Source organism: Ranitomeya variabilis, chromosome 4 (genome assembly GCF_051348905.1).
Source record: "Ranitomeya variabilis isolate aRanVar5 chromosome 4, aRanVar5.hap1, whole genome shotgun sequence".
In the NCBI taxonomy this organism is placed as follows: Eukaryota; Metazoa; Chordata; class Amphibia; order Anura; family Dendrobatidae; genus Ranitomeya; species Ranitomeya variabilis.
The window spans coordinates 431931501-431992448 of NC_135235.1; the positions used below are offsets into that span (position 1 = coordinate 431931501).

At 45.5% G+C, this 60948-nt stretch overlaps 1 long non-coding RNA gene across 1 annotated transcript; it reads right to left on the reverse strand.

The window, feature by feature from the left end:
* Positions 1-9795: 9795 nt before the first annotated feature.
* Positions 9796-60249, reverse strand: LOC143768981 (uncharacterized). The gene is made up of 3 exons (XR_013214147.1): positions 59882-60249; positions 51813-51939; positions 9796-10094 (listed from the first exon to the last, which is right to left on the reverse strand). It is a non-coding gene; the product is annotated as an uncharacterized LOC143768981 (long non-coding RNA).
* Positions 60250-60948: the final 699 nt, after the last annotated feature.

The window sequence follows — 60948 nt, forward strand, 5'->3', positions numbered from 1 at the left end:
CCCCCACAACTGACCCCATTTTGGAAACTAGACCCTCAAAGAATTTATCTAGACGTGTGGTGAGCACCTTGAACGCCCAGGAGCTTCACAGAATTTTACATTGATCTGTACAAATCTAAAAACAATTTTTTTCCCCAAAAATGTTGTTTTAGCTCCATTTTTTTCATTTTCATAAGGATAGTAGGAGAAAATGGATCCCAAAATTTGTTGTGCAATTTACCCTGAGTACGCAGATACCACAAATGTGGTCAAAAACTACTTTTGAGGCACAGTGCAAAGCTCAGAAAGAAGCGTCAAATTGGAGTTCAGATTTTGTGGAATGTTTGAGAGTGCCATGTCACATTTGCAGAGCCCATGAGGTGCCAGAACAGAAGAAACCCCCATATATCACCTCATATTACAATGACTTGCGAAAGTATTCGGCCCCCTGGAACTTTTCAACTTTTCCCCACATATCATGCTTCAAACATAAAGATACCAAATATAAATTTTTGGTGAAGAATCAACAAGTGGAACACAATTGTGAGTTGAACGAAATTTACTGCTTATTTAAAATTTTTGTGGAAATTCAAAAACTGAAATATGGGGCTTGCAATATTATTCGGCCCCTTTAACTTAATACTTTGTTGCACCACCTTTTGCTGCGATTACAGCTGCAAGTCACTTGGGGTATTTCTCTGTCAGTTATGTACATCGAGAGACTGAAATTCTTGCCCATTCTTCCTTGGCAAACAGCTCGAGCTCAGTGAGGTTTGTGAACAGCAGTTTTCAGCTCTTTCCACAGATTCTCAATTGGATTGAGGTCTGGACTTTGACTTGGCCATTCTAACATGTGGATACGTTTATTTGTGAACCATTCCATTGTAGATTTTGTTTTATGTTTGGGATCATTGTCTTGTTGGAGGACAAATCTCCATCACAGTCTCAGGTCTTTTGGAGACTCCAACAGGTTTTCTTCAAGAATGGTCCTGTATTTGGTTCCATCCATCTTCCCATTAATTTTAACCATCTTCCCTGTCCCTGCTGAAGAAAAGCAGGCCCAAAGCATGATGCTGCCACCACGTTTGACAGTGGGGATGGTGTGTTCAGGGTGATGAGCTGTGTTGCCATATCATTTGGCATTGTTGTCAAAAAGTTCGATTTTGGTTTCATCTGACCAGAGCACCTTCTTTCACATGTTTGGTATGTCTCCCAGGTGGCTTGTTGCAAACTTTAAACCAAGGCTGTGGAGTCGGAGTCGTGGAGTCGGAGTTAGTTTTGGTTGGAGTCGGAGTCGGTAGAAATGTACCGACTCCGACTCCAGCTTTAAAAAAATGTATTAATATTTCATAATTGAACTTTCATATGAATTTTATAAATGTTACTCAAATATATATGTTCTATCAAACTATGAACAACAGTGATAAGCAGTTCTGCTGGAGATAGAGACATTTCTTACTTCTTGTGTGTCACTGTTCTCCACTGCCCTTATCTAATCTAATACTTGGTTAACCTCATGGTGCCCCAACCCCCCTACTTACAATGTATGAAACTGAAAGTGAAAATGTGTTGCAAATTCTTAGTAGTAAAGCTCCTCCTCTAGACTAGATGTTTACTAGGTGTGCGTCTTCCAAGCATCTCACAGCTGCTACTCAGAAGAGGAAGACTGTAAGAAGTATTATCCTTTCAACAAACTTTGCATCAGTTAACTGTGAGCACATGAGGAATAACAGTGTTACTGACCACTATATCAGTTGTACGACCTGGCAATAATTTTGTAAAATTGTTTTTAGGAAAAACAATTGTCATTTGGATTGTGAATGCAAAATTAAAAACCTGAGAATGTCAAAGAAGCGTCACATTAAATCAGCTGTACTTGAACATTTCACCATCACTCAAGATAGAAAACATGATGTCTGTCAGTGTATGACAAATGATCCAGACGAAAACAAATGCTGTGAAGCCAAGATCAGTGCATATTCAGGCAAAGATAAAAATGCTCCTACCAGAGCTTGTAATCTAAAGAGACATTTACAGCACTTTCATCCAGAAGTACTGAAAGCAGTGGATGAGAAAGACTGCATCCAAACCAATGAACCAGTGCCCAGCTCTTCCAGCCAAACAAAGAAGCAGAAAACTTTGCAGCCATCAGTTGCAAGATATTTTGTCAGTGACAAAGTTACTGTGACAATGACAGTAGATACATTTAAAAAACAGATCATAGAGCTTGTTGTAAAGGATAGTGTGCCTATTTTCATTATTTTCACGACCAGCTTTTATGTGTCTGAATGGGGAAATGGCCCGCAAGCTTGGTGTTTCTCTGGAGAGAGAGAGTATTAGAAAATTAGTAATCGAAGAAGCTTTTAAACAAAAGGAAGAACTTAAAAAAACTCTCAAGGGACGCTTTCTGTTTCTTAAAATGGATGCCTGCACATGTCACAGAGTGAACTATTTTGCCATCAATGTCCGATTTGTTTGTGACAAAAATGAAATAGTTACCAAGACAATGGCAGTAAAAGACACCAAAGCTCATCACACCAGTGAGTTTCTCCAGGTCTTGGTGGAAAAGGTTCTGCAAGACTATAAAGTTAAAAAAGAGCAAGTTATTTCTGTCATAACTGACAATGCTTCAAATATGATAAGTACTATTAAAGGGAACCTCGGCTTCAGGAAAATTGCTGCCGCGATCTCCATCTGCGCACTCGCGGCATCCCGCGGCCATTTTCCTGAAGCCCCGGGAAGCAGAGCACTCCATCTGCGCAGGCGCGGCCTCAGGAAGATGGCCGCCGCCACCGATAACAAGGAGAATAGCACAGATCGTGCTTTTTCGGCTGTTGCACATTCGAGAACCACTACGCCAACGCCGGGAAGATAAGAAAGAGGTGGGGGAGAAACAGCCATTTCACCATACCCTTTTGACCAGACCAGCGTGATTGACAGGCGAAAACGGCGACTTTTGTAAGGTATTTCGGCAGCATAGGTGGGGAATCAGGGGACAAAAAATACACTATTGTAAAGCACAGCTCAGGCCCTATTTAACGGTATTTTTATCTCATACTGAAAAAATGGGGTGACAGGTTCCCTTTAAGCTAATGAATGAGAGTAATGATGGTGACCAGCAGCTAGAAGAACATTCTGGGTCCACAGACACAGAAATGTTTGAAATAGAGGAACACAGTATTGTAACTGAGGAGCAAACTGAAGTTGCTTCAGATGAACAGCAACATGATCGTTTAGATGATCTTGCTGAAACTGTGTCAATACGTTCTTTCATTCATCACATGCGCTGTGTTGTGCATACGCTACAGCTGGCTATAAGAGACAGTCTGCAAGAAGGACATGCTGCTGCACTGATTGGCAAAGTGAGAAAATTGGCTACTGTTGCCAGAACCCCTAAAGTTGACTCAATTTTGAAGAGACGTGCTGGAAAAGGGGCAATTATTGATAAAGCCAAACTATGGGGCAGTACTTACTTAATGATTCAGCGCTTGGTTGAACTGAAAACCTTTCTTGTAGACATGGCTAACCCTCAACTGACGCTAAATGAAAGTCAGTGGAATCAGGTGACTGAGCTGGAAAAATTGCTAGAGCACCCATTTACAGTGACTAAAAAATTACAAGCAGAGGACTTAACTCCAGGTATTTTCTTAAAGGAGTGGAAGAACCTGATGTTTCGCCTGTCCCAAAGAGGAGGGTTAATTGCAAGTGGCATTGCTACATCAATGAAACGGAGAGAAGAGCTACTATTACAAAATAACATTCTTTTGGCAGCTGTTTATCTAGACCCAATGCATCGGATTCTTCTAGATGATCAACAGCTAACTAAAGGAAAAGAAGCTCTGTTTGAAATAGCAGTATGGATGAAAGGGTTGCAGAACAGTCAGGAGGAACAAGAAGAATTTGGTCGTCCTGCCACATCTTCACCCTCATCAACTGATGAAGAATTTAATTTTGAAAAATATTTGGATCACAAGGACCGTGCAAAGCGTTCCCGCATAGAAGAGTCATCCCCATCAAAGAAAAAAGCCAGTACATTTTAGCAGAATTTTTCATGTGCACTAAAAGAAATTGAGAAATGTGACCGTTCATCAAAAATAGCAGTGCAACAAGCGATTCCTCTGTATCCTGACATTGTCAGAGATGTTGCCCGAGTGGTTACTGCTTTGCCACCAACCCAAGTTAGTGTAGAGAGGTTGTTCCCTGCTCTCAAAATAATTACATCAGATTTGAGGGCATCCATGAAGGAGGATATGACAGAGGCAATACTTTTTCTGAGGACAAATTTATATATTTCTTCTTATTAACTGCATAACAGTGTTTATTGCATATTTACTTACAAGAGTTTAGAAAAGTTTATAAAAGTTATTTGCTATATTCTAATTGTATTCTAATAAATATAGTTTTTGCTCTAAGTGGTCTGATTACTTATATGATGGTGAGAAACTGAATAAGCACGATGTTAATATTTTACAACAGTAAATTTATTGTTACGAATTGGCCATTTATGAAGGAGTCGGAGTCGGAGCCGGAGTCGGAACCTGATAAAATCCAGGAGTCGGAGTCGCAACTGTGGCTTACCGACTCCACAGCCCTGCTTTAAACAACACTTTTTATGGATATCTTTGAGAAATGGCTTTCTTCTTGCCACTCTTCCATAAATGCCAGATTTGTGCAGTGTACGACTCATTGTCCTATGGACAGACTGTCCCACCTCAGCTGTAGATCTCTGCAGTTCATCCAGAGTGATCATGGTCCTCTTGGCTGCATCTCTGATCAGTTTTCTCCTTGTTTGAGATGAAAGTTTAGATGGGCGTCCGGGTCTTGTTAGATTTGCAGTGGTATTATACTTCTTCCTTTTCAATATGATCGCTTGCACAGTGCTCCTTGGGATGTTTAAAGTTTTGGAAATCATTTTGTATCCAAATCCGGCTTTAAACTTCTCCACAACAGTATCACGGACCTGCCTGTTGTGTTCCTTGGTCTTCATGATGCTCTCTGTGCTTCAAACAGAACCCTGAGACTATCAAAGAGCAGGTTTATTTATACGGAGACTTGACTACACACAGGTGGATTACATTTATCATCATTGGGCATTTAGGACAACATTGGATCATTCAGAGATCCACAATGAACTTCTGGAGTGAGTTTGCTGCACTGAAAGTAAAGGGGCCAGATAATACTGCACGCCCCACTAGTCAGTTTTTGAATTTCCACAAAAATTTAAAATAAGCAATAAATTTCGTTCAACTTCACAATTGTGTTCTACTTGTTGTTGATTCTTCACCAAAAATTTACATTTGGTATCTTTATGTTTGAAGCATGATATACGGGAAAAGGTCCAAAAAAAGTTCCAGGGGGCTGAATACTTTCGCAAGGCACTGTACAAACTACACTCCCCAATAGGAAGGGTGCAGTGATCATATTGACACCACATGTGCCTCATAGATGTTTATACTATTGAGCGGTGAAGAAAGAATAATTAAATTTTTACTACTAAAATGTTGTTTTAGCCCCATGTTTTTAAATTTTCTTACTAATAGGAAAAAATGGACCTTAGTTTGTTATAAAAATTTCTCCTGAGTGTGCCAATATCCTATATGAAAACGGAAATTACTTTTCAGGCACAGTCCAAACTCAGAAGGGAGTGAGCACCATATTACAGTGACGATTTTACCAAATATGGTTTAGGCACACTGGAGTTCAGAAGGGAGGGAGACATTTGAATTTGGGAGCACAGAATTTGCTGGATTTCTTTTGGGGTGCGAGGAGCCTTAGTGCTTTTTCCACAGCCTTTGTGCTACCAGTAACATGGAAGCCCCCTATATTTCAATTGACAGGTGACGGACCTGAGTGGGGATATTATAACTAATTATGTACAGCAGATTGAAATCATCAATTATACTTTCTTATGGATTCATTATATTTTAATATACACTTTTGCAAAATTTTTGCAGCATATCACTTTATACAAATATACCTTGGTGTATTTCTATGTATCTTATGATATCTTTATCATAATTTTATATATTTTGCATATTGCTGCTAAATACTTGCCAATTTGGTAGCCATAAATACTCTGCACATGCACTTTTGTAACTGCTTGAGAAAGGTCCACACCGAAATGTTGCTAAATGGGCCATCACAAGGACTGGTATGTACCTGTGAGGCTTTGAACCCTATCCAAACTGTGCTGTTCTAATATTTTTTCTTTATATATATATAAAATATTTCTATATTTTTATTTTCAGACTTAAAAAAAAATCTATTTTTTCCTTACTTTTTTACTTTCTCCCACAATGAGACTTTCACTTTCAGCAGCCTGATCACAGTTATAATCATTGCAATCCACAAGCATTGAAATGGATTATAACTGTCAGTGCTGCACTGACACAAGCCCCTGAGACCGTGCTCTGCGCATAGCCTGAGGGGCTTGCCATAGCCTGGTGACCAGGATGTCATCATGACGACATTGAATCACCATGGCAACGATCAGACCCCCGCGATGTGTTGCTTGGTGTATTTTGGATAGAATACCTGTTTTCTCTGTTGCAGTGGTCAGAATGATAAGCTGTGTATAACCCCGCTCACACCACTGATTGGCAACTCCCTGTATATACTGTGAAAGCAGCCAATCAGTGATGGGGACGAGGTTACACAAAATGGCCTGACTAGTCTGCACGAGACCTAGTCAGGCGTTGATAATCTCTGCTGATAAAACACTGGGTGTATTGAAACTATGGTACACAGTCTAGAAAGTGACACATCACTGGCATCAGGCTCCATTGCCCTATATTACATTGCACTCAGATGAGTATCAAAAAACCCGCTGACAGATTCCCTGTAATATTATATACTTTGTATATGATTCCAGGGCTTTCTATCAGCACACTAATGGAAAGATGTAATGCACAATAGATGTCTATATGTTTCACAATATCTATGATTACTGCATGTCCATTATAGCCTGAAAAAATGAATGGTCAAGTCTGAAATGCTGCACATTTTCAGTTTCAGAGATCATAGTACTTATGGAGTGTAAGGGTAGGTGCACACGGTCAGTAAATGTTGCAGGTTGGACGCTGCGTACTTGCGCAGAGTCCAACCTGCAGAGGACAGATGTTACAGCATAGTGGATGGGATTTCAAGAAATGCCATGTCCACTATGCATTCAGAAACGCCCGTGGCTCACTTGTGGAGACGGACATGCGGGGCGCATTTCTACAGCATGTATATTTATCTTGCGGAGACTGTATTGGACGTGGTGAATCTGCACAGTTCAGTGAACACATGCAGAATCACCTGCGTTCAATAGCCGGCAGCACTTAGCATGCAGCACATGTCCGCTGCTTCCAAAGCGCTGCCAATTACTGAACGTCTGCACATACCCTAAAATGACGGAAGGGATGCCATATTTCACTTTACATCAGCTCTGACAACTATATGATATGACGGGACAGTTCAAGATGAAGAGTTTGGGTCTTGAAATGACTAGGGCTGTCTTATGAGAAATATGTTAGAGAACACTAAGGCCATATCATAACATCTATCTGTTTTATATGAACAGGCAATACTGCATTATAATATATATAGGTTCTATTCAAAAAATTAGAATATAATCAAAAAGTTAATTTATTCCAGTTCTTCAATTCAAAAAGTGAAATTCATATATTAGATAGAGTCATTACAAACAGAGTGATCTATTTCAAGTGTTTATTTCTGTTAATGTTGATGATTATGGCTTACAGACAATGAAAACTCAAAAGTCATTATCTCAGTAAATTAGAATACTTTATAACATCAGCTTGAAAAATGATTTTAAAATCCGAAATGTTGGCCTACTGATATGTATGTTTAGTAAATGCACTCAATACTTGGTTGCGGCTCCTTTTGCATGAATTACTGCATCAATGCGGCGTGGAATGGAGGCGATCAGCCTGTGGCACTGCTGAGGTGTTATGGAAGCCCAGGTTGCTTTGTTAGCAGCCTTCAGCTCGTCTGCATTGTTGGATCTGGTGTCTCTCATCTTCCTCTTGACAATACCCCATAGATTCTCTATGGGGTTAAGGTCAGGTGAGTTTGCTGGCCAATCAAGCACAGTGATACTGTTGTTTTTAAACCAGGTACTGGTACTTTTGCCAGTGTTGTCAGATATATATGTTATTGCAATGTAATTTTGGAAAACCAAGATAAAAAACCCCCAAAACAAATGAAATAAATAAAACAAAATTCTGCCATTTTTAGGCAGAGCCTGATGAGTGCTGCATTTTTTTTTTATTCAATGCATAAATAGTTGCTAGTGATGTGCGAATATACTCGTTACTCGAGATTTCCCCAGCACGCTCGGGTGACCTCCGAGTAATTTTTAGTGCTCGGGGATTTAGTTTTCCTTACCTCAGCTGAATGATTTACATCTGTTAGCCAGCTTGATTACATGTGGAGATTCCCTAGCAACCAGGCAACCCCCACATGTACTAATGTTGGCTAACAGATGTAAATCATTCAGCTGCGGCGATGAAAACTAAATCTCCGAGCACTAAAAAATACTCGAAGGACACCCGAGCGTGCTCGGGAAATCTCGGGTAACGAGTATCACTAATAGTTGCGTCTAATTGACCCTTTACATAGGACAATAACCGGCCAAATCAACATGTAAACATCAGAGAGATCAATATTATTGTTCAATGGCTAATTGGATCATTTATGCAGACACTAAAGTTTCCATTATGGGCATTACATCTCCCCATGTAAACGGGACAGTAATTGTCCAAATCAACATGTAAACATAATGCACATTAGAGAGATCAATATTCTTGTTCATTTCTGTAGATTCTAAAATTTTCATTGTGGGCATTACTGTACATCTCCCCATGTAAGCAGGGCTCACGCTATCAACAATATGCAAACTGTATGGGAACCAATCCTATTAAATAATCTGTTGAAGCGGCTTGTGTAAAATTCCTGCATAACTGCCAATCAAATTGTTAAACTGTCAAGTGAGAATCACTATTTAATACTGGCAGGAATCAGCCTATTTATACCCAGCTTTAGCCCCCATTTAGAAGTGGCTGAATTTGATTGACTTTGCAGGGGATGTGGCGCTTTGTAACCAAAATGAAAGCTCCAGCTGTTATAAAAAGAAGTTAAGAAAGTAAAGAATTCTGCACCTATAATTATTAGAAAACTGGTCTTTCAGGTTGGGCAATCACACTAAGGCCACGTTCACACGTTCAGTACTTGGTCAGTTTTTTACCTCAGTATTTGTAAGCCAAAACCAGAAGTGGGTGATAAATACAGAAGTGGTGATGTGTTTCTATTATACTTTTCCTCTGATTGTTCCTCTCCTGGCTTTGTTAAAGGGAATCTGTTACCTCAATTTTGCCCTATAAACTGAGGCTACCGCCATCAGGAGCTTATCTACAGCATTCTGTAATGCTGTAGATAAGCCCTCGGTGTATCCTGAAAGATAGGTGCCGGGAAAGGTCGGAGAGGCCCGGCGCCAGCAGTACTTTACGCTGCCCTCAACAGGGCAGACAAAGTACTCCTGCGCAGGAGCGGCGGCAGGAAGCAAAGAAGAGGATGTCATCGTATGAAGATGGGAGGCCCTGGACCCGGACAAGAGACGCCCATCGGACCGGACCGCATTGGGACCGCTCCTGGGTGAGTATAATCTAACTTGTCTTTCAGGTAACATCGGGGGACTTATCTACACCATTACAGAATGCTGTAGATAAGCTCCTGATGGCAGTGGCCTCAGTTTCAAGGGCAAAATTGAGGTGATCGATTCCTTTTAACATGGTCTATGGGGTTACGCATACAATGAATAAAATACATGAATGTTCTCAGCTTACTTAGTATTTTATTAGTTCAGACTTTAGCTCTTCAATGGTTGTTTACTCACCATTCTCCAGATTTTTTCCAGGATCATTTTTACTTTGTAAATCTTTGCCCCATTTATGGCCCCTTCTGGATTTCATCAGCAATGTGAACATCAGCTGTCTACATTTCCAAGCCTTTCATGTAGAGCCATATAAAACAAAACACTTGGGCACAGTCTTTTTTCTTCTCAAATGCATAAAGCAAATCTGCAATCAGTTGAGAAACTCCTGCTATCCTCACTGTAAAACACATAAATTGTCCTTATACATCTTAAACCAGAACTCTAAAATATATATTTTTTTGCCTATATACTGTGGGATAAAATATAATTAAAAAATAATGTAGAGACTCTTGGGTATGGCATGTATTTACTGGATTAAGTTGAAATGATGTTTTTGGATTGTCTGCTCTGTTATTTCCTTCTTTCCCTGATAGGGGAAGAAGTAATAGTCCCTTTAGAAGGAATCTTGTCAGCACATTTTTGCTACCTCAACAGAGAGCAGCATGATGTAGGCAAAGAGAAGCTGAATCCAGCGACATATCACTTAAATTACTGGGTGCAGCTGTTCTCACACAATTAGTGCTTTTAGATTTCGAATTAAGCAAAGCTGAGAAGCTAACCACACTCACACCAGTCTCTCCATGTACAAAGTCTATAGACAATGAGCTGCTTATCAAAGGAGAGAGCATGCTAATAGCTGCTATTGCTTCATTTTGCTGAAGTAAAATTTTTCTTTTCAAAGCCAACAATATTACATGCAGTATGTAAAATAGGAGACAGGTCACTGAATATGTGAACACAGCACCAAATAAAGCCTCGCCCACAGGCCACCCCAGTGCACGAGAATCTCATTAACTGAAAACTGCAAATACAGATTAAACAATCACAAGATGGATTTCATCAGCCAATACATAATTTTAATCAGTTTAACGGTGCCAACCTTACAGTTTCTGTACACACGCTGCACCACCGCGCCTCTGCTCCGCAGGACCACTGCGCCACCAATCCCACACAGCTGACATAGGCAGGACAACGCTTCCCTGGCTTGCTGCTCCTATTCCTCTCAGTACGCATATACTGCACTAGCACGCCGTTACGCCTGCAGGACTACTGCGCCACCAATCTCTCTCAGTGGTCACAGTCAGGACAGCGCTCCCGTGGCTTACCGCAAACTTCTCCTGGACCGTCCATTTAATCGCGACTATGTGATAAAGGCCGAGGTCCGGCCGAAACGTCAAAATTGTCGCTCCACCCACCACCGTTAATAAAATTTATTCACTTGAAAGCACATTTTTCCATTGACTGCAGTGATTCTATATTTACTTTTTACAGTTTCTGTAGTTTACTTAGCAAAATTCTGCTGACAGGTTCCCTTTAACCCCTTCCCGACATCCGCCGCACTAGTACAGTGCTGCGGCAACTTTCCAATAAATATTTTTTTTTCTAATAAATCCATTTATTTATATAAATAATAAAAAAACAATAAAAGTACACATATTTAGTATCACCGCTGCCGTAACGACCCGTTCTATGAAACCGTCCCACTAGTTAAACCCTTCAGTAAACACCGTAAAAGAAATAAATAAAAAACAAGGCAAAAAACAATGCTTTATCATCATACCGCCGGACAAAAAGTGCAATAAAACGTGATAAAAAAGACGGATGTAAATAAAAATGGTTGAAAACATAATCTTATCCCACAAAAAAACAAGCCGCAATACAGCTCCATCAGCAGAAAAATAATTAAATTTAAAGCTCTCAGAATAAAGCGATGCAAAAATAATTTTTTCTTTAAAATAGTTTTTATTGTGTAAAAGCGCCAAAACATGAAAAAAAGATATAAGTGAGGTATCGCTGTAATCGTACTGACCCAAATAATAAAACTGCTTTATCAATTTTACCACACGCAGAACAGTATAAAAAAAATTATAAAAAAAAGCAATTCCTGAATTGCTGGTTTTGTTCATTCTGTCTCCCCAAAACAGGAATAAAAAGCGATCAAAAAATGTAATGTGCCCGAAAATGGTACCAATAAAAACGTCAACTCGTCCCGCAAAAAACAAGACCTCACCTGATTCTGTGGGCCAAAATATGGATAAATTATAGTTCTCAAAATGTGGTGATGCAAAAACTATTTTTTTGCAATAAAAATCGTCTTTTAGCGTGTGACAGCTGTCAAACATAAAAACCCGCTATAAAAACCTGCTATAAATAGTAAATCAAACCGCCCTTTATCACCCCCATAGTTATGGAAAAATAATAAATTAAAAAAAAGTATTTATTTCCATTTTCCCATTAAGGTTAGGGTTGGGGCTAAAGTTACAGTTAGGGTTGGGGCTAAAGTTAGGGTTACGGTTGGGGCTAGAGTTGGGGTCAGGGTTTGGATTATGTTTACGATTGGGATTAGGGTTGGGATTAGGGGTGTGGTTAGGGTTATGGTTATGGTTGGGATTAGGGATATGGGTGTGTGGGGGTTATAGTTGGAATTAGAATTGGGAGGTTTCCACTGTTTAGGCACATCAGGGGCTCTCCAAACGTGACATGGCGTCCGATCTCAATTCCAGCCAATTCTGCATTGAAAAAGTACGAGGGTGCTCCTTCACTTCCGAGCTCTGCCGTGCGCCCAAACAGTGGTTTACCCCCACATATGGGGTATCAGAGTACTCAGGACACATTGCACAACAACTTTTGTGTTTCAATTTCTATTGTTACCCGTGTGAAAATAAAAATTTGGGGGCTAAAAAATCATTTTTGTGAAAAAATATGATTTTTTATTTTTACGGCTCTACATTATAAACTTCTGAGAAGCACTTAGGGATTCAAAGTGCTCACCACACATCTAAATAAGTTCCTTAGGGGATCTACTTTCCAAACATGGTGTCACTTGTGGGGGGTTTTCACTGTTTAGGCACATCAGGGGCTCTCCAAACGCAACATGGTGTCCGATCTCTATTACAGCCAATTTTGCATTGAAAAGTCAAATGGCGCTCCTTCCCTTCCAAGCTCTGCCATGCACCCAAACAGTGGTTTACCCCCACATATGGGTAATCAGCGTACTCAGGACAATTTGCACAACAACTTTTGGGGTCTAATTTCTTCTGTTACCCTTGGTAAAATAAAACAAATTGGATCTGAAGTAAATTTTTTGTGAAAAAAGTTAAATGTTCATTTTTTTTAAACATTCCAAAAATTCCTGTAAAGCACTTGAAGGGTTAATAAACTTCTTGAATGTGGTTTTGAGTACCTTGAGAGGTTCAGTTTTTAGAATGGTGTCACTTTTGGGCATTTTCTGTCATATAGAACCCTCAAAGTCACTTCAAGTGTGAGGTGGTCCCTAAAAATAATGGTTTTGCAACTTTTAACCCTTCTACATTATAAACTTCTGAAAAGCACTTAGGGATTCAAAGTGCTCACCACACATCTAAATAAGTTCCTTAGGGGATCTACTTTCCAAACATGGTGTCACTTGTGGGGGGTTTTCACTGTTTAGGCACATCAGGGGCTCTCCAAACGCGACATGGTGTCCGATCTCTATTACAGCCAATTTTGCATTGAAAAGTCAAACGGCGCTCCTTCCCTTCCAAGCTCTGCCATGCGCCCAAACAGTGGTTTACCCCCACATATGGGGTATCAGCGTACTCAGGACAATTTGCACAACAACTTTTGGGGTCTAATTTCTTCTGTTACCCTTAGGAAAATGAAAAATTTTGGGCGAAAAATCATTTTTGTGAAAAAAATATGATTTTTATTTTTACGGCTCTACATTGTAAACTTCTGTGAAGCACCTGGGGGTTCAAAGTGCTCACCACACATCAAGATAAGTTCCTTAGGGGATCTACTTTCCAAAATGGTGTCACTTGTGGGGTTTTTTCACTGTTTAGGCACATGAGGGGCTCTCCAAACGCGACATGGTGTCTGATCTCAATTCGGCGCTACTTCCCTTCCAAGCGCTGCCATGCACCCAAACAGTAGTTTGCCCCCACATATGGGGTATCATCGTACTCAGGATAAATTGCACAACAACTTTTGGGGTCCAATTTTACCTGTTACCCTTGGTAAAATAAAACAAATTGGATCTGAAGTAAATTTTTTGTGAAAAAAGTTAAATGTTCATTTTTTTTAAACATTCCAAAAATTCCTGTGAAGCACTTGAAGGGTTAATAAACTTCTTGAATGTGGTTTTGAGTACCTTGAGAGGTTCAGATTTTAGAATGGTGTCACTTTTGGGCATTTTCTGTCATATAGAACCCTCAAAGTCACGTCAAGTGTGAGGTGGTCCCTAAAAATAATGGTTTTGCAACTTTTAACCCTTCTAACTTCCTAACACAAAATTGTGCTGATGTAAAGCAGACATGTGGGAAATGTTATTTACTAACTATTTTGTGTGATATGACTTTCTAATTTAAGGGCATAAAAACACAAATTTTGAAAATTGCAAAGTTTTCAAAATTTTCTCCAAATTTCCATTTTTTTCATAAATAAACACAAGTCATATTGAAGAAATTTACCACTACCATAAAGTACAATATGTCACCAGAAAACAGTCTCAGAATCACCAGGATCCGTTGAAGCATTTCAGAGTTATGACCTCATAAAGTGACAGTGGTCAGAATTGAAATAAATGGCCTGGTCAGGAAGTTGAAAACAGGCTTCGGGGTGAAGGGGTTAACCAGTCTCTCTGCCTCCTTCAAGGGAAAAGTTTTTCCCTGTCAAATCTTATAAGCAGGAGGCAAAGTAGTTTTATAACTCTACAGCAAACTATTGTAAGAACTAACTTACTATATTCCTTCACTCTTGGTGTCTAACAAAAAACAAAAATGTTATTTTTTGCAACACTTTATATATGGGGAAAAATACGGAGGAACAAGCAGGGTGGAAGGGTGTATTTAGTTGGATTAGGGAGGCACCTGTGAAAAAAAAAGCAGTGATTTGAGGGTGATGATGTCATCGAATTTCTGTTTGCCCTGTAGAGCATGTACTGTACTCATAGGCAGATTGGAAATCACATAACAGAGGTGCACCTAAAAGGGTTTTTAGGTTGCAGCATATTAATGACCCATCCATAAGATAGATCACTAGTTAGAAATCTGTGGTGGTCCGACACCTGGCACCCTCACTGATCAGATGTTATTTGCTCCAGCAACAGCTTAATAGCATTAAGCTACTTACTTGGTAGCAGCGTTTTTCGGAGGCCCATGACAGCACCACGAGAGTGGGGATCCGCCCTTCAGGAACAGGAAACCTACAGATACAAAAGGGCGGCACCTCTCCCATGTATCAGTAGTATTCCAGAGATTGAGAGGACTACCGCGGTTAGTAGCATACATATATATATATATATATATATATATATATATATATATATATATATATATATATATACATAATCATATCAACTCATATATAATCAGCCCACCAGATATCACACGTGAAAAAACTCTATATTATTAATATTATCTCTTATAATTATTTAACCCCTTCATGACCCAGCCTATTTTGACCTTAATGACCTGGCCGTTTTTTGCAATTCTGACCAGTGTCCCTTTATGAGGTAATAACTCAGGAACGCTTCAACGGCTCCTAGCGATTCTGAGATTGTTTTTTCGTGACATATTGGGCTTCATGATAGTGGTAAATTTAGGTCGATAATTTCTGCGTTTATTTGTGAAAAAAAACGGAAATTTGGCGAAAATTTAGAAAATTTCGCAATTTTCACATTTTGAATTTTTATTTTGTTAAACCAGAGTTATGTGACACAAAATAGTTAATAAATAACATTTCCCACATGTCTAATTTACATCAGCACAATTTTGGAAACAAAATTTTTTTTTCTAGGAAGTTACAAGGGTTAAAATTTGACCAGTGATTTCTAATTTTTACAACGAAATTTACAAAACCATTTTTTTAGGGACCACCTCACATTTGAAGTCAGTTTGAGGGTTCTATATGGCTGAAAATACCCAAAAGTGACACCATTCTAAAAACTGCACCCCTCAAGGTGCTCAAAACCACATTCAAGAAGTTTATTAACCCTTCAGGTGTTTCCCAGCAGCAGAAGCAACATGGAAGGAAAAAATGAACATTTAACTTTTTAGTCACAAAAATGATCTTTTAGCAACAATTTTTTTATTTTCCCAAGGGTAAAAGGAGAAACTGGACCAAGAACGTTGTTGTCCAATTTGTCCTGAGTACGCTGATACCTCATATGTGGGGGTAAACCACTGTTTGGGCGCACGGCAGGGCTCGGAAGGGAAGGGGCGCCGTTTGACTTTTTGAATGAAAAATTGGCTCCAATCTTTAGCGGACACCATGTCGCGTTTGGAGAGCCCCCGTGTGCCTAAACATTTTAGCTCCCCCACAAGTGACCCCATTTTGGAAACTAGACCCCCAAGGAACTTATCTAGAAGCATAGTGAGCACTTTAAATCCTCAGGTGCTTCACAAATTGATCCGTAAAAATGAAAAGGTACTTTTTTTTCACACAAAATTTCTTTTAGCCTCAATTTTTTCATTTTTACATGGGCAACAGGATAAAAAGGATACTAAAATTTGTTGAGCAATTTCTCCTGAGTACACCAATACCTCACATGTGGGGGTAAACCACTGTTTGGGCACATGATAAGGCTCGGAAGGGAAGGAGCGCCATTTGACTTTTTGAATGAAAAATTATCTCCATCGTTAGCGGACACCATGTCGCGTTTGGAAAGCCCCTGTGTGCCTAAACATTGGAGCTCCCCCACAAGTGACCCCATTTTGGAAACTAGACCCCCCAAGGAACTTATCTAGAAGCATAGTGAGCACTTTAAACCCTCAGGTGCTTCCCAAATTGATCCGTAAAAATGAAAAAGTACTTTTTTTTCACTCAAAAATTTTTTAGCCTCAATTTTTTCATTTTCACATGGGCAACAGGAAAAAATGGATCTTAAAATTTGTTGGGCAATTTCTCCTGAGTACGACGATAGCTCATATGTGGGGGTAAACCACTGTTTGGGTGCACGGCAAGGCTCGGAAGGGAAGGCGCGCCATTTGACTTTTTGAATGGAAAGTTAGCTCCAATCGTTAGCGGACACCATGTCGCGTTTGGAGAGCCCCTGTGTGCCTAAACATTGGAGCTCCCCTACAAGTGACCCCATTTTGGAAACTAGACCCCCCAAGGAACTTATGTAGATGCATAGTGAGCACTTTAAACCCCCAGGTGCTTCACAGAAGTTTACAATGCAGAGCCGTGAAAATAAAAAATCATTTTTCTTTCCTCAAAAATGATGTTTTAGCAAGCAATTTTTTTATTTTCACAAGGGTAACAGGAGAAATTGGACCCCAATAGTTGTTGCCCAGTTTGTCCTGAGTACACTGATACCCAATATGTGGGGGTAAACCACTGCTTGGGCACACGTCGGGGCTCGGAAAGGAAGTAGTGACGTTTTGAAATGCAGACTTTAATGGAATGGTCTGCGGGCGTCATGTTGCGTTTGCGGAGCCCCTGATGTGCCTAAACAGTAGAAACCCCCAAAAGTGACCCCATTTTGGAAACTAGACCCCCCAAGGAACTTATCTAGATATGTGGTGAGCACTTTGAACCCCCAAGTGCTTCACAGAAGTTTACAACGCAGAGCCGTGAAAATAAAAAATCATTTTTCTTTCCTCAAAAATTATGTATTAGCAAGCAATTTTTTATTTTCACAAGGGTAACAGGAGATATTGGACCCCAATAGTTGTTGCCCAGTTTGTCCTGAGTATGCTGGTACCCCATATGTGGGGGTAAACCACTGTTTGGGCGCACGTCAGGGCTCGGAAGGGAGGGAGCACCATTTGACTTTTTGAACGCAAGATTGGCTGGAATCAATGGTGGCGCCATGTTGCATTTGGAGACCCCTGATGTGCCTAAACAGTGGAAACCCCTCAATTCTAACTCCAACACTAACCCCAACACACCCCTAACCCTTATCCCACCTCTAGCCATAACCCTAATCACAACCCTAACCCCAACACACTCCTAACCACAACCCTAACCCTAATCCCTACCCTAACCCTAATCCCAACCCTAACCCTAACCCCAACTTTAACTCCAACACACCCCTAACCATAACCCTAACGACAAGCCTATTCTTAACCCTATTTCCAACCTTAGCCCTAATTCCAACCCTAACTCTAATTCCAACCCTAAGGCTATGTGCCCACGTTGCGGATTCGTGTGAGATTTTTCCGCACCATTTTTTTAAAATCTGCAGGTAAAAGGCACTGCGTTTTACCTGCGGATTTACCGTGGATTTCCAGTGTTTTTTATGCAGATTTCACCTGCGGATTCCTATTGAGGAACAGGTGTAAAACGCTGCGGAATCCGCACAAAGAATTAACATGTTGCGGAAAATACAACGCAGCATTTCCGCCCTGTATTTTCCGCACCATGGGCACAGCAGATGGTACTGTAAACCTGATGGAATACTGCTACGAATCCACAGCGGCAAATCCGCTGCGGATCCGCAGCCAAATCCGCACCGTGTGCACATAGCCTAATTCTAACGCTAACCCTAGTTCTAACCCTAACCCTACCCCTAACCCTACCCCAACCCTAACCCTACCCTTAACCCTACCCCTAGTTCTAACTCTAGTTCTAACCCTAGTGAAAAAAAAAATATTTTCTTTATTTTATTATTGTCCCTACGTATGGGGGTGATAACTATTTACTATTTTTTGTTATTTTGATCACTGTGATAGGTTTTATCACAGTGATCAAAATGTAGCAGGAACGAATCTGCCGGCCGGCATTTTGGAAGATGGCGGCGCCCGTGGAGAAGATGGACGGACACCGGGAAGCTCGGTAAGTATGAGGGGGGGGGATCGGAGCACGGGGGGGTGATCGGAGCAGGGGGGGTGGGATCGGAGCACGGGGGGAGCGGACAGGAGGACGGGGGAGCGGACAGGACGACAGAGGGGAGCGAAGCACAGGATGGAGGACTGGGGAGTTGATCGGTGGCGGTGGGGGGGTGCAGACCAGTGTTTCCAGCCATGGCCGATGATATTGCAGCATCGGCCATGGCTGGATTGTAATATTTCACCAGTTTTCTTAGTGAAATATTACAAATCGCTCTGATTGGCTGTTTCACTTTCAACAGCCAATCAGAGCGATCGTAGCCATGGGGGGGTGAAGCCACCCCCCTGGGCTGAAGTACCACTCCCCCTGTCCCTGCAGATCGGGTGAAATTGGAGTTAACCCTTTCACCCGATATGCAGGGACGCGATCATTCCATGACGCCACATAGGCGTCACAGGTCGGATTGGCACCGACTTTCATGACGCCTACGTGGCGTCAAAGGTCGGGAAGGGGTTAAGGAAGTGCAACCCCCACGTGAATAGGGAGGGAACTAAGGGTGCTGTCATGGGCCTCCGAAAAACGCTGCTACCAGTAAGTAGCTTAATGTTTTATTCGGACTCCCATGACAGCACCACGAGAGATTTACAGAGATGTAAGCTACCTTAGGGAGGGACTATAGCCTGCAGCACCCTTAACCCGAAGGTGAGATCTGAGGAGCACCCCAAGTCCAACCGATAGTCTTTGAAAAAGGTGGAAGGGGATGACCATGTGGCCGCCTTACATATCTGTTCGATTGATACTCCAGATCTCTCTGCCCAGGATGATGCCATGGCCCGGTTGGAATGCGCCCTCAGATTCTGCGGAGCCGGACCCCCACCTGCTGTATAAGCCAGAGAGATAGCCTCCTTAATCCATCTAGCTAGTGTGCATTTTGATACTCTATACCCTTTCCTAGGACCCTGAAAGGATAAGAATAGTGCATTATCTCTCTTCCAAGTATTAGTGACAGAGATATAATGCAGAAGACACCTTCTGACATCTAAAGTATGGAGATTATCTTCTTTAGAGTTAGAAGGATTAGAGAGAAATGATGGTAGAACTATTTCCTGAGACCTGTGGAAATGTGATGCTACTTTCGGCAAGTAAGCTGGGTCCGGCCTGAGGATTACCCTATCCTGCAAGAATTCAGTATAAGGGGGAAGCCTGGAAAGTGCTTGGATATCTCCTACTCTACATGCAGATGTTATTGCTACCAGAAAAGCTGTTTTGAGGGATAGCAGTTTTATTGAGGCTGATTGTAGGGGTTCGAAGGGCTCTTTTGTCAAAGATGAAAGGACTAGATTAAGATCCCACGGAACCGACATACTCTTATGTATGGGTCTAGCTCTACCAACGGCCTTAATAAACCTCGAAACCCAATAATTGTTGGCAAGATTACAAGAAAATAGGGCTCCCAGGGCTGAGACTTGTACTCTTAGTGTACCCGTGGAAAGATTTAATTCCAATCCCTTCTGCAGAAATTCTAGAATTTGTCGTATTGGCAAGCCCTTTTTTATATCGAAGTCTGATATGGCTAGGAACTTTTTCCAAGTTCTAGAGTAGATCTTAGTTGTGACCTGCTTCCTACTCTTAAGAAGAGTATCTACTAAATTCGGGGAGAAGCCTCTGTCTTTTAACAACGACCGCTCAAACTCCATGCCGTTAAATGGAGTCCCTTCACTTGTGGATGGCTGATCGGACCTTGGCAAAGCAAGTCTGGAATGTCTGGAAGCACCCAAGGATCGTCTACCGTCATTGTCCTGAGCCATACAAACCAGGTCCTCCTGGGCCAGAACAGGGCAATTAGTATAACTTTTGCCCCACCCTCCCTGATTTTCCTCACCACCAGAGGCAACAGGTTCAATGGCGGGAAAGCGTAGGCCAAATGAAAATCCCATTTTATGAGGAAGGCGTCCACTGCCAGAGGATTCTCCCTGGGATTCAAGGAACAAAATTTTCTCACTTTTCTGTTGCATTTGGTGGCAAAGAGGTCTACCTCTGGTTGACCCCATTTGCGGACAATCAGATTGAAGTTGTCCCTGTTTAAAGACCATTCGCCTTGCCTTAGGGTATTGCGGCTGAGAAAGTCTGCCTTTATATTTTCTTTTCCTCTGATGTGGAGCACAGTTAAAGATAGAAAATGTGTCTCTGCTGTCTGGAAAAGGCGATTTGCCATCTGCATCAGAGCCTCGGAACGTGTTCAACCTTGATGATTTATATAGGCCACCGCCACCTGGTTGTCTGAAAGGATCCTGACGTGGTGACCCTGTAGGTATATGAGGAGTTTTTTAACCGATAATTCAATGGCCATTAACTCCCTTTGGTTGGATGTAGTCGTTGTAAGGGAGTCCCATTGTCCCTGAACCACAATGTCACCCATGTGAGCCCCCCACCACGAGGGGCTAGCATCCATGGTTATCACTCGAGTTATATCTACTACCCAAGGAACACCCACGGCTAAATTATCCTTGTCTAGCCACCATCTAAGCGACCTAAGGGTTAATGGGTTCAATGTTATTTTTTCATGTAAGGACCCTCCTACGGCCCTATCATTCATCAAAACATCTTTTTGAAGAGGTCTAGTGTGAAGCTGAGCCCACATGACAGCCGGAATACAAGATGTCAGGGACCCTAAAAAGGACATGGCCTGTCTAAGGGTCATGGTGGGTTTATCAATTGCTTTTAACACTAGATGCTGAATCTCAATTGACTTATCCGGGGAAAGACAGCACTGCTGGGTATCTGAATCCAACAGCAGGCCTAGGAACTTTTGAACTTTTAGGGGCTGTAACCGAGATTTATCATAATTTATTATCCAGCCTAGATGTTCTAGTTTTCTCCTAGCCACCTCCCATTGCGATAGGCAATGATTTGCTGAATTCCCCACTATGAGAAAGTCATCTAAGTATGGGACAATGAAAATATTAGATTCCCGTAAATGTGCCATAACCTCCGCAACTATTTTTGTAAATACTCTGGGGGCAGCTGATAACCCAAAGGGAAGTGCCGTATATTGAAAGTGGCGAACTATTCCCCCCTATAAAAACAGCCACCCTTAAGAATTGTTGAAAATCCATATGGATAGGTACATGATAGTAAGCATCTTTTAAATCCACTACTACCATGAAACAGTCTTTAAACAGCATCTTTATTGTTGAACTAATAGATTCCATTTTAAAGGTATGTTTGACCAAAAAACTATTAAGGGACCTAAGATTTATAATGGTCCTAAAAGTTTTATCGGGTTTCTGGATAAGAAACAGAGGAGAGTAAAATCCCCTACCTCTTTCAGAATCTGGGATTTCTATCAGTACATTTTTCAGACATAAAGATGTGACTTTCGATTCTAACACCGACTGTTCAATGGCAGAAGCACGCAGGGGAGTAAGTTTAAAGCTATAACCTGGGATATGAATAAACTCAAGTTTGAGTCCCTGAGATATAACGCTTCGCACCCAGTTACTATTCGTGATTTCTGACCATACTGCAGAAAAGGGCAACAACCTCCCCCCTACCGGTAACGCTAGTCATTGGTCTGGCTTCTTCCTTTCCCTCGAGGAACGAAGGAACAAAAATCCCGTACCTCTTCTACGCCTTTCTTCCCCTCTAAATCGGTCCCTAGTGGGTGAAAATGTACGTTTTCTTCCCCGACCAAACCTTTTCTTGTTGAAGGGACGACGATAAGACGTGTACAGATTAGGGAACTTCTTCTTATCATCGCCAGCATTCTTTAGTAATTCATCCAATGCTGGACCGAATAAATACTCTCCTTTGCATGGAATGGCCCAGAGCTTTGATCTTGCCTGAATGTCCCCTGACCAGCATTTCAACCATAGGGCTCTTCTAGCAGCATTAGATAGACCTGCTGCTCTAGCCGCCATCTTCACTGAGTCGACAGAAGCATCTGATAAGAAGGCAGCGGCCTCCTGGATGACTGGTAGAGCATTTCACATAACGTCTCTAGAAGCACCTTCCTTAAACTGGGATTCTAACTGGTCCAGCCAGACCATCATTGATCTTGCTGTACAGGTTGATGCTACTGCTGGCCTTAAGGAACCAGCCGCCATTTCCCAGGCTCCCTTCAGGAAGGAATCTGCCTTCCTGTCAAGTGGATCCTTAACAGATACCAAATCTTCAAAAGGCAGCGAAGCTCGTTTTGAGACTTTGGCCACTGCTGCATCTAGTTTAGGGGCCTTGTCCCAAGTATTGATTGCCGGATCGTCAAAAGGATATCTACACTTTAAAGCTGGTGACAGGGAACCTTTCTTCTCAGGCTTCTTCCATTCCTTAAGAATAAGTTCCTGGATTTTCTCATTTAATGGAAAAGACCTATGTCTATTCTGATCAAGTCCACTGAACATCATCTCTTCCTTGGATAACTGCGGCTTGGGATCTGCAATACCCATTGTTCCCCTGACTGACTTGACTAATTTGTCAACTCTATCAAGAGGTAAACAAAAGCGGCCCGAATCTTCTCCCGACGAGGAGGTCGAGGAACCTGAATCGTAGGAGCCTTCATCTCCATCATCATTCCTTGAAGAATCAGAGACCCGGGAACCTTTGGACTTTGAGGGTCCGGCTTGAGATAGGGACTTAAGACTCTGCTTAACTTCTGCCCTAATCATCTCCTTCAGGCTTGTCGCCATATTAGAAGATTCTTCCGCTACCTGAGGGAGTATAGTAAGGCAATGTAGACTTCCTAGACTTAGTGCCACTCCACCCCTCCCCTTTCCCTGAGACCTCACCGTCTGCTGGATACAGGGGCCACATAATTTTTTCAGGCATGAATCTGGTAAGGGGACTCCAGAGAGTGCGCATTCCTTGTGTTTAGCCTTACCGATACACTCCTTCCCCTAAAATAAATGATATGAGGGGGACTGCGTCACTGAGTGCACTTTCTCATAGATCACTTACCAGTGGCTGCAGAGAAAAAAGATACCGGAATACGAGGGGGGTCCTTTTCTGAATGATGCGTCCGATCTTTGCTTGGAGGAGCTTTTACGACCGGAATCGTCACTTCTCCTTGGCTTTGGGCTTCTGACGAGTCTCCTCCGGCAGCAGGCCCTGCTGCTCATGGTCACTCTCCATCCTGATGCTTAATGCCAGAAGCAAGGGTCCGAACCTGGAGCCTGCTTATAACCCCCTCTTCCGGTTCAGCAGATTTGCCTGGCGCTGCCCCCTGATTCGCCGCCCCCCAGGTGCAGGTGACAGGTAGGACCTGCCTTGCAATTACCGGTGGGCGCCGCCATATTGGAGCCACCGCACATGCGCGGCAACTCTGACCCTGGAAACACACGCCGACTCCGCCCCTAGACATTACCGCGGCTCCCAGTGCTTCCTGTCGGCGCCGATAGCAGCACGGGACGCCCGGACAGACAGCGGTGTCCCGGACGGCCCCCCGGAACTGCATCCCCACACCCTGGGAACACAGCGATGGGCACATACTTACCTTGCGCCGGCTCGAGACAGAAAGATCGCTGGCCCACCGCTCCCTGCTGCCAGCATCACTGACGTGCAGCCCTGCCAGGACCACCGTGATGCCTCCAGGAACTCCGCACCGGTCGAGGTAGGAGACCCCCTCGCTACCTGAGTCGGCAAGTCGGCCTGGACCTTCTGTAGGATCCAGTCCCTATAGGAACAGGAAACCAACTGATACGTGGGAGAGGTGCCGCCCTTTTGTATCTGTAGGTTTCCTGTTCCTGAAGGGCGGATCCCCTCTCTCGTGGTGCTGTCATGGGAGTCCGAATAAATAAACACTTTGAAAGGAGATACAAAGTACAGTTCCATTCAACATGTAGCAGACGCTTGCTGTACATTTTCTACTGAGTACGCCGCTACCCTATTTGTGGGGGAATGCTACTATTTGGGCGCATGGCAGGGCTTGGAAAGGAAGGAACAGCGTTTGTCTTTTTGAACTAAAAAATGGGTGGAATCCAGAGCGGACGCTATGTTGCGTTCGGAGAGCCCCTGGTGTGCTGTGCCTAAACAGTGGAAACCCCCACAAGTGACACAATTTTGGAAAATAGACCCCCTTAGGAAACTTATCTAGATGTGCCCTAAGCACCTTGAACCCCCAGGTGCTTCACAGAAGTTTATAAAGTACAGTTGTGAGAATAAAAAAAATTACATTATATCAACAAATATGTAATTTTAGCCAAATTTTTTTTATTTTCACAAGGATAACAGGAGAAAATGGACCCCAAAATGTGTTGGACAATTTCTACTGAGTATGCCGCTACCACATACGTGGGGGAATGCTACTATTTGGGCTGACGGTAGGGCTTGGAAGGGAAGGAGCACCGTTTGACTTTTTGAAAGCACAAACGTCTGGAATCGACAGTGGATGGCATGTTGCGTTTGGAGAGCTCCTTATATGCCTAAACAGTGACAAAACCCCACAAGTGACCCCATTTTGGAAACTACACCCCTTAAGGATTTTATCCAGGAGTACAGTGAGCATTTTGAACCCACAGGTACTACACAGAATTTGATAAAATTAGGTATCCATATTGAAAATTTTCATTTTTTTTTCACAAAAATGTTGTTTTAGCCCCATATTTTATATTTTCACAATGGATAATAGGAGAAAAGGGTCCATATAATTTGTTGCCCAATTTGTCACGAAGGCGTTGATACCCCATATGTCATCAAAAACTTCTGCTTGGGCACATGGCAGGGCTAGGAAAGGAAAGAGCATTATTTGACTGGGATAGATTGTGAATGCTATGTCGCATTTGAAGAGGCCCTGACATGTGAAAACAGCAGAAACCCCCACAAGAGACCCCATTTTGGAAACTAGACCCCTCAAGGAATTCATCTAGGGGTTTAGTATTTTGAACCCGTAGGTGCCTCACAGAATTTTATGACACTGAGACGTGCAGAATATGACATTTTAGTGGTAAAAATATAATTTTTTTATTTGCTGAAAATTTGGCAGGTAAACAAGGTTGATGGGTGAAACTAGACTCCACAACTTCTTGTGCAAATTCTCCCAAATGCGGTGCTGCCCCATAAGTTGTCAGAAATTACTCTTAGGCCACAGGTCATGGCTGAGAAGGAAGGAGCGAAGGAGTGCTATTTGGCTTTTGGAGCTTAGATTTTGCAAAAACAGTGTACGGGCGACAATTGCGGACCTCCGAAGGAACCAGAACAGCAGAAAACCCCCAAAAGTGACCCCATTGTAGAAACTGCACCTCTCAATGAATTCATTTAAGGCTGCAATTACCATTTTGTAAAATCCATCCCAGTCTTTATTCTGGAGAACTACAAATCTGTCAGTCTAGTACCCATACATTGGTCCCCCACAGAGTGTAGCACCGTATGGTGCCCAGCTTGTGCGTCTGGCAATACGCACCCATAAATTAAAGGGCACCTGTCACCCCGTTTTTTCCGTATGAGATAAAAATACTGTTAAATAGGGCCTGAGCTGTGCATTACAACAGTGTATTTTGTGGACCCCGATTCCCCACCTATGCTGCCAAAATACGTTACCAAAGTAGCCGTTTTCGCCTGTCAATCAGGCTGGTCTGGTCAAAAGGGCGTGGTGTCTTCCCCCAGATCTTGCTTAGTTTTCCGTTGGTGGCGTAGTGGTTTGCGCATGCCCAAGGTCCCGAATCCACTGCACAGGGGAGTGCAAAGAGCGCGATGTGCGTTATTTCCCTGTTGATCGGTGGGGGCGGCCATCTTTCTTTGGCCGCGCGTGCGCAGATGGAGCGCTCTGCTGCCCGCGGCTTCAGGAAAATGGCCGCGGGATGCCGCGCGTGCGCAGATGGAGATCGCGGCGGCCATTTTCCTGAAGCCGAGATGCAAATTCTGCTTCAGGAAAATGGCCGCTGCGATCTCCATCTGTGCGGTGTCACGGCCGTGGCATGCTATTAGGGACCAGCTGACATCGCACAGTCTGAAGAAGCCGTAGGGAGGGGAGTGAGAGGCGAGGATATGCACTGCGCACGGGCACGGATCACAGGCCCGCGGTGGGATTACATTAGACGACACTGCGAGGCGGGATCTCGGCCAGCGCACCCGCACAGGCGCAGCCAGCCTGACACCAAATGATGTCAGAAGACGGGCAGCGCAAAATGTGTGCATGGCCAAGGGCTAACCTAACAGCGCAGGCTCCGGGACAGATTCAAACAACGCTGAGGAGGCGGCGCACGGCGCCAAGGGGGTAAAAATGATGGCTGTGCTGCGTCACACGACAAAGGAAAGTTCCACCTACCGGACGGTTTAACGCTGTGATGGGACACATTTCATAACTGTTAGGTTCCGCATGTGCAAGGAGCACCACGAAAAGAGGCACTTTTTCCCTTTGCATCATTACTGCTGCACAAGGTGGCTCCTTCAGTAACAAACGCCTGGGGGGGGGGGGGGGTTCAGGTTCCCTTAAAGTAAACTTGTTGTGACTGCGTGGCGGTCGCAGTACACGTTGCCGTATACACAGCAGGGGAACAGCTGGCGGTGCTGAACCCCACTAACACATTGGCGAGGTGTTTGGCTCTGTGCGTACAGCACTTCTGGACGGCAACTGGCGGTGTTGGAGCCCAGGGACAGGTGGAGGAGGAGGAGGTTGGAGGAGGTAGGAGGGATTGCCACACACACAGCAGGGGAACAGCTGACGTTACTGAACCCCAATAATAGAGGAGGGACTGTTGACTGTGCGTACAGCACTTCTGGACGGCAACTGGCGTTGTTGGAGCCCAGGGACAGGTGGAGGAGGAGGAGGTTGGAGGAGGTAGGAGGGATTGCCACACACACAGCAGGGGAACAGCTGACGTTACTGAACCCCAATAACAGAGGAGGGACTGTTGACTGTGCGTACAGCACTTCTGGACGGCAACTGGCGGTGTTGGAGCCCAGGGACAGGTGGAGGAGGAGGAGGAGGTTGGAGGAGGTAGGAGGGATTGCCACACACACAGCAGGGGAACAGCTGACGTTACTGAACCCCAATAACAGAGGAGGGACTGTTGACTGTGCGTACAGCACTTCTGGACGGCAACTGGCGTTGTTGGAGCCCAGGGACAGGTGGAGGAGGAGGAGGTTGGAGGAGGTAGGAGGGATTGCCACACACACAGCAGGGGAACAGCTGACGTTACTGAACCCCAATAACAGAGGAGGGACTGTTGACTGTGCGTACAGCACTTCTGGACGGCAACTGGCGTTGTTGGAGCCCAGGGACAGGTGGAGGAGGAGGAGGTTGGAGGAGGTAGGAGGGATTGCCACACACACAGCAGGGGAACAGCTGACGTTACTGAACCCCAATAACAGAGGAGGGACTGTTGACTGTGCGTACAGCACTTCTGGACGGCAACTGGCGTTGTTGGAGCCCAGGGACAGGTGGAGGAGGAGGAGGAGGCTGGAGGAGGTAGGAGGGATTGCCACACACACAGCAGGGGAACAGCTGACGTTACTGAACCCCAATAACAGAGGAGGGACTGTTGACTGTGCATACAGCACTTCTGGACGGCAACTGGCGTTGTTGGAGCCCAGGGACAGGTGGAGGAGGAGGAGGTTGGAGGAGGTAGGAGGGATTGCCACACACACAGCAGGGGAACAGCTGACGTTACTGAACCCCAATAACAGAGGAGGGACTGTTGACTGTGCGTACAGCACTTCTGGACGGCAACTGGCGGTGTTGGAGCCCAGGGACAGGTGGAGGAGGAGGAGGAGGTTGGAGGAGGTAGGAGGGATTGCCACACACACAGCAGGGGAACAGCTGACGTTACTGAACCCCAATAACAGAGGAGGGACTGTTGACTGTGCGTACAGCACTTCTGGACGGCAACTGGCGTTGTTGGAGCCCAGGGACAGGTGGAGGAGGAGGAGGTTGGAGGAGGTAGGAGGGATTGCCACACACACAGCAGGGGAACAGCTGACGTTACTGAACCCCAATAACAGAGGAGGGACTGTTGACTGTGCGTACAGCACTTCTGGACGGCAACTGGCGTTGTTGGAGCCCAGGGACAGGTGGAGGAGGAGGAGGTTGGAGGAGGTAGGAGGGATTGCCACACACACAGCAGGGGAACAGCTGACGTTACTGAACCCCAATAACAGAGGAGGGACTGTTGACTGTGCGTACAGCACTTCTGGACGGCAACTGGCGGTGTTGGAGCCCAGGGACAGGTGGAGGAGGAGGAGGAGGTTGGAGGAGGTAGGAGGGATTGCCACACACACAGCAGGGGAACAGCTGACGTTACTGAACCCCAATAACAGAGGAGGGACTGTTGACTGTGCGTACAGCACTTCTGGACGGCAACTGGCGTTGTTGGAGCCCAGGGACAGGTGGAGGAGGAGGAGGTTGGAGGAGGTAGGAGGGATTGCCACACACACAGCAGGGGAACAGCTGACGTTACTGAACCCCAATAACAGAGGAGGGACTGTTGACTGTGCGTACAGCACTTCTGGACGGCAACTGGCGGTGTTGGAGCCCAGGGACAGGTGGAGGAGGAGGAGGAGGTTGGAGGAGGTAGGAGGGATTGCCACACACACAGCAGGGGAACAGCTGACGTTACTGAACCCCAATAACAGAGGAGGGACTGTTGACTGTGCGTACAGCACTTCTGGACGGCAACTGGCGTTGTTGGAGCCCAGGGACAGGTGGAGGAGGAGGAGGTTGGAGGAGGTAGGAGGGATTGCCACACACACAGCAGGGGAACAGCTGACGTTACTGAACCCCAATAACAGAGGAGGGACTGTTGACTGTGCGTACAGCACTTCTGGACGGCAACTGGCGTTGTTGGAGCCCAGGGACAGGTGGAGGAGGAGGAGGTTGGAGGAGGTAGGAGGGATTGCCACACACACAGCAGGGGAACAGCTGACGTTACTGAACCCCAATAACAGAGGAGGGACTGTTGACTGTGCGTACAGCACTTCTGGACGGCAACTGGCGGTGTTGGAGCCCAGGGACAGGTGGAGGAGGAGGTTGGAGGAGGTAGGAGGGATTGCCACACACACAGCAGGGGAACAGCTGACGTTACTGAACCCCAATAACAGAGGAGGGACTGTTGACTGTGCGTACAGCACTTCTGGACGGCAACTGGCGTTGTTGGAGCCCAGGGACAGGTGGAGGAGGAGGAGGTTGGAGGAGGTAGGAGGGATTGCCACACACACAGCAGGGGAACAGCTGACGTTACTGAACCCCAATAACAGAGGAGGGACTGTTGACTGTGCGTACAGCACTTCTGGACGGCAACTGGCGGTGTTGGAGCCCAGGGACAGGTGGAGGAGGAGGAGGAGGTTAGAGGAGGTAGGAGGGATTGCCACACACACAGCAGGGGAACAGCTGACGTTACTGAACCCCAATAACAGAGGAGGGACTGTTGACTGTGCGTACAGCACTTCTGGACGGCAACTGGCGTTGTTGGAGCCCAGGGACAGGTGGAGGAGGAGGAGGTTGGAGGAGGTAGGAGGGATTGCCACACACACAGCAGGGGAACAGCTGACGTTACTGAACCCCAATAACAGAGGAGGGACTGTTGACTGTGCGTACAGCACTTCTGGACGGCAACTGGCGGTGTTGGAGCCCAGGGACAGGTGGAGGAGGAGGAGGTTGGAGGAGGTAGGAGGGATTGCCACACACACAGCAGGGGAACAGCTGACGTTACTGAACCCCAATAACAGAGGAGGGACTGTTGACTGTGCGTACAGCACTTCTGGACGGCAACTGGCGGTGTTGGAGCCCAGGGACAGGTGGAAAAGCAGAGGAACACAATGTAGGCCGAAGCCTGAGAAAGTCGAAAGGGAACCTTTAACCCCCCCCCAAGGCGTTTGTAGCTGAAAGAGCCAGCTTGTGCAGCACAAAAGATGCAAAAGGAAAAGGTGGCTCTTTTCATCATGCTCCTTGCACACGCAGAACTAAACACTTATAAAATGTGTCCCCTGCAACCGTAAAACCGTCGCGGAGGTGGGACTTTCCTTCGTAATGTGACGCAGCACAGCCGTCATTCCTACCCCCCCGGCGCCGCGCACCGGCTCCTCAGCGTTGTTTTATTCCGTCCCGGAGCCTGCGCTGTTATGTTATCCCGTGGCCAGGCACACTTAGCGCTGCCCATCTTCTGACATCATTTGGTGTCAGGCTGGCTGCGCCTGTGCGGCCGCGCTGGCAGAGAGCCCGCCTCGCAGTGTCTTCTGATTTAATCCCACTGGGGGCCTGGGATCCATGGACATGCGCAGTGCATATCCTCGCCTCTCACTCCCCTCCCTACGGCTTCTTAAGACTGTGCGGTGTCACGGCCGTGGCATGCTATTAGGGACCAGCTGACACCGAACAGTCTGAAGAAGCCATAGGGAAATGAGTGAGAGGTGGAGGTTCAGATATGCACTGCGCATGTCCATGGATCCCAGGCCCCCAGTGGGATTAAATCAGAAGACACTGCGAGGCGGGCTCTCTGCCAGCGCGGCCGCACAGGCGCAGCCATCCTGACACCAAATGATGCCAGAAGACGGGCAGCGCTAAGTGTGCCTGGCCACGGGATAACATAACAGCGCAGGCTCCGGGACGGAATAAAACAACGCTGAGGAGCCGGTGCGCGGCGCCGGGGGGGTAGGAATGACGGCTGTGCTGTGTCACATTACGAAGGAAAGTCCCACCTCCGGGACGGTTTTACGGTTGCAGGGGACAAATTTTATAAGTGTTAAGTTCTGCGTGTGCAAGGAGCTAAACAAAAATAGCTACCTTTTCCTTGTGCAGCATTACTGCTGCACAAGGTGGCTCTTTCAGTAACAAACGCCTTGGGGGGGGGGGGACAGATTCCCTTACATTTCAGTTGTTGTGTCAGCGTGGCGGTCGCATGACACATTGCCGGCTACACAGCTGGGGATCAGCTGACGTTACTGAAACCCAATAACACTGGGTCGTATGTTTTGACTGTGCAGACGGCACTTCTGAGCCTCAACTGGCGGTGTTGGAGCACAGGAATTTAAGTTCAGGTGGTAGAAAGATGAACACAACAGGAGACCTGGATAACGTATACAGTGACCTAATTATTTAATCAGGAGGAGGAGTGGCAAATTCCTGCGAGATCCAGGCCTTGTTCATTTTCAGGAAAGTAAGCCGGTCAACGTTATCGGAGGATAGTCGCATGCGACGGTCAGTTAGTACACCACCTGCAGCACTAAAGACACGTTCCGATAATACACTGGCCGCAGGGCAAGACAGCACCTCCAATGCATACTGGCTTAGCTCTGGCCATGTATCCAGCTTTGAGACCCAAAACTTGAAAGAGGAAGAGCCGTCTGGGAGTACAGCAAGAGGGCAGGACATGTAGTCTGTCACCATCTGACGGAACCGTTGCCTCCTGCTGACTGGAGCCGTCTGTGATGGTGTAGACTTTTGTGGGGGGCACAGAAAACTGTGCCACAGTTGGGCCATACTGGTCTTGCCTTGGGCAGAGGCACTGCTTCTGCTCCCTCTTTGTGCAGAGCCTCCACCACTGCCTGGACGCACTGAGCTGCTTTGGAATGCACTAGCAGCACTTCTCTCAGTTGGAATGGAGAAGATGATGGAATTGACCAGTGTGTCTTGGTACTCCCGCATTTTTCGCTCACGGTTCAACGGTGTGATGAGGCTTTCTACGTTGTCCCGGTAGCGAGGATCGAGGAGGGTGAACACCCAATAATCAGACATGTTGAGAATGTGGGCGATGCGGCGGTCGTTTCTCAGGCACTGCAGCATGTAATCCACCATGTGCTGCAGACTGCCAACTGCCCAAGAAACGCTGTCCCCTGCTGGAGGCGTGATCTCTGCCCGCTCGTCATCACCCCACCCTCGCTGTACACACTGAGTACTGGACAATTCGGTAACTCCCTCCTCTGGACGGACGTCTTCCTCCTCCATTGACTCCTCCTCATCCTCCTCACAAACTGTCCCCTGCCTAAGCGTTTGTGAGGAACCACGTGGCGCTGACTGTCCAGAAGATGATGGAAATGGTGAATCCTCATCCTCCACCTCTTCCACAACATCATCCCTTAGCGCTTGCAGTGATTTTTCAAGCAGGCAGATAAGGGGGACAGTCATGCTGACTAGTGCATCATCTGCACTCGCCATCCGCGTGGAATAATCAAAGGGACGCAAAACCTGGCAGACGTCATTCATAGTGGCCCACTCTGTGGTTGTGAAGTCTGTACGGCGCTGACTGCGACTTCTTTGCGCCTGAAGCAGCTGGTACTCCATTACAGCTTGCTGCTGCTCACACAACCGCTCCAACATATGTAACGTGGAATTCCACCTGGTAGGTAGGTCACATATGATGCGATGTTCCGGCAGGCGGTGTCGGCGCTGCAGAGCCGCAATGCGCGCTTTTGCCGTGCTGGAACGCCGCAAGTGAGCACACTCTAGGCGGACCTTGTGCAGCAGTGCATCAAGATCCGGATAGTCCCTCAAAAAGCTCTGCACGACCAAATTGAGCACATGTGCCAGACATGGGATGTGAGTGAGGTTGCCGAGGCCCAGAGCTGCCACCAGATTTCGGCCATTATCACACACTACCATGCCTGGCTGGAGATTCGCTGGCACAAACCACACATCGCTCTCCTGCTTGATGGCATTCCAGAGCTCCTGCGCTGTGTGGCTACGATTCCCCAAAAAAATTAATTTCAACACGGCCTGTTGACGTTTGGCCACGGATGTGCTCATGTCGGTCGTAACAGGTACACGTTCATCACGGGTCCATGTGGAGGTGGACTGTGACGGCTCCTGCAGCGATGATTCTGAGGAACTGGTGTAAGAGGAGGAGTCAATGCGTACAGAATGGATTCCTGCAATCCTTGGAGTGGGCAGGACACGTCCTGCGCCACTCGCACGGTCTGTACCCGGCTCAATGACATTAACCCAATGGGCAGTGAGGGAAAGGTATCGCCCCTGTCCATGTTGACTGGTCCACGCATCGGTGGTGAGGTGGACCTTGCTACTGACGGCGTTCAGTAGCGCGTGTTTTATGTGTCCCTCCACATGCTTGTGCAGGGCAGGGACGGCTTGCCTGCTGAAGTAAAAGCGGCTGGGCACATTGTACTGTGGGACTGCCAATGACATCAAGTCACGGAAGCTGTCAGTCTCCACCAGCCTGAATGACAGCATTTCCAGTGACAGAAGTTTGGCAATGCCTGCAGTCAGAGCCTGTGCTCGTGGGTGGTTTGACGAGAAAGGCCGCCTTTTCTCCCATGCCTGTACTACCGATGGCTGTAGACTGGGCTGGGAGTGTGTGGATGACTGGGAAAGTGGTGCTGCGGGTGGAATTACAGCGGGTCTCTGGACAACAGGGCCAGAGGTTCTTCCACGGCGATCCTGGGAGGAAGCCGAACCAGCTGCGTGTGAGCTAGAGGAAGAGGCAACACGAGCTGAAGAGGTGGTAGCTGCCGCTGTTGGTTGGCCTACCTCTTCAGTGTGTTTTTCTAACAACGCCGGGTGCCTGGTGCGCACATGTTTCCACATGTTGGAGGTATTGAGGCTGCTGACATTTCGACCTCTTTTGACTTTGTGATGACACACGTTGCATCTGACATAGCAAATGTCATCTGCAACTGTGTCAAAAAAGGACCAGGCACTGCAAGTCTTGGGAGCGCCCTTTTTGGCTTTTGGAAGAGACATGCTCCTAACGGGTGCCAAAGCGGAGGCTGCAGGATCCGCAGTCTTCCCCCTCCCTCTCCCTCTTTGGGCCGTACGGGGAATCTCTTCCTCAGAGCTGCTCCCACCACCTTCCTGTCCCTCACGCCAAGATGGGTCGAGGACCTCATCATCTACACTACCCTCTGCCCCCAACTGCTCCTCCTGGGTAGTCTCAGCAGCAGAGCACGCACCAGTAAGTGGCACCTGAGTGTCATCATCAGCTGATGCGGCCTGCGATGTGGTGACCGGAGCCACTGGCCCACCCGCCTCTTCAGAGGAAGACAGAAAAAGCTGTTGGGCATCACTGCACCCTGCCTCTTCTTCCATTTCTCCAATGCTGCTTGGCTGGCCCCCTGTTTCCAAGCCAAGAGATTCAGAGAACAGAAGTAGAGACGGCTCCTGTCCTGGGCTCTCTGTCTGCCTGGGCAATTTGGCAGGTGGTGAAGAGACAGATGGCTGCTCTCCAGTGCTCTGTGTCTGAGAGGATGTGGCACTAATGGAAGTTGATGCATTAGCTGCCATCCATCCGACAACGGCTTCAATTTGGTCTTCACGCAGCAGCGGTGTACGGCGCTCTGACACAAAGCTGCGCATGAACGACTGTTGCCTGGTGAAAGTGGGTGCTGATGAGTCACCGGTGCCCGCAGCAGGCACAGAATCCCCACGTCCCCTCCCTGCTCCGCGCCCACGCCCACGTGCCTTACTCACTGCCTTCTTCATCTTGGTTGACTGATAAAGATAAGCAGAAAAGTACTAACGGATTTGTGTGCTTATTCCTGAGCAACTCCTCCTAACAGGTATAAGAAACACTAATTTTCTAAAGTGTGGACTAGACTTTAATATGAGCTAATGTGGCCTACACAAATGTAAAGTGGTGTAACTGGTGTGTTTGGTGAACTTTATTATTTATTTCTTTTTTGGGGGCTGAACTGACAACAGATAGAGCTGCAGTCACACAGAGACCGTGCAGACAGACGTAAACGGCGCTGCAAGGCCCAAAAACCCTCCTCTACTTTATCCTATGTAGTGTTTTTCCACAAATTAGCTGGAGACGGGTGGAAAGACACTAATAGGATTTTTTTAAATTAATTAGCAGCAGACTACACTACTTGAAAAAAAATTAAAATTGATTTGGCGGTATGACGCAGTGAACAACCCTGAGCTGGAGACAACCAGGCTACGGCTGCTCACAGACTACAGGGCGAGCTGCAGTCACACGGAGACCGTGCAGACAGCCGTAAACGGCGCTGCAAGGCCCAAAAACCCTCCTCTACTTTATCCTATGTAGTGTTTTTCCACAAATTAGCTGGAGACGGGTGGAAAGACACTAATAGGATTTTTTAAAATTAATTAGCAGCAGACTACACTACTTGAAAAAAAATTAAAATTGATTTGGCGGTATGACGCAGTGAACAACCCTGAGCTGCAGACAACCAGGCTACGGCTGCTCACAGACTACAGGGCGAGCTGCAGTCACACGGAGACCGTGCAGACAGCCGTAAACGGCGCTGCAAGGCCCAAAAACCCTCCTCTACTTTATCCTATGTAGTGTTTTTCCACAAATTAGCTGGAGACGGGTGGAAAGACACTAATAGGATTTTTTAAAATTAATTAGCAGCAGACTACACTACTTGAAAAAAAATTAAAATTGATTTGGCGGTATGACGCAGTGAACAACCCTGAGCTGCAGACAACCAGGCTACGGCTGCTCACAGACTACAGGGCGAGCTGCAGTCACACGGAGACCGTGCAGACAGCCGTAAACGGCGCTGCAAGGCCCAAAAACCCTCCTCTACTTTATCCTATGTAGTGTTTTTCCACAAATTAGCTGGAGACGGGTGGAAAGACACTAATAGGATTTTTTTAAATTAATTAGCAGCAGACTACACTACTTGAAAAAAAATTAAAATTGATTTGGCGGTATGACGCAGTGAACAACCCTGAGCTGCAGACAACCAGGCTACAGCTGCTCACAGACTACAGGGCGAGCTGCAGTCACACGGAGACCGTGCAGACAGCCGTAAACGGCGCTGCAAGGCCCAAAAACCCTCCTCTACTTTATCCTATGTAGTGTTTTTCCACAAATTAGCTGGAGACGGGTGGAAAGACACTAATAGGATTTTTTTGAATAAATTAGCAGCAGACTACACTACTTGAAAAAAAAAAAAAAAAAAGAACAGTATGAGGCAATGAACCACCCTCCCTGAACTGAATACAACCAGCTATGGATGGCCTATGTGGCTGCACTCAGACTAGAGAGTGGGCTGCACTCACACACACACACACACACAGACCTTGCAGATCGCTGTGAAAACAGCGCTACAAGGCAAAAGCAAGGTGAATAGTAGGTGAACACAGCGGTTGCTAAATTAGCCTTTGGAAAGCACAAAGAAGCAAATCGCTATCTCTAAACTGTCCCTCAGTCAGCAAACAGCGTCCTGTCACTAACTGAATTCACAGCAGAGTGATCGGAAAATGGCGCCAGCGACTTTTAAACTGCATCATGACATCATTTCAGCAGCCAATCACAGCCTTGCCAGTAGTTTCATGCCCTCCATGCTAAACAGGATGTGCCCACACTTGGAATCATTCTCATTGGCTGAATTTCTGAATTTTGAATCTTGGAACTTCCGATTCCGGTATCCGATACGCGGCAAGTATCGGAATACCGGTATCGGAATTCCGATACCGCAAGTATCGGCCGATACCCGATACTTGCGGTATCGGAATGCTCAACACTAGTGGTTATTAATGGAGCACACTCGGACTGGGTCGCGGTTAGCATTGGGGTACCACAGGGGTCAGTTTTGGGCCCTCTTCTTTTTAACATATTTATTAATGACCTTGTAGGGGGCATTCAGAATAGAATTTAAATATTTGCAGATGACACTAAACTCTGCAGGGTAATCAATACAGGGGAGGACAATTTTATATTACAGGATGATTTATGTAAACTAGAAGCTTGGGCTGATAAATGGCAAATGAGCTTTAATGGGGATAAATGTAAGGTCATGCACTTGGGTAGAAGTAATAAGATGTATAACTATGTGCTTAATTCTAAAACTCTGGGCAAAACCGTCAATGAAAAAGACCTGGGTGTATGGGTGGATGACAAACTCATATTCAGTGGCCAGTGTCAGGCAGCTGCTACAAAGGCAAATAAAATAATGGGATGTATTAAAAGAGGCATAGATGCTCATGAGGAGAACATAATTTTACCTCTATACAAGTCACTAGTTCGACCACACTTAGAATACTGTGCACAGTTCTGGTCTCCGGTGTATAAGAAAGACATAGCTGAACTAGAGTGGGTGCAGAGAAGAGCAACCAAGGTTATTAGAGGATTGGGGGGACTGCAATACCAAGATAGGTTATTACACTTGGGGCTGTTTAGTTTGGAAAAACGAAGACTAAGGGGTGATCTTATTTTAATGTATAAATATATGAGTGGACAGTACAAAGACCTTTCTGATGATCTTTTTAATCATAGACCTGAGACAGGGACAAGGGGGCATCCTCTACGTCTGGAGGAAAGAAGGTTTAAGCATAATAACAGACGCGGATTCTTTACTGTAAGAGCAGTGAGACTATGGAACTCTCTGCCGTATGATGTTGTAATGAGTGATTCATTACTCAAATTTAAGAGGGGACTGTTGCCTTTCTTGAAAAGTATAACGTTACAGGGTATATACACTAGATTCCTTGATAGGGCGTTGATCCAGGCAACTAGTCTGATTGCCGTATGTGGAGTCGGGAAGGAATTTTTTTCCCCAATGTGGAGCTTACTCTTTGCCACATGGATTTTTTTTTTCCTTCCTCTGGATCAACATGTTAGGGCATGTTAGGTTAGGCTATGGGTTGAACTAGATGGACTTAAAGTCTTCCTTCAACCTTAATAACTATCTTACGGACATGGTGATACCAATTATGTGTACGTTTTTTGTTTATTATTTAGAATTATGAGAAAGGCTGCGTTTTGAGTGGCAAAACGGATTTTAGTGATATGTGTGCACATTTTTGTGTGTTTTTTTACTTTTACATATTTTATTTTACTTTTTTCACTTTTTTACACTTTTTCACTGTGGGACATGTATAATTTCTACTTTGATCACTGCTCTCATACACTGCTGTACTCATGCATGGGATGTCACTGACTTCCTGACTGTGCCTGTGAGAGCCAGCTTATTGCTGGATCTCACAGGTCACCGTACCCTGGGGTCATCACATCCGATTGCTACTAAGGGGTTCTTGTGACCCCCTTGTAACAACTTAAATACCGCTGTGAAGATTGACAGCGGTATTTAAGGGGTTAGTCGGTCCTGATCTGTTACAAAACCGGTCGGGTACCATACTGCAGGGTGTCAGCTGTCACATAACCAGCGGGAATCACCGCCACTCGGCAGCGCTATTAGCTTATTCCTCAGCACCGTTAAAAAGCGGCACTGAGTAATAAGTACCCTTAATGACGGCCATTAAAAGACGTATCGGCGCTCGTTAAGGGGTTAAGCATGAAACACTGTTTTTAAACAATAGTGAGTATTACATTAAAGGCATAATAAAATAACACCGAGAAGCCCCTTATACGTTACTAGGAAATAGGAAATTATGTCATAATTGAACAAATTGTATTGTTTAGGGCTGTATTCAAATAACTAAATACCTGTCTGTTCTATCCAATGCTGGCAGAGAGTGATCAATGACCACTTATGCCAGCGATTCAGCTGCTCAATGTCAAAAAAAGCAGCTCTTCCTGGCTCCTGGCTGCTTTTGCTGACAAGGCATGACTGCGGACGTCATGCTGACTGACAGCTGGTTACCTGCAGTTAGGCAGTAGGGAGCTCTGTCGACACACATACACATATATAAATGTGTGTGTGTATGTATATGTATATATTATAATTATTATTATTTATTTATATAGCACCATTAATTCCATGGTGCTGTACATGAGAAAAGGGTTACATACAGAGTTAAAGATATCATTTACAGTAAACAAGTTTACAGTGACAGACTGGCACAGAGGGGAGAGGACCCTGTCCTTGCGGACTTACATTCTATGGGATAGTGGGGAAGAGGCAGAAGGTAGGGGGCGAGTCGGCGGCTCTGGCGATGGCGAGGCGCCAGAATGGTTATTGCAGGCTGTAGGCTTTCTTGAAGAGATGGGTTTTCAGGTTTCGTCTGAATGATCCGAGGGTGGTGGATAATCGGACGTGTTGAGGCGTGGAATTCCAGATTATGGGGATATTCGGGAGAAATCTTGGAGGCGGTTGTGTGAGGAACAAATAAGTGTGGAGGAGAGTAGGAGGTCTTGGGAGGATCGGAGATTACGTGAGGGAAGATATTGGGAGATTAGTTCAGAGATATAAGGAGGGGACAGGTTGTGGATGGCTTTGTAGATCAGCGTTAGTAGATTGAACTGGATTCGTTGGGGAATTGGGAGCCAGTGGAGGGATTTGCAGAGGGGAGAAGCATGGGAGTAGCGAGGAGAGAGGTGGATTTGCCGGGCAGCAGAGTTGAGGACAGACTGGATTGGTGCAAGAGAGGCGGGAGATGATGAGGGCATGCACCAGTGTTTTGGTAGATTGTGGGCTGAGGAAGGAACGGATTCTGGCAATATTTTTGAGTTGGAGGAGACAAGAGGTGGCAAGAGATTGGATGTGCGGTTTGAAAGACAGGGCAGAGTCGAGAGTTACCCCGAGGCAGCGGATTTCAGGTGCGGGAGAGAGCGTGATGCTGTTTACCATGATACATACAGTAGATCAGGTAGGGGAATACATGAGATGGGGGCAAGATGATGAGTTCGGATTTGTCTACATTGAGTTTAAGGAAGCGAGAGGTGAAGAAGGATATGGCTGACAAGACACTTCGGGATTCTGGACAGCAGAGAGGTGACATCTGGGCCAGAGAGGTAGATCTGAGTGTCGTCCGCATACAGGTGGTACTGGAAGCCATGGGACTTTATGAGTTGTCCTAGGCCAAGGGTATAGATGGAAAAAAGTAGGGGCCCTACGACAGAGCCTTGAGGGACTACAACAGAGAGATGGCGGGATGAGGAGGTGGTGTGGGAGTGGGAAACGCTAAATGTGCGGTCGGAAACGTATGAGGCAATCCAGGACAGGGCAAGGTCTTTGATGCCAAGGGAAGAAAGAATCTGTAGCAGTAGGCAGTGATCGACTGTGTCGAAAGCAGAGTACAGGTCAAGAAGGAGGATGGAGAACTGTCTGTTAGCTTTGGCTGTGAGTAAGTCACTAGTAATTTTTGTCAGGGCAGTTTCGGTGGAGTGGTGAGGGCGGAAGCCAGATTGGAGGTTGTCAAGGAGAGCGTTAGATGAGAGGTGGGGGGCAATTTGAGCATGGACATGCTGCTCAAGGAGTTTTGAAGCAAACGGGAGCAGTGATATGGGGCGGTAGCTGGGCATAGCAGTTGGGTCAAGGTTAGTTTTTTTGTGGATGGGTGTAATGGTGGCATGTTTGAAGGTAGAGGGGAGGGTACCAGAAGATAGGGATAGGTTGAAGAGATGGGTTAGGGCTGGAATGAGCATGTTAGTGAGGTTGGGGAGCAGGTGGGAGGGGATGGGGTCAAGTGCACAGGTGGTGAGGTGTTATTTGGAAAAGAGGCGAGTAAGCTCTCCTTCAGTGATGTTGGAAAGGGAGATTATTAGGGAAGGGCAGAGGTCCTGTATATGGAGTGGTTGGTGTGGTGGAACAGTTAGGGTTTGCCTTGTTTGGTCAATCTTGTTTTTGAAGTAGGTGGCAAAGTCCTCGGAACAGATGAGGGGAGTTGGAGGGAGTTAAATGTGTTGAATAGTTGTTTTGGGTTGTAGGATAGTGAAGATACAAGGTTAGTGAAATAGGTCTGTTTAGCGGAGGTGAGGGCTAATTTGAAGTCAAATGTAGCTTGTTTGAAAGCAGTGAAGTTGTCTGGCAGGCGTGTTTTCTTCCAACACCGCTCCGCAACCCTGGATGTTTGTCAAAGTTTTTTTGTGAGATTGTTATGCCAAGGTTGCCTATTGGTTCGTCGCACTGTGCCATGCATGAGAGGGGCGACTGAGTCTATGGCTGATGTGAGGATGGAGTTATAGAAAGCGGTGACACTGTCCGTGTCGTGGAGTGAAGATATGGAGGACAGGGGTAGGAGAGAGTCTGAGAGTCTGTGAATGTCTAGATGTGCGAGGTTTCTGCGAGGATGTGGTAATGGCTGGACATGGAGAGCAGGTGAGGAGGACAAGGATGAGAAGGTGAGTAGATGGTGGTCAGATAGGGGAAGGGAGAGGTTGTGAGATTAGATAAGGAACAGAGGCGGGTGGAGATGAGGTCTAGTGTATGTCCGTCTGTGTGGGTGGCTGTGGAGGACCACTGAGTGAGTCCAAAGGATGAAGTAAGGGCCAGTAGCTTGGAGGCTGCTGGCTGGTGGGTGTCAGTAGGAATATTAAAGTCACCCATGATGATGGTGGGGATGTCAGCAGAGGTAAAGTGAAGGAGCCAGGTGGAGAATTGGTCGATGAAGGCAGTGGCTGAGCCCGGTGGTCGGTATATGACAGCCATTTGGAGATTGGAGGGAGCCTAGATACGGACAGAGTGAACCTCGAAAGAAGGGAAAATAAGGGAGGGTGGGGGTTGGTTAGGGTTGAAGGAACAGTTTTTAGAAAGAAGGATACCCACTCCTCCACCATGTCTGTTGCCAGAGCGAGGAGTGTGGTAAATTGGAGGCCACCGTAACTCAGTGCTGCAGGCGAGGCCGTGTCAGGGGGTGTCAGCCAGGTCTCATTGAGGGCCAGGAAGGAAAGGTTGCGGGAAGTAAAAAGATTGTGGATCACGTGGAGCTTGTTGCATACAGAGCGGGCATTCCAAAGTGCCCCAGAGAGAAAGCAGGCGGGTGGGGGTCAGTGGCACAGATTTTAAGTGTGAGGGGTTGCGATAGTTTCTCATAGTGTGAGAAGGATAGGGTGAGGATTAGTGATGAATGAGGTGGGGGGGCAGGATTGGGGGATGTGTCGCCAGCAGTGAGAATAAGCAGAGAAAGAAGCAGGTGGGTGAAGGAGAGTGATTGGCTTATATTATATTCTGGTAGTAGAGGTCTGAGGTTAGAGAGCAGGTCTGCAGATGAAGCAAGGTGGGGGTAAGAGAGAGGGGGAGATAGTTATGTGGTTTGAGGGTGCGAGGGTATGGGGTTAGTGGAGGAGAGTGAGGATTAGTGGAGCAAAAACGGTGGGGGCAAATGTTAGCATGGTTAAAGAGCAGGGGAGAAAAAGAAAGGCAAGTGAATTTAGAAGACAGTGATTAGTCTTACCGTCTGGCCGATTTCTGGACTATTTTTGGTATATTTCAGATGATACACTTAAAATATGTCACTTGAAATTATGTCACATCTGACTAAAGTCAGATCTGACCCGCTCCATGCAACTTATACCATTCAAATGTCCAAGAAATGAAGCCAGGTGAAAGAAGAGAGGGGAGGAAGGAGGTGGAGGACAGTCCACAGCAGGGGACAATTAGCAGATTGCAGTTAATACAACATTTGACTACCAAAGATGAAGACAGAGGCAGGATAAGATCAAAAGATGGGGCTGGGTGTGAGGAGCACAGACATGTCAATATGCAGTCAGAAAATTTTCAGAATGATATAGGAATTAAAGTCAGGGAAAAAGAAGCAACCTACCACTTAGAACAGAGGGAGAGAAGTACATGGGATTCAGGGGTGCAATGGCTATTCTAAAGTAGGAGATAGTTCAGACGTACCAGCAGTTAGGAAAGAGGGAGAGAAGTACATGGGATTCAGGGGTGCAGTGGCTATTCCAGAGTAGGAGATAGTTCAGACGTACCAGCAGTTAGGAAAGAGGGAGAGAAGTACATGGGATTCAGGGATATATACTGTATATACAGTATATCAACAATGAAATTGAAACATCAAGGTGACCGGTTCCCTTTAATGGTTGCATGAGGGATGTTCTGTCAGGCTGAATGCACTTGGGCATGCAAATCATCAGGATCTGCTGGTAGCTTCCTTTGCAATTACCAACTAATGACATCACAGATGTACTCTATGGGAAACAAGTCTGGAAATGCTGCAGCCTATGGTAGCACATCTAGGCCAGATAGGTTGCTTAGAGTAGCATGAGCAACAAGCAGCTGTGTGCCGTTACGTTAAAAATGGTTCCTGGGACACTGTACAGAAATGACTGTACCGCTGGTTCCACCACCAATATAATGCCAAGCTGAAGCTATTAGTGTAGCTGGAATGAAGATTAGAGGGGTCCAGCTACTGTACATTATGCTACCCCACATCATAATCCTGAGGGTAAGATTGCTCTGATGTTCCCTTGTGAAGGCCTCTTCATGTCACGGCCCACATTGTCTCCAGGTGAAGATTTGAAGTAAGCAATGGAGGTTGTAATAGAGGTTTATCCTCTTCTGCATTTCTTTGGTCTTGAACGCAATAATACCCAGAGATTGGTCTCGAGATCAAGTGGGCAACGCCCGCCAACACCAGGCTGCATGTTGCTCATGGTATTTTGAGCATACCAAGTGGCTTAAATGTGCTACCATGGCCTGCAGTGTCTCCGTACTTGTCTCCGGAGGACACTTGGTTCTTTATTGGTCAACAAATCCAAAGGGTACTGCCAGCAATGGATCTGGATAATTTATGTGCCCAAAATGCATTCAGAATGGCAAAACAGAATAACCTCATTGACAGCATAGCAAGGCATGTAAGTGCATGCGTTTCTTCATGTGTCTCTCAAACTCATCTATATATACACTCACCGGCCACTTTATTAGATACACCATGCTAGTAACGGGTTGGACCCCCTTTTGCCTTCAGAACTGCCTCAATTCTTCGTGGCATAGATTCAACAAGGTGCTGGAAGCATTCCTCAGAGATTTTGGTCCATATTGACATGATGGCATCACACAGTTGCCGCAGATTTGTCGGCTGCACATCCCAAAGATGCTCCATACAAGGCAGGATGGATCCATGCTTTCATGTTGTTTACGCCAAATTCTGACCCTACCATCCGAATGTCGCAGCAGAAATCGGGACTCATCAGACCAAGCAACGTTTTTCCAATCTTCTACTGTCCAATTTCGATGAGCTTGTACAAATTGTAGCCTCAGTTTCCTGTTCTTAGCTGAAAGGAGTGGTACCCGGTGTGGTCCTCTGCTGCTGTAGGCCATCTGCCTCAAAGTTCGACACACTGTGCGTTCAGAGATGCTCTTAGGCCTACCTTGGTTGTAACGGGTGGCGATTTGAGTCACTGTTGCCTTTCTATCAGCTCGAACCAGTCTGCCCATTCTCCTCTGACCTCTGGCATCAACAAGGCATTTCCGCCCACAGAACTGCCGCTCACTGGATTTTTTTTCTTTTTCGGACCATTCTCTGTAAACCCTAGAGATGGTTGTGCGTGAAAATCCCAGTAGATCAGCAGTTTCTGAAATACTCAGACCAGCCCTTCTGGCACCAACAACCATGCCACGTTCAAAGGCACTCAAATCACCTTTCTTCCCCATACTGATGCTCGGTTTGAACTGCAGGAGATTGTCTTGACCATGTCTACATGCCTAAATGCACTGAGTTGCCGCCATGTGATTGGCTGATTAGAAATTAAGTGTTAACAAGAAGTTGGACAGGTCTACCTAATAAAGTGGCCAGTGAGTGTATATTTGTCTAAGGGTCTGTTTGTCTGTAACCGAAATCCCGCGCCGCTGATTGGTCGTGCCCGGCCAGCCTCGACCAATCAGCGTTCATAAATAAACTACACACAAATACTAGAATGAGAATAACATGAAGGACAGTCTGTGATGGAGAGAATAACATGGAGGACAGTCTGTGAGGGAGAGAATAACATGGAGGACAGTTTGTGAGGGAGAGAATAACATGGAGGACAGTCTGTGAGGGAGAGAATAACATGGAGGACAGTCTGTGAGGGAGAGAATAACATGGAGGACAGTCTGTGAGGGAGAAAAATAACATGGAGGACAGTGTGTGTTTGAGAGAATAACATGGAGGACAGTCTGTGAGGGAGAGAATAATATGGAGGTCAGTCTGTGTGGGCGAGAATAACATGAAGGACAGTCTGTGAGGGAGAGAATAACATGGAGGACAGTGTGTGAGGGAGAAAATAACAAGGAGCACAGTCTGTGAGGGAGAAAATAACATGGAGGACAGTCTATGAGGGAGAGAATAACATGCAGGACAGTGTGTGAGGGAGAGAATAACATGGAGGACAGTGTGTGAGGGAGAGAATAACATGGAGGACAGTGTGTGAGGGAGAAAATAACAAGGAGTACAGTCTGTGAGGGAGAAAATAACATGGAGGACAGTCTATGAGGGAGAGAATAACATGGAGGACAGTCTGTGAGGTAGAGAATAACATGGAGGTCAGTCTGTGAGGGCGAGAATAACATGGAGGTCAGTCTGTAAGGGCAAGAATAACATGGAGGTCAGTCTGTAAGGGCGAGAATAACATGGAGGACAGTGTGTGAGGGAGAGAATAACATGGAGGACAGTGTGTGAGGGAGAAAATAACAAGAAGGACAGTCTGTGAGGGAGAGAATAACAAGGGGGACAGTCTGCGAGGGAGAGAATAACATGGAGGACAATCTGTGAAGGAGAGAATAACATGGAGGACAGTCTGTGAGGGCGAGAATAACATGGAGGTCAGTCTGTGAGGGCGAGAATAACATGAAGGACCGTCTGTGAGGGAGAGAATAACATGGAGGACAGTCTGCGAGGGAGAGAATAACATGGAGGACAATCTGTGAAGGAGAGAATAACATGGAGGACAGTCTGTGAGGGAGAGAATAACATGGAGGACAGTCTGTGAGGGAAAGAATAACATGGAGGACAGTGTGTGAGGGAGAGAATATCATGGAGGACAGTCTGTGAGGGAGAGATCAACATGGAAGACAGTGTGTAAGGGAGAGAATAAAAAAATGTCCCCGTTTTTACGTTTATCATATGGTAAAATAAATGGTGTCTTTGAAAACTATAAGTCATCCTGTAGAAAACAAGCTGTAATACAGCGATAGATGACTAGTAAAGTTTTGACTCTTAAAATAAAGACAGGAGAAAAACAATGGCAGGATGTCCAATGGGTTAAAACATAAATGTAAGCACCAATGTTTATATGAATACTAGATGGTGACCCGATTCTAACACATCGGGTATCTACTATATAATCGTCTAATTCTGTCTGTTTGTCTGTAACGGAAATCGAACGTCGCTGATTGGTCTCGCCAGCTGCCCGCGACCAATCAGCGATAGGCGCAGTCCGGCCGCGAATTGGCCCGGGATTTGAACCGGCCGCAACTAATCAGCGATATTGGTGCGGGATTTAAACACCGCTTCGCTGATTGGTCGTGCCCGGCCGGCCGCGACCAATCAGCGATATTGGCTCGGGATTTAAACCCCACTGCGCTGATTTGTCAAGTCTGGCCGGCCGCGACCAATCTGCGACAGACGCAGTCCGTCCGCGAATTGGCGTGGGATTTGAACCACGCTTCGCTGATTGGTTGCACCCGGCCGGCCGCGACCAATCAGCGATATTGGCGCAGTCCGGCCGCGAATTGGCCCATGATTTGAACCACGCTTCGCTGATTGGTCGTGCCCGGCCGGCCGCGACCAATCAGCGATATTGGCTCGGGATTGAAACCCCACTGCGCTGATTTGTCAAGACCGGCCGGCCGCGACCAATCAGCGACAGACGCAGTCCGGCCGCGAATTGGTGTGGGATTTGAACCACGCTTCGCTGATTGGTTGTGCCTGGCCGGCCGCGACCAATTAGCGACAGGCGCAGTCCGGCCGCAAATTGGTGCGGGATTTCAACCACGCTTCGCTGATTGGTTTTGCCCGGCTGGCCACGACCAATCAGCGATATTGGCTAGAGATTTAAACCCCGCTGCGCTGATTGGTCACGCCCGGCCGCGACCAATTAGTGATATTGGAGCAGGATTTAAACACCGCTTCACTGATAACGTATATATTTTACCCAGAAAATCCTGTGTATTCATTGCATTATTCTTAAATCTTCATAAATAAACTACATACATATTCTAGAATACCCGATGCGTTAGAATCGGGCCACCATCTAGTACAGCAGTGTTCCCCAACTCCAGTCCTCAAGAGCCACCAAGAGGTTGTGTTTTCATTATTTCCTTAGTATGGCCCAGGTGATGGAATTGTTGCCTGTCTAGATGATGGAATTCTCACCTGGGCAATGCTAAGGAAATCCTGAAAACATGACCCGTTGGTGGCTCTTGAGGACCGAAATTGGGGAACACTGGAGTACAGTATATAAATAGTGTATATATTTTTCTTTCCCTCTCTTTCTCTCTCTCTCTCTCTATAGTATATGTATAAGCTACTTTGAAGTTACAAGAAAACATGTTGAAAAATAAAGTGATTCTACGCTACTAGCAAATAGCTTTACAATAACCTTATTATATAGCATTATACTCTATGGACAATGTCAATTTTAAAATTAGTAAAAAAATGAAGAAAAGGATACCAAAAGCTGCTTGATGTAAAATTTGACCCCTCTTTTGACTCACTTACTATTTCATTTATACTGCTGCCAAATGGACGTGACCAGCATTAATTCACTTCAGCAACATTATTTCCAAAGCAAGTTCTCGGATATTTAAGACATGATCAAAATTAACCCTATGCTGGCCACTAGGCATGTTTACCAGCTGAAATATGTCTAAAAATATGTTCAAAGGGCAATGGACTTCCTGTGATTTACAAGAGTCAATCAGCTTCGTTTAACCTACCAAACATGCTTCTGTCCTTAGATCACTCCTGTTCCAGGTCAACACATAAGTGTCCCTGTCAATCACATCAGTAAAATCATTAGGCCAAGCTTGCTCATTGCTAATATAAGTAACACCGTACACAAGCAGATATTATGTACTGAAGTCAGGGCACTACTCAAGTGCATCTATGTTATACTGCACAATTCAATATGGCGAGCTTGTAAGAGGGGCTTCTCAGTTGACAGATGTACATTTATTAACAAGTGACACAATATAAAGCACTCCTTAAGAAGCAATTAGTGGTCTAAGGAAATCACACCAAGTATTAGGCTGCCCGCATTCACAGTCTGCCAATTCACCTTGGTGGGGATTTACTATAAATTTGCATGGGTCACGGTGGCCATTTGCTCCATTACCCGTCATTGGAGCCTGAATTTCCTTGGCTACAATCATGCAGGTCAAACAGTGGCAAAATATAAAAACACACAGATTGAGCTTGATTTAAGTTGGTACACATGCAGTATATAAACACATGTACACATTGGCCATAAAGCATATAAAACCTACAAAAAAACAAAATGAGCAAAAACCCTGCTGTAACTAAATAAGTAAAAAGCAAACGTGCATCTAAAGGCCCCGTCTCACATAGCGAGATCGCTAGCGAGATCGCTGCTGAGTCACAAGTTTTGTGACGCAACAGCGACCTCCATAGCGATCTCGCTATGTGTGACACGTACCAGCGACCAGGCCCCTGCTGCGAGATCGCTGGTCGTGTCGGAATGGCCTGGACCTTTTTTTGGTCGTTGAGGCCCCGCTGACATCGCTGAATCGGTGTGTGTGACACCGATCCAGCGATGTCTTCACTGGTAACCAGGGTAAACATCGGGTTACTAAGCGCAGGGCCGCGCTTAGTAACCCGATGTTTACCCTGGTTACCAGCGTAAATGTAAAAAAAAAAAAACAGTACATACTCGCCTTTCGGTGTCCAGGTCCCTTGCCGTCTTGCTTCCTGCTCTCACTGAGTGCCGCCGTACAGTGAGAAGTGAGAGCACAGCAGTGACGTCACCGCTGCGCTCTGCTCTCGCTGTACGGCGGCAGTCAGTGAGAGCAGGAAGCAGACGGCAAGGGACCTGGACACCGAAAGGCGAGTATGTACTGTTTGTTTTTTTTTACATTTACGCTGGTAACCAGGGTAAACATCGGGTTACTAAGCGCGGCCCTGCGCTTAGTAACCCGATGTTTACCCTGGTTACCCGGGTGCTGCAGGGGGACTTCGGCATCGTTGAAGACAGTTTCAACGATGCCGAAGTCGTTCCCCTGATCGTTGGTCGCTGGAGAGAGCTGTCTGTGTGACAGCTCCCCAGCGACCACACAACGACTTACCAACGATCACGGCCAGGTCATATCGCTGGTCGTGATCGTTGGTAAATCGCTATGTGAGACGGGGCCTTAAGTAACACAGGGTTCTTAGTAATACTGTTTTTGATAAAAAAAAAATAGCATAAAAGCCATCCCACCGTCGACAAGGTGACTCTGATAGGGACAGTCCTACGCTGCTGCATTTTCACCAGTCAGGGGAGGCTATTGTCTGATATGTGAGGTCAGTAAGGGGTTAAGTCTAAACAGGGGGCTTCCAATTACCCAAGGAATGAGCAAAATGTTCATTGGTTGGGTGAAATGATCTTTTGTACTGCACAAAAGATCATCGCTCTCAGCAGCACATCATTTTCTAGAAAAAGAGCCTTTGCTGCCATAAACAACAGTAGCGTATGTGCCCTGAACAATCTATTACTGATCATTCTGTGCATATCTGATATTGTAAGGGTATGAGGGGGAGGAATAAGTATCGCCTCTAACAAGCTGAAAAATACAGTACATGCATTGCCAGGGGCGGACACTGACAGCTTGGGGCCCCTGTGCAAGAAATGTGTCTGGGCCCCCTTCCTTTTATGGAGACAAAGCTATATATATATATATATATATATATATATATATATATATATATATATATATATATATATATATATATATATATATATATGTACTAGATGGTGGCCCGGTTCTAATGCATCGGGTATTCTAGAATATGTATGTATGTATATAGCAGCCACATAGTATATAGCACAGGCCACGTAGTATATAGGAGCCATGTAGTATATAGCAGACAAATACTACGTGGCCTGTGCTATATACTATGTGGCTGCTATATACATACATACATATTCTAGAATACCCGATGCGTTAATAAAGGCCACGCAGTATATAACAGTGGCCAAGCAGTATATAACACAGCCCAAACAGTATATAACACAGCCCACGTACTATATAACACAGCCCACGCAGTATATAGCAGCCACACAGTATATAACACAGGAAACGTAGTATATAACACAGGGCACGTAGTATATAGCACAGCCCACGCAGTATATAACACAGCCCACGCAGTATATAACACTGCCCATGTAGTATTTAGCACAGCCCCCGCAGTATATCACACAGCCCACGTAGTATATAACACTGCCCATGTAGTATATAGCACAGCCCCCGCAGTATATCACACAGCCCACGCAGTATATCACACTGCCCATGTAGTATATAGCACAGCCCACGCAGTATATCCACAACCCACGCAGTATATCACACTGCCCTTGTAGTATATAGCACAGCCCCCGCAGTATATCACACAGCCCACGTAGTATATAACACTGTCCATGTAGTATATAGCACAGCCCCCGCAGTATATCACACAGCCCAAGCAGTATATCACACTGCCCATGTAGTATATAGCACAGCCCCCGCAGTATATCACACAGCCCACGCAGTATATCACACTGCCCATGTAGTATATAGCACAGCCCACGCAGTATATCACACAGCCCACGTAGTATATAGCAGCCAGATGGTATATAACACAGCCCACGCAGTATTTAGCAGTGTGGGCACCATATCCCTGTTAAAAAAAATAATTAAATTAAAAAATAGTTATATACTCACCCGCCGGGATCCACCGAAGCTCTGGCGATGCATGCGCGGCTGCTGCCATCTTCCGTTTCCAGGATGAATTGCGAAATTACCCAGAAGACTTAGCGGTCTCACGAGACCGCTAAGTCTTCTGGGTAATTTTGCAATGCATCTCTGGGAACGGAAGAAGGCGGCAGGCACGAGCGCATGGTTGGACGACGGAGGGTGAGAACAGCAGGTTTTTTGTTTTTTTACTATTTTTAACATTAGATCTTTTTACTATTGATGCTGCATAGGCAGCATCAATAGTAAAAAGTTGGGGACACACAGGGTTAATAGCAGCGATAACGGAGTGCGTTACCCGCGGCATAACGCGGTCCGTTACCGCTGGCATTAACCCTGTGTTAGCGGTGACCGGAGGGGAGTATGCGGGCGCCGGGCACTGATTGCAGGGGAGTAGGGAGGGACTAATCGGACTGTGCCCGTCGCTGATTGGTCGCGGCAGCCATGACAGGCAGCTGGCGAGACCAATCAGCGACGCGGGATTTCCGTTACAGAAGTTGAGGACAGAAAGACGGAAGTACCCCTTAGACAATTATATATATATATATATATATATATATATATATATATATATACATACATACACATATAGCCACACACACATATATGTATATATTACAGTCTCCTTTATTATGTATATTGCCGTCCCTTATTATACAGTGCCCTCTCTTGTTATGTACAGTACCGTCCCTTACATATTGGATTATATAGAGCCCTGTTTTTTATTACATACCATCCTGTCTTGTTAGCTGTATAATGCAATGATGGCTAACGGAGCATGGGACAGCTTCTTTTCTAATGGAGGAGCTGATAAACTGGTCGTCTGGTGGTTGAATCCTCCATCAGCAGTGATTTTATACCTAAAAAGAGAGGGGACTATGTAATAAAAGAGGGGGCTGTGAATAACAAAATTAACAAAAATACACTCTGTAAGAGACAGTACAGTACATAACAGCAAAGGAAGCTATATAATAAGGGATGACACCATATACATGTATAACTAGAGAGGATGGTCCGTAATAAGGGATGATGTTATACATAATAAGAGGAAACTATGCAACTAAGGGCCTGTGTTATACATAATAAGTACGTACATTCTATACTAAGGGACTGTGTTAGATATTATAAGTGATAATAATGTCTTCCTCCACCTCCTCTTGTACCTAAGCCCATTATAAATCCCCCTTCCTCCCTTCCCAATCCCCACATCCCTAATTGTCCTCCTCCCCCCGCATTCCATTATTGCCCTCTTCACCACCTCCATCATTGCCCTCTTCACCACCACTATCATTGCTTTCCCCTCTACCGCCCCATATTATTACCCATTCAACCACCTCCATCATTTCCTCCTCCCCTTCGACTCCCTTCATTGTCTTTTCTCCCACCACTCCCATCATTGCCCATTCCACTATCTCCATCATTTCCTCCTCCCCCACCACCCCCATTACTGCCCTTTCCACCACCACCACCATTGTCCTTTCCACCACCACCATCATTGCATTCTCCCCTACCTCCCCCATTATTGTTCTTTCCACCCCCATTACTGCCCTTTCCACCACCACCATCATTGTCCTTTCCACCACCACCATCATTGCATTCTCCCCTACCTCCCCCATTATTGTTCTTTCCACCACCTGCAGCATTGCTTTTTCTCCCACTACCCTATAATTGTCCTTTCCACCACCTCGATAATTTCCTCCTCCCCCACACCCCCATTATCATCTTTTCCACGACCACCATCATTGCATTCTCCCCCACTACCCCCATCATTGTTCTTTTCACCACCGCCATCATTGCTTTTTCCCCCACCACCCCATCATTGACCTTTCCACCCCCTCAATCATTGCTTTCTCCCCTACCACTCCCATCATTGCCCTCTCCATCACCCCCATCATTGCCCTTTTCACCACCTCCATCACAGCCTTCTCCTCCACCACCCTCATCATTGCCCATTCCACCACCTCCATCATTTCCTCCTCCCCCACCATCCCCATCATTTCCCTTTCCACATCCATCACTTCCTCTTCCCCCACCATCCCCATCATTGCCCTTACCACCACCATCATTGTCCTTTCCAAAATCCCTGTCCTTTCCACCATGGCAATCCTTGCCCATTCCACCACCTCCATCATTTCCTCCCCCCTCCACCACCATCATTGTCCTTTCCACCATGACCATCCTTGCCCATTCCACCACCTCCATCATTTCCCCCCTCCACCACCATCATTGTCCTTTCCACTACCACCATCCATGCCCATTCCATCCCCTCCCTCATTTCCTCACCCCTCAACTCCCCATTATTGCCCTTTCCACCACCTCCATCATTGCCGTCTCCCCCACCACCATCATTGCCTATTCCACCACTTCCATCATTTCCTCATCCCCCACCATCCCCATCATTGCCCTCTCCATTACCCCATCATTGTCTTCTCCCCATCATTGCCCTCTCCTCCCCCTACACACACAGAGACACAGCACCATTCACTTCTCTGCACATTCCTCCGCAGCGCTACGCACGCGCACACACACACACACACATGTACACACACAGCACCTTTCACCTCTCCGTATGCTTTGCTAAGCCGCAGCATCACCCCGTCGCCTTCCTCTCTCTGGCACAGCCAGCAGCTGAATGATGATGTCATCCAGCGGCGCTGCTGTCTGTGTGAGAGGAAGCGCGGGCAGGAAGCAGGTCAGATCGCTGAAGCTCCGCTGCTATTTTCTCCTGTAGGCAGCGGAGCTGCAGGCATCTCTCCCTGCCCGCCGCACATGAGGGCAATCTTGCCAAGGGGGCCCCGGAGCCAGATAAACAGGCCAGATTGCCCTCACTATTAGCCACGCTGCAGGGGCCCTCCTCCACTTCCAGGCCCCGATGCAGCCGTGCGGACTGCGCATGCGGTATGTTCGCCTATATGCACTGCTGTTCGATTAAATAATAACCATTGCAAAGTCTGCAGAATTTTCATTAAAGGGTTTGTCCATCCATTGTTGCAAAAGTCACATGCTCCTCTCTGCCAGAAAGGGAAGCAAGGAGTTTGAGAGTGGACCCAGCCACGGTTATGGAGGATCAGTGGCTGAGTATGCTTGTTTTTTATTTCTAGACCATGCTTTGCAGCATTAGGGTATGTTTCCACGTTCAATATTTGCTGTGGATTGGACGCTGCATACAGCAGTCAGATGTTACAGCATAGCGGATGGGATTTTATGAAATCCCATCTCCACTATGAGTTCAAAGACGCAGGTGTCAGACCTGCGTATACGCACATGCGGCGCGTCTTTATAGACTGCAGCATTTCTATTTATCTTGCGGAGATGCTCAGTCTCCGCAAGATAAATAGCACCGTCTTATGTATAGGATGCGATGATTCCACATGGTTCAAATAACACATGCGAAATCACCGGTCGTACAAAAGCTGGTGGTGCTTTGAACGGAGCTGCGTCCAAAGCGCTGCAAACACTGAACGTGGAAACATACCCTTAATAAGCCCATAAAAGGCACCTGTCATCATCATCAGGAATTAGCCCTAGAATTTATTAGTATTTATCAGCCACCTAATACTTTGCTTAATAATGCCTGTATTAGCCCTAAGTGTTAAATGTAAAGGTTTAAAAATCACTATAAATGTCCCTGCTCTCCCTTCCTACGGTCAGCAGACTAGTCTGGGACCTCTTTCAATCAGTGTCACTTCACGGATGTGAACCACAGCAATGTAACTCACATTCCAGTGAGAAAAGGAAGGAGAAGAAGAGGAACGTCTCTTTGACATGGCCTAACAGACCTACAGTGTGTGCAAAATTATTAGGCGAGTATTTTAAACATATCATTTTTCTGTAGATTTTCCAGCTCCAAGTCATATAAAGTGCATGCTAATTGGATGAAGAATATTAGAAGCATCAAAAGATTTGTTGGCAATAGTCAACAGGATCCCCAAAAATCTATTAAGAAGAAAAAAAAAGCACATTGATGGCCAAATATTTGAGTAGAATCAAATATGAGGAGTCCAGAAACCCATTAAACTCTAGTGCTGTCATATGGCAGATCTGCATCCTCCCTGAAGTAGCCAGAACTAAAAGGTGTTCAGTGGTTAGAGTCATGGCCAAGGTAAGGTAGGCTAAAACTCAACCACCACTGAACAAGACACAAAGGTTTAAACATCAAGCCTAGGCCAAGAAATGTCTGATGACAGATTTTTCAAAGCTTTTATGAACTGATGAGATGAGAGTGACTCTTGATAGACCAGATGGATGGGCCCTTGGCTAGATCTGTAATAGACAGAGACCTTCACTTCAACCCAGATGTCAGCAACGTGGAGTTGGGGTACTGCTATGGGCTGGAATTAATAAAGCTGGGCAAGTACAACCTTTGAAGATGGACCAAAAATCAACTCCCAAACCTACTGCCAACCTTTAGAAGGCACTTTCTTCAATGAGTGGTACAGGAAAAAGTCTGTATCTGTCATGACAGAATTCTGGATGCGTGGCAGCTCTGGTTCCTCTGTAAATTAAATGTAGTTTTGTTCCTTTTCAGGCCAGTGGGGGTTAATGTCAGTTTCCCTGCTGTAGCTGCTAAGTAAGTTGCTAAGTAAGTTGCTAAGTAAGCAGATGTGGGTGGTGACCACTCCCACCATCCTTTAAATGATCACCTGATGCATCAGCTGACTGTGATAGAGTTTCTCTGTGGAGACCAGCCCTGCAGTTGCAGCTCTCTGGTGTCAGCTACTTCTGGAGTTTGGAGTCCTGTTTCTGTTTGTTCTGCGGTGTGGAGCTTGGCAGCAGAGTCTGGAAGCTAAGTTTTGTGTTTATTCCTTGTCCCTCTCGTGTTTGTCACTGTCCCCTGTGTGGTAATATCTGCAGTACATGAATACAAGAACCAAGCTCAGTACACCAATCAGGTACGGACTGGGGCTGAAATTCAGTCCTGGCATTTGAAATCACACAGGCCCATGTTGTACCCGTCCCCATGAACCAGATGGGATATATTACCCTGGATGGAGGAAAGGAAGATTTTCTACAAGACCAATATTTCTAATGATACCCGTGGCCTGCTGGGGTAAGTGATGGAGTCAGCAACTTTGTGCTCCATCACAACTCTTAACAGTATGGGTATCTTGAGAATACCGATTCTGTTGCCCATGTCGCAGACAAGGCAGCCCATGACCAGACAGGCCCTTCTGGCATTTGCCAGAATTGCCAGATGGCCAGTCCGGCCCAGACACCAATCAATTGCAATATCAAGTAAGCCCCATACAAATTTGTATCACGTAAGCCTACAACTCTCAGTATGTCCTTAACCACTTTACCCCCAAGGGTGGTTTGCACATTAATGACCGGGCCAATTTTTACAATTCTGACCACTGTCCCTTTATGAGGATATAACTCTGGAACGCTTCAACGGATCCTGGTGATTCTGACAATGTTTTCTCGTGACATATTGTACTTCATGATAGTGGTAACACTTCTTTGATATTAATAAAAATAAATAGGAGTCCAGAGGGCGCTGCCCGAAAACTGAATAAATTTGCAGCAAATATGATGATGAAAACCACCCTATTCATCAAATGGTAGGCAATGTAAAATATATATAAATGTTATATTTGCGCTAAAAATATCAGTCTAAAAATATAAATAAATAAATATGCATAACACCCTTCAGGGATCCCTGAAGAAGGAATCAGCGATTCCGAAACGCGTTGGTTTTTGGTCTGGTGTGCGTTCCGTAGCCGGTCACGTGACTCATCACGTGACAGTGACGTCACGCAAGGTCCCGCAGTCTTCCTGCACCTTGCCGGCTCTGCTGTTTCTAGTAGAGCTTTTCTGTGCCTGTGCACGGCATGTGTTTGTTCAGTCTTTTTGCGGGGAGATACGCCTGTCACCGGCCGGGACAGCGACCCCCAGATACATTGGGACTTTGCGTTCTAGCTTTTTTCATAAGCCACCTCGGGCTATTCAAGGAGCGGCATTCAAGGACAGCACTCACAAGGATCCCGTACCATCAGGAGATTCAGGTTTATATTCAGCGCACCAGGAGCAAGGTATACTGAAGCACCCTATTAATACTCTGTTCTAAGGGTGTTATGCATATTTATTTATTTATATTTTTAGACTGATATTTTTAGCGCAAATATAACATTTATATATATTTTACACTTCTTTGATATTATTTGTGTTTATTTGTGAAAAAAATGGAAATTTGGCAAAAAATTTGAAGATTTCGCAATTTTCCAAATTTGAATTTTCATGTCCTTAAATCACAGAGATATGTCACAAAAATACTTAATAAGTAACATTTCCCACATGTCTACTTTACATCAGCACAATTTCGGAACCCAAATTTTTCTTTGTTGGGGAGTTATAAGGGTTAAAAGTTGACCAGCGACTTCTCATTTTTACAACACCATTTTTTTGGGGACCACATCACATTTGAAGTCACTTTGAGGGGTCTATATGATAAAAAATTAAAAAAAGTTACACCATTCTAAAAACTGCACCCCTCAAAGTGCTCAAAACCACATTTAAGAAGTTTATTAACCCTTCAGGTGCTTCACAGGAATTTTTGGAATGTTTAAAAAAAATTAACATTTAACTTTTTTTCACAAAATAATTACTTCAGATCCAATTTGTTTCATTTTACCAAAGGTAACAGGATACATTGGACCCCAAAAATTTTTGGGCAATTTGTCCTGAGTACGCTGATACCCCATATGTGGGGGTAAACCACTGTTTTGGCACACGTCGGGGCTCGGAAGGGAAGAAGTGACGTTTTGGAATGCAGACTTTGATGGAATGTTCTGCGGGCGTCATGTTGCGTTTGCAGAGCCCCTGATGTACCTAAAGAGTACAAACCCCCCACAAGTGACCCAATATTGGAAACTAGACCCCCCAAGGAACTTATCTAGATGTGTTGTGAGAACGTTGAACTCCCAAGTGTTTCACTAAAGTTTATAACGCAGAGCCGTGAAAATAAAAAATAATTTTCTTTTTCCACAAAAATTATATTTTAGCCCCCAATTTTGTATTTTCCCAAGGGTATCCAGAGAAATTGGACCCCAAAAATTGTTGTCCAATTTGTCCTGAGTACGGCGTTTTGGAATGCAGACTTTGATGGAACCCTGACACACCCCTAACCCAACCATAAACGTAATCCAAACCCCAACCCTAACCCTAACTTTAGCCCCAACCCTGACCCTAACTTTAACCCTAACCATAATTTTAGTGCCAACCCTAACTTTAACCCCAACCCTAACTCTAACCCTAATGGGAAAATGGAAATAAATCCTTTTTTTATTTTATTATTTTTCCCTAACTAAGGCTGTGATAAAGGGGGGTTTGATTTTCTATTTACAGCGGGTTTTTATGTTTGGCAGCTGTCATACACTAAAAGACGCTTTTTATTACAAAAAAACAGTTTTTGCGTCACCACATTTTGAGAGCTATAATTTTTCCATATTTTGGTCCACAGAGTCATGTGAGGTCTTGTTTTTTGCGGGAAGAGTTGATATTTTTATTGGTACCATTTTTGGTCACATGCCATTTTTTGATGGCTTTTTATTCCGATTTTTGTTAGGCAAAATGAACAAAAACCATCAATTCATTAATTTCTTTTGGGGGGGGCGTTCCGCATTTGGTAAAATTGATAAAGCAATTTTATTCTTGGGGTCAGAACGATTACAGGGATACCACATTTATATCATTTTTTTTATGTTTTGGCACTTTTATACCATAAAAAAACTATTTTACATAAAAAATAATTATTTTTGCATCGCTTTGTTCTGAGGACTATAACTTTTTTATTTTTTCGCTGATGACGCTGTATGGCAGCTCTTTTTTTGCGGTACAACATGACATTTTCAGCGGTACCATGTTTATTTATATCCGTCTTTTTGAACGCGTGTTATTCCACTTTTTGTTCGACGGTATGATGATAAATCATTGTTTTTTGCCTCTTTTTTTTTTGTTTTTTTTTTACGGTGTTCACTGAAGGGGTTAACTAGTGGGACAGTATTATAAGTCGGGTCGTTACAGAAGCGGTGTGTATGTGTACTTTTATTGTTTTTTTTTTTTATTTACATAAAGAAATGTATTTATTGGAACAATATTTATTTTTATTTTTTTTCTTTATTTAGGAATTTTTTAAAAATATTTTTACACAGTGTAATATTTTTTTTTTAACTTTTTTACATTGTCCCTAGGTGGGACATCACTATATAGTGTCAGATTGCTGATCTGACACTTTGCAGAGCGCTGTGTCAGATCAGCGATCTGACAGGCAGTGCAGGAGGCTTGCCGGCACCTGCTCTCAGCAGGCACTGACAAGCCACCTCCCTGCAGGACCCGGAAGGACCCCGCGACCATCTTGGATCCGGGGGCAGGCAGGGAGGAGACAGGAGGAGACCCACGGAACAACGCGATCACATGAGGGTCTCAGGGAAGCGCGCAGGGATGCTTCCCTATGCCACTGGAACGCTGCAATTTTGTTTGATCGTTGCGATCTTGCTTGATCGCAGTGTTCCGGGGATTAAAGTTTAAAGTGCCGTGAGTGGTCCGTGACGGTGTGGGATGTCAGTTGTGATAATCAGCTGACACCCGGCTGCGATCCCCCCGTGAGCGCAGCTGATCGAATATGACGTACTATCACGTCGATGGTGATACGGGCCCAGGTCACCTCGACGGGATAGTACGTCTGATGTCAGAAAAAGGTTAATAATGGTAAGGAGATACTGTGAGATTGTGGACCATATAGGAACCACAGTTAGTCCGATGATACGCAAGCAAAATCATGCAAAACCATTTACATTCAGGTACCTTTTCTCTGATTGAGTTGTTCCCTTTTTTTTCGTCTCCATCGTGACCTGAAGCCATGATGACTTTTCACATCCACAGCTCTTCTCTGCAAACTTCCCTCTTCTCCGGTTTTCTGCAGCACATCCCAACACGGTGTCCTTAAAAAAAAAAGAAAAAAAGTGTTATTCAAATGTTCTATGCACAAAAATAACTGTCCATACTGTGCCCTAAATAAGAGTCCAATAGCATATGACCTCCACAATGACGGCCTTAATGATTTATAACCACCTTACTTTCTGCCATTATCAGTGTTAACTGCCACACTGTCCACCCTTATGAACCACAGCCTACACCATGGCTGTCCCTACTGTTTTACCTTACACATACTACATCTCCACACTATTCCCCCCACGCTAACCTCTTTCCATACTGTGCCCCATTTCAAGCTGCCCCCTCTTTACACTATGCTATCATAATGTCCAACACACTGCTTTCTCCAAGCTGTACCCCTCCTCACACGGTATGATGGTCACCACAGCAACCAATACAGTATGATGTCCACCACAGCCCACCCATTATATACACTGCTCAAAAAAATAAAGGGAACCCTTAAACAACAGAATATAACTCCAAGTAAATCAAACTTCTGTGAAATCAAAATGTCCACATAGGAAGCAACACTGTTTGACAATCAATTTCACATGCTGCTGTGCAAATGGAATAGACAACAGATGGAAATTATTGACAATTATCAAAATACACTCAATAAAGAAGTGGTTCTGCAGGTGGGGACCACAGACCATATCTCAGTACCAATGCTTTCTGGCTGGTGTTTTGGTCACTTTTGAATGTAGGTTGTGCTTTCACACTCGCAGTAACATGAGACAGACTCTACAACCCACACAAGTGGCTCAGGTAGTGCAGCTCATCCAGGATGGCACATCAATGAGAGCTGTAGCAAGAAGGTTTGCTGTGTCTGTCAGCGTACTGTTCAGAGGCTGGTGGCGCTAACAGGAGACAGGCCAGTACACCAGGATATGTGCAGGAGGCAGCAGCAGGACTGCTACCTCAGCCTTTGCGCAAGGAGG